Here is a 72,089-nt window from a genome sequence, read left to right as displayed (position 1 = left end):
TATGCAATTTGAGGTCAAAAATAACACTTAGTTTGCATATGTAGGTGTGGTTTATTTAGTACCTTCTAAATCTCCGTCGTAACCACCGTCGATCGCTCGCAACGTCCCGTCGCCGGCACCACCTTGTGGTGAGCCTCTTGTTCATGAAGTTTTATATAAAAAATTGATGTTTGTGTGATTTGGATATATAGTTACTCGTATAATTATCTTACCCATACGTTGTTTGTTATACATAGTGCCATGGTTTTGATATCCGTCCCCGTCGGCCCTCGTCCGGGTTATGATTCAGATGTGGTGTATTCTCTTTTAAAACTATTCATTGCATTTCGTGTTTATGACAAATTATGCCCATCAAGTTGACATAGATATTTGTATGTAGGAGGTAATTGAACCGGAAATTCCAACCGACCCTATTGTCGAGAGGTTAAATTTAGTTGAAAGAGAAAACGAGGATTTGAAGGAAAAATTGAAAAGAATTGAGGGGGAGAAGATGGAATTAGAGTTGCATGTTGCCGATGTCGTCGATGATCACAAGATTAAGATGGAGAAAATGCGCTTAAAGATTAGAAAGATAAGAAAATATGCCATTCATAGTTAGGCTTGGTATCATTATGCTGTTGGATCAATTGTTACCTTAGTTGCGATCTTGATCGCATTTGTTGTTGCATTTAAATTCTTTAGCTAGAGAGTTATTTGTTTGTTGCATTTAAGTGTTGTATGATCTTTATGTATGAACTTTATGTATTGTATTAATTTGGTGTTTTCGGTGCTGTGTATTGAAGATGAGCCGGCAATGGATGTACGATGACCGATGCTCTCCCGAGTTCATTAATGGCGTGTGTACTTTTTTGCTTGCGGCTGAGGCAAACAAGCGGGCGGATGGTTTTATGCCTTGTCCATGTGCTGGCTCACTGGTAGAAAAAGGGCCTATAGTCCCGGTTCCTGAACCGGGACTAAAGTGTCGGTACTAATACCTCCCACCTTTAGTCCTGGTTCAATCCAGAACCGGGACTAAAGCCCATCCACGTGGGCAGTGCGCAGAACCCAGTCAGGAGACCCTTTGGTCCCAGTTGGTGGCACCAACCGGGACCAATAGGCATCCACACGTCAGCATTTCTATGGCTAGGGTTTTTGTTTTTTTTTTGAAAGGGGGGGGGGGGGTGGGGGTTTTGGGGGGTTAATTTAGGTGTTTCATATATTGTGTTAACTAGCTATAATTAATATAGAGAAGTGTCCTCTCTTATGTCCGTGCTTGGTCGACGCTACGTACTATACATACGTATAGAGAGGACTAGACACGCTGGCTAGCTAGTAAAGCAAACGAAGGAAACAGAAGATCGTCATGAACATATATGCATACAGAGAGAAGTGATATCGACCACCTCTCCTTCTCCGAGAGATTGGTCGAACAACAAGTTCTCGTATATCTATCTGACAGTACCGGCTACATATATACAGTAATTATCTCTTACAAATATAATCATACGGACTCAGGTTTAACATAGAATTCTCCGTCTTCAGGGATCACGTGGTCAAGAAAGAATGCCGCCAATTCCTCTTGAATTGCTCGCATGCGAGCTGGTGCTAGGAGTTCATCCCGCTTCCGAAACATCTAATTTGAAGAAGGGGGTCAATACATATATATATATATATATATATATATATATATATATATATATATATATATATGAATGAATGAAACTCAACACAAATGATGGTAATAAAATAAAATTGTGAATATTGTTATTTACGTACTTCATATTGTTCGTTAGAGTACCCGCCCCGCTCACACGTCGTGTGGCGGATGGACTCGCAGATGTAGTATCCACAGAAATCATTCCCTTGTTCCTGCCACAACCACTTTACAAGAAATAGAGGTCAATCAAACTGATAAGCAAGAATGCTAAATGGTATTGATGAAACTAGCGCTTGAATCACTAGGAGATGCGCGGAACATGCTACTATAGTACTTACTTTCGGGTGTCTAAATTCCAGCTCCTTCGGCAGTCCCGGAACTTTTTTGGTGAATTTTCTCCAAACCCTGCCGGACAAAGAAAACAATTACTTGATATCAGGAAATGAACAAAGTTGCTGATATGGTGGATAATGATCGATTTAACTTACTTCTTGAGGATTTCAGTCATGTCTGCATAGTCCTGGGGATCTTTTCGTCTTGAGTCTAAGACGGTTACTAGTCCCTGCTCAAGCTTAATCTCTAGGAGAATATAGTGGAAACTGCACACGCATGCATAACTCATGAATTACATTACTATAACCTTGAGTAATATATAAGGGAAACCGAATACGCACAAGACAGTAACACTCACTTGAAGTTGTAAGGAAAGAGTATTATATCTTTGTTTTGATTTATTACGAACGATTGTAGCATGTTGGCCTCGGTAGCTGCGGCATGAAGTTTAACCTCAGTTGCATCTATGAGATATGTGTTAATGAACCCAATATCACCGACTTGTCTTTTCTTCAATTCGACGATCTTCAATCTGCATAATATAGTGAGGATGATTATAAATACATGCAATGAAAGAGCTATGCTATATAGAGAAACTTAATGACAGAAGTAGTACTACTTACAGACAGTAGAAGGCGATCGTTGTTTTATCGAGGGCCAATTGATTGAAAAACTGATAGAACTCCTCAAATGGAACAGGCAACAGATCAATTCCAACGAGGTCATGCTCCTTTTTAACTCTCACATACAAAGTACTCCTCCCCCAGAGTCTTTGCAGATTTTCAAGTACCAATCATGCAATCTTCGCATCATCATTGATAGAGATCTTTCATCTTTGACGAGAGGCTTCCCGTACTCGTATCTTTGCATCCGCATGTCCATGGGTTCATAATGTACTTCGTCGTGCAGGTAATCTGCAAGATTATTATAACCGGGCACCATCCTCGGATCATTAGCGACGTTGTGGCTAGGCACCTTGAGCGGGGGGCATGATTGCTTCGCTTGTTTGCCGAGCTAGGCAATTTGTTTCCCAGCTCGTCGTTTTTTTCAGCCTTTCATCACTGACAGTAGTTCCCGACCGCTCCGCTTCGGCAAATTCCTTTCCAATAATGCGGTCATAGTTTCCTTTCGGCGGATCAGACTTTGGTGGTTTTGTCAGGGCAGCCAGAGTGCGCTTCACTTTCACCCCATCTACCTTCTCCTCCGGAGGTGGATGTTGCTTTGCTTTCACCCCTTCAAAGAATTTCCTCACTTCTTCTCGCGCGATCTCGGCGTTCTCCTCCTGGGTCCTCTCGTATGGTAACTTCTCTGGAGTCTTCAGAGAAGGACCGAATCTGTATGTCCTCCCGCCTCTGGTTGTACTGCTAGACGCCGACCGAGCAGACGAAGCGGTTGTCTTCTTTACTTGCTTAAGAGGCGGAGGAGAAGGACTACGACCCGCCGGAGCAGCTGGAGCGGCGGCAGGTCTCTTCTGCCCTTGCTGACGAGGCGGAGAAGGAGGAGGTTGGCTGCTCGGGCGCGTCGGCGCAGGCGGAGACGGAGGCGGAGTGCCGCCACGCGCCGGAGAAGGAGCCGGCCGAGGGCCCTGATCGTCACTCGCCGGAGGAGGAGGCGGTGGAGGAGGCGGAGTGCCCTGACTCGCCGGAGGAGGAGGAGGAGGCGGAGGCGTCCAGTTCGGAAGGTTGATGAGGTCCTTCCGCCATAGGCATGGAGTCTTCAGAGCAGACCCCAGCCGAGTCTCCCCTTCACCGGTAGGGTGGTCAAGCTGGAGGTCCTCAAATCCCTCCGTTATCTCATCCACCATCACCCTAGCATATCCTTCTGGAATCGGCATGCAGTGAAAAGTTGCGCCGGGTTCAGTAGGATAAACAGAGCCAACAGCCGCCTTGACCTTCAAATTCATCCATTGCGTCATAAGGTGGCAATTTTGAGACTCCGTTATAGCATCCACAGGATAGCTGGCAGGAGCCGTCAAGGCATGCTGCAGCTGAAGCTGCTCGGTGGAAGCCACGCTGCTTCTGCGCTGAGATGGCGGGGTAGCTTCGGGGGAGGCTTCGGCAGTACGTTTGCTGCGATTTGCTTCTCGTTCCTCTATCGCTTGTACCCTTGCGTGCAGCGCCTGCAGTTCGGTCTGCTGCACTTTTTTCCTCCTCTCATGGGATTTGTAACCGCCTGCGTCCGGAAACCCAACATTCCATGGAACGGAGCCTGGCGTGCCTCGTGTCCGTCCAGGGTGCTCAGGATTCCCGAGGGCCATTGTGAGCTCGTCGTGCTCTCTGTCTGGAAAGAACGTCCCTTCCTGCGCTGCGTCGATATAGTGCTTAAGCCTACTGACTGGTATGTCCATTTGTTCGTTCGTCCAAATGCATCCCCCTGTTTCAGGGTCCAAGGTTCCGCCAGCCCCGAAGAACCAAGTCCGGCAACGGTCTGGCCAGTTATATGTCTCTGGTCTGATCCCTTTATGAAGCAGATCATTCTCAACCTTGGACCACTTAGGCCGGGCTACGAGGTAGCCACCTGACCCCGTGCGATGGTGAAGCTTCTTCTTCGCGGCATTCTGCTTGTTTGTCGCCGACATCTTCTTACTCTTTTCCGATGTCTTGTAGGCCACAAATGCGGGCCAGTGATCTCTGATCTTCTCATATCTGCCCTTGAATTCTGGTGTCTCTTTTTTATCGACAAACCTATTGAGCTCTTTCTTCCACCTCCTGAATAGATCTGCCATCCTCTTCAGAGCAAAAGACTTGATTAATTTCTCTTTAATTGGGTTCTCTGGATTATCCTCTGGCGGTAGGGTGAAATTTGACTTCAGCTCAGTCCAAAGATCATTTTTCTGCATATCATTGACATAAGACACCTCAGGGTCTTCTTTAGCCGGCTTAAACCATTGCTGGATGCTTATCGGGATCTTGTCCCTAACCAGAACCCCGCACTGAGCAACAAATGCCCTCTTTGTCCGGAGGGGTTCAATAGGTTGGCCGTCGGGCGCGATTGCTGTGATCTCAAGCTTTTCATCCGAGCTCAACTTTTTCTTCGGGCCTCGTCTCTTTACCGAAGTTGTGCTCGATCCGGAGGGCTAGAAAAAAGAACAAAGACTTAATTAATATGTGTACATACCAAAACAATGAATGCATCAATCAGCTAGTCAGCATAGGCTTAACTAATATATATACCTGGCCGGACTCGGTTCGGTCACCGGAGCCGTCATCACTTTCTCCTTCTTGCACCGGCATTGGGTCACCGGCGCCGTCCTCATGTTCTTCTTCTTGCACCGGCATTAGGTCACCGTAGCCAGCTTGTTCACCCTCTCCTTCCAGACCATCGAAGATATCGTTGAGATAGTACGAGACGGCATCACTTCCTTCTGCGATTATCTCCTCAACAACGCTTCTTTTCTTGCTTCGTCTAGGGCGGTGTCCATAGTTTCTACAAATATTTACAACATGGCAATTATTATTCAAACATGACAGATGGATATATTAGTGCCAAACATAGAACTAGCTACCTAATCATAGTAAGCTATCGGGAGGGGTATATATCGACAACGACGACACTACATCTATATATGTCCCTCGATGACCCTCGTTCCTGATAAAAAAGGAGGAAGAAGAAGAAAAAAAGAGGAGAAGAAAGAATAGAGGAGAACTCCTCTATTCTTTCTTCTCCTCTTTTTTCTTCTTCTTCCTCTTCTTTTTTTTATCCTCTTCTTCCTCTCATGTTCGAGAGGATCGCCTTGGGGTCGGGAGGTTGCCTAGTGTCAAAGGATTCAACAAAACCATGTCTTCATCATTAGGCGAAAGTAACATGTGCATGATGGTAGGAAGCTCTTCAAAGTTGTTCTGGAACGGAGTCCCAGATAGGATAATTCGCCTTTTGGTACAAAGTTCAGCAAGAGCCTTCCGAATATCGCTATTTGGAAGGCCTTTGCTGAATTCATACCAAAAGGCGGATTATTCTATCCGGGACTCCATTCCAGAACAACTTTGCAGAACTTCGTACCAACATGCCCTGGTTACTTCCGGCTAATGATGAAGGCATGGATTTCTTTAATACTTTGACACTAGGAAACCTCTCTCGACCCCTCGGCGATTCTTGACCCCTCGAACCCTCAACGACCCTGAAACCCTCGACCCTTGACCCCTTAACGACCCTCGACCCTCTACCCTAGTTCCCGACCCTCGACCAATAGAGGAGAAGAAGAAAGGAATAGCTAGAGGAGAAGATCGAAGAAAAAAAAGAAGAAACAAAAGAGGAGAAGAAGAAAGGAATAGTGGAGAAGAAGAGAAAACTATTCCTTTCTTCTTCTCCTCTTCTTTTTCTTCTGTTTTCTTCTTCTTATTTATTTCTCCTCTTCTTTTCGGTAGAGGAAACCCTAAATAGCTAGCAAGTATCGTGGGTGTGAGATACATGTGGCCTTCGGTGTCGGACACTACATCCACGTCCCACAAGTGACGTGGGCGTCGAAACCCGCGCCACTTGTGGGATGTGGATTTAGTGTCCGACACCGACGGTACATGTACACACCGACGATACTTTCTATTTAGGGTTTCTCCTCTACCACTCGGCGGCCCTCTCGACGACCCTCGTTCCCGATAAAATAAAGAGGAAGAAGAAGAAGAAAAAAAAGAGAAGAAAGAATAGAGGAGAAGAACCCTCGAACCCTAGACGACCCTCTTCTTCCTCTCATGTTCGAGAGGATCGCCGAGGGGCCGGGAGGTTGCCTAGTGTCAAAGGAAACCCTAAATAGCTAGCAAGTATCGTGGGTGTGAGATACATGTGGCCTTCGGTGACGGACACTACATCCACGTCCCACAAGTGACGTGGGCGTCGAAACCCGCGCCACTTGTGGGATGTGGATTTAGTGTCCGACACCGACGGTACATGTATCTCACACCGACGATACTTTCTATTTAGGGTTTCTCCTCTACCACTCGGCGGCCCTCTCGACGACCCTCGTTCCCGATAAAATAAAGAGGAAGAAGAAGAAGAAGAAAAAAGAGAAGAAAGAATAGAGGAGAAGAACCCTCGAACCCTAGACGACCCTCTTCTTCCTCTCATGTTCGAGAGGATCGCCGAGGGGTCGGGAGGTTGCCTAGTGTCAAAGGAAACCCTAAATAGCTAGCAAGTATCGTGGGTGTGAGATACATGTGGCCTTCGGTGTTGGACACTACATCCACGTCCCACAAGTGACGTGGGCGTCGAAACCCGCGCCACTTGTGGGATGTGGATTTAGTGTCCGACACCGACGGTACATGTATCTCACACCGACGATACTTTCTATTTAGGGTTTCTCCTCTACCACTCGGCGGCCCTCTCGACGACCCTCGTTCCCGATAAAATAAAGAGGAAGAAGAAGAAGAAAAAAAAGAGAAGAAAGAATAGAGGAGAAGTCTCCTCTATTCTTTCCTCGCCTCTCTCATGAATGTCCGGCGTTCTCGACCCCCCCCCCCCTCCCCACGTGTCGAAGAAAAAAAAGAAGAAAAAAAGAGGAGAAGAAGAAAGGAATAGAGGAGAAAAGAGAAAAATAGATTTATCTATTTTTCTCTTTTCTCCTCTATTCCTTTCTTCTTCTCCTCTTTTTTTTCTTCTTTTTTCTTCTTCTTATTTATTTCTCCTCGTCTTCCTCTCCCCTCTCGGCGACCCTAGACCCCCTCTCGACCCTCGACCCCTAGGCGACCGTCGACCCCTCTTTTTTTTCTTCCTCTTCTATTTTATCCTCTTCTTCCTCTACCGCTCGGCGACCCTCGACGACCCTCGTTCCCGATAAAAAAGAGGAAGAAGAAGAAAAAAAGAGGAGAAGAAAGAATAGAGGAGAAGTCTCCTCTATTCTTTCTTCTCCTCTTTTTTCTTTTCTTATTCCTCTTCTTTTTTATCCTCTTCTTCCTCTCATTATATTTTCTACGAATGTAAATATACATACATCCAACGATATCATTCCATACATACATATACATCTACATTATATATGAACAAAAAAAGATCAAAATTCATCATACATACATCTACAGTATATATGAACAGTATATATGAACAAAAAAATATCAAAATTCATCATACATACATCTACAGTATATATGAACAGTATATATGAACAAAAAATATCAAAATTCATCATACATACATACATCTACAGTATATATATATGAACAAATATCAAAATTCATCATACATACATACATACATCTGCAAATTCAAGAGCAGGGAAGGAAGGAAGGGGGTAGGAGGCGGTAGCTACCTCTCCCGGAGGGGTCGGGGAGGAGACGCGAGCGGCCGGCATCGGGGGCGACGGCGACGAGGACGGGCTCGGGGTCGGCGAGGGCAGGGCGACGGCGGGGCGCGCTCGGCGGCGGCGGACAGGCTCGGAGGCGCAAGGGGTGCTCGGGGGCGGCCGGCGTCGGGGGCGACGGCGATGAGGACGGGCTCGGGGTCGGCGAGGGCGAGGGCGACGGCGGGGCGCGCTCGGCGGCGGCGGACGGGCTCGGGGGCGCAGTGGGTGCTCGGGGGCGGTGGACGGGCGGCCGGCGACGAAGACGGCGCGGGCTCACGGAGGGCTCGGCGGCGACGAGCCTGGCGGCGTCGTTGGAGGAGAGGACGAGGAGATCGATCGAACTGAATCGAGAATTTCACAAGTCCATCTTATATACCAACATCATTGGTCCCGGTTGGTGCTACGACCCGGGACTAATGCCCCCCTTTAGTCCCGGTTGGTGCCACCAACCGGGACCAAAGGCCAATTTTCGGCAGCCCAAAGGGGGGGAAGCGGCGGCCTTTGGTCCCGGTTGGTGGCACCAACCGGGACTAAAGGGGGGCATTGGTCACGGTTGGAGCCACGAACCGTGACCAATGCCACCTTTAGTCCCGGTTGGTGCCACCAACCGGGACCAATGCCCTTGTGCGCCCCGGGTCCAAAAGTTTAGTCCCACATCGCTAGTTGAGAGCGCCCGAGACCAGTTTATAAGGTCTGCTGCCTCCTCCCTCCCGAACTCCTCCGAACTGAAGGCCTATGGGCCTAATTTGACACTGCTTTGCCTGTGGGCCTATTGGGCCTTCTGCGGGCCTGAATCCTGGCCCATGTAGGGTTTCTAGTCGTATTCAGGCCGTGGAGGCCCAGTAGGTGGCATTTTTTTTGTTTTTTCTTTTTTATTTCTACATTTTTTTGGTTTTTTATTTTTTGCTTTTAGGTCACAAAAATTATAAACTTTCTATTAGTGCCATTAGTTTTAAATTTTAAATAGTTTAAATTTGAATTTTTAAAAATTTGTGTGAATCACTAGTTTATGAATAACTTTACTATAAAATTAGAATTTTTTCTATTTATTTTTTATTTCTACTTAAAACTAAATACTTACAGTTTTTTAGTGATTTCTTTTTGCTTTTAGGTCACAAAAATTATAAACTTTCTGTTACTGCCATTAGTTTTAAATTTTAAATAGTTTAAATTTGAATTTTTAAAAATTTGAAGAATATTATAGTTTTATTTTAGTTTAATTACTTACAGTTTTTTAGTGATACTTATAGTTTTATTTTACTTATAATTTAATTTTTTTGTTTCTTCTTTTGTTTTATTTTTTGCTTTTATTTTTTATTTGTACTAAATACTTATAGTTTTAAAATGTATGTGAATCGCTAGTTTATGAATAACTTTACTATGAAGTTAGATCATCTGTTACAAAGGGATTTCATTTTCTTGAACTTATTTGAACTCCATATTTTTTCTGTGTTCAAAATGCACCATTCAAAGACACATCATCAATTTTCAACCCTTTCTGACTTCATTTGTTATTTTTCATGCATTTATTGATTTTTTTGAGCTATAAGACCCTGAAATTGAAAAGCATTTCAAATGAACTCCGAAAAGGTTGAAAGTTGGCATGGTATCATCATTTCACCCACATAGCATGTGCAACAAAGTTGAGATGGTTACGGCAAAAACTGGATGCACTTCGTGTACAAAACGGACAATCTCTTTCGAAGTATCAGGGTTTCGGACGAAAGATCATCTGTTACAAAGGGATTTCATTTTCTTGAACTTATTTGAACTCCATATTTTTTCTGTGTTCAAAATGCACCATTCAAAGACACATCATCAATTTTCAACCCTTTCTGACTTCATTTGTTATTTTTCATGCATTTATTGATTTTTTTGAGCTACAAGACCCTGAAATTGAAAAGCATTTCAAATGGACTCCGAAAAGGTTGAAAGTTGGCATGGTATTATCATTTCACCCACATAGCATGTGCAACAAAGTTGAGATGGTTACGGCAAAAACTGGATGCACTTCGTGTACAAAACGGACAATCTCTTTCGAAGTATCAGGGTTTCGGACGAAAGATCATCTGTTACAAAGGGATTTCATTTTCTTGAACTTATTTGAACTCCATATTTTTTCTGTGTTCAAAATGCACCATTCAAAGACACATCATCAATTTTCAACCCTTTCTGACTTCATTTGTTATTTTTCATGGATTTATTGATTTTTTTGAGCTATAAGACCCTGAAATTGAAAAGCATTTCAAATGAACTCCGAAAAGGTTGAAAGTTGGCATGGTATCATCATTTCACCCACATAGCATGTGCAACAAAGTTGAGATGGTTACGGAAAAAACTGGATGCACTTCGTGTACAAAACGAACAATCTCTTTCGAAGTATCAGAGTTTCGGACGAAAGATCATCTGTTACAAAGTTGGCATGGTATCATCATAATAGTTGCGGGAGAAAGTCTTCACTTTTTCTTCGCTTGTGTCATTTGCTTATTGCGCCGTAACCATGGATAATCTTCATTGTTTATCAGGATGCTTGGGTCAGCCTTGACATTGAAGGGAGGAATTTCATGAAACTTTTCATAATCTTCAGACATGTCTGTCTTGCCGTCCACTCCCAGGATGTCCCTTTTTCCTGAAAGAACTATGTGGCGCTTTGGCTCATCGTATGATGTATTCGCTTCCTTATCTTTTCTTTTTCTCGGTTTGGTAGACATGTCCTTCACATAGATAACCTGTGCCACATCATTGGCTAGGACGAACGGTTCGTCAGTGTACCCAAGATTTTTCAGATCCACTGTTGTCATTCCGTACTGTGGGTCTACCTGTACGCCGCCGCCAAACAGAATGACCCATTTGCACTTAAACAAAGGGACCTTAAAATCAGGTCCGTAGTCAAGTTCCCATATGTCCACTATGTAACCATAATATGTGTCCTTTCCGCTCTCGGTTGCTGCATCAAAGCGGACACCGCTGTTTTGGTTGGTGCTCTTTTGATCTTGGGCGATCGTGTAAAATGTATTCCCATTTATCTCGTATCCTTTGTAAGTCAATACAGTCAAAGATGGTCCCCTGGACAACAAGTACAACTCATCACAAACAGTGTTGTCACCTCTGAGACGTGTTTCCAACCAACTGCTGAAAGTCCTGATGTGTTCACATGTAATCCAGTCGTCGCATTGCTCCGGGTGTTTGGAGCGCAGACTGTTCTTGTGTTCATCGACATACGGGGTCACCAAGGTAGAGTTCTGTAGAACTGTGTAGTGTGCTTGAGACCAAGAATATCCGTCCCTGCATATTATTGAGTCTCTTCCAAGAGTGCCTTTTCCAGTCAGTCTCCCCTCATACCGCGATTTAGGGAGACCTATCTTGTTAAGGCCAGGAATGAAGTCAACACAAAACCCGATAACATCCTCTGTTTGATGGCCCATGGAGATGCTTCCTTCTGGCCTAGCGCGGTTACGGACATATTTCTTTAGGACTCCCATGAACCTCTCAAAGGGGAACATATTGTGTAGAAATACGGGCCCCAGGATGACAATCTCGTCGACTAGATGAACTAGGACGTGCGTCATGATATTGAAGAAGGATGGTGGGAACACCAGCTCGAAACTGACAAGACATTGCGCCACATCACTCCTTAGCCTTGGTACCATTTCTGGATCGATCACCTTCTGAGAGATTGCATTGAGGAATGCACATAGCTTCACAATGGCTAATCGGACGTTTTCCGGTAAAAGCCCCCTCAATGCAACCGGAAGCAGTTGCGTCATAATCACGTGGCAGTCATGAGACTTTAGGTTCTGAAACTTTTTCTCTGGCATATTTATTATTCCCTTTATATTCGATGAGAAGCCAGTCGTGACCTTCATACTAAGCAGGCATTCAAAGAAGATTTCTTTCTCTTCTTTCGTAAGAGCGTAGCTGGCAGGACCTTTATACTGCTTCGGAGGCATGTCGTCTTTTTCGTGCAAACGTTGCAGGTCCTCCCGTGCCTCCGGCGTATCTTTTGTCTTCCCATACACGCCCAAGAAGCCTAGCAGGTTCACGCAAAGGTTCTTCGTCACGTGCATCACGTCGATTGAGGAGCGGACCTCTAGGTCTTTCCAGTAGGGTAGGTCCCAAAATATAGATTTCTTCTTCCACATGGGTGCGTGTCCCTCAGCGTCATTCGGAACAGCTAGTCCACCGGGACCCTTTCCAAAGATGACGTAGGGTAAATCATTGACCATAGCAAGCACGTGATCACCGGTGCGCATGGCGGGCTTCTTCCGGTGATCTGCCTCGCCTTTGAAATGCTTGCCTTTCTTTCGACATTGATGGTTGGTCGGAAGAAATCGACGATGGCCCAGGTACACATTCTTCCTGCATTTGTCCAGGTATATACTTTCAGTGTCATCTAAACAGTGCGTGCATGCGTGGTATCCTTTGTTTGTCTGTCCTGAAAGGTTACTGAGAGCGGGCCAATCGTTGATGGTCACGAACAGCAACGCCTTAAGGTTAAATTCCTCCTGTCTGTGCTCATCCCACGTACGTACACCGTCTCCATTCCACAGCTGTAAAAGTTCTTCAACTAATGGCCTTAGGTACACATCAATTTCGTTGCCGGGTTGCTTAGGGCCTTGGATGAGAACTGGCATCATAATGAACTTCCGCTTCATGCACATCCAAGGAGGAAGGTTATACATACATAGAGTCACGGGCCAGGTGCTGTGATTACTGCTCTGCTCCCCGAAAGGATTAATGCCATCCGCGCTTAAAGCAAACCATACATTCCTTGGGTCCTTTGCAAACTCATCCCAGTACTTTCTCTCGATTTTTCTCCACTGCGACCCGTCAGCGGGTGCTCTCAACTTCCCATCTTTCTTTCGGTTCTCACTGTGCCATCGCATCAACTTGGCATGCTCTTCGTTTCTGAACAGACGTTTCAACCGTGGTATTATAGGAGCATACCACATCACCTTTGCAGGGACCCTCTTCCTGAGGGGCTCGCCGTCAACATCACCGGGGTCATCTCGTCTGATCTTATACCGCAGCGCACCGCATACCGGGCATGCGTTCAGATCCTTGTATGCACCGCGGTAGAGGATGCAGTCATTAGGGCATGCATGTATCTTCTCCACCTCCAATCCTAGAGGGCATACGACCTTCTTTGCTGCGTATGTACTGTCGGGCAATTCGTTATCCTTTGGAAGCTTCTTCTTCAATATTTTCAGTAGCTTCTCAAATCCTTTGTCAGCCACAGCATTCTCTGCCTTCCACTGCAGCAATTCCAGTACGGTACCGAGCTTTGTGTTGCCATCTTCGCAATTGGGGTATAACCCTTTTTTGTGATCCTCTAACATGCGATCGAACTTCAGCTTCTCCTTTTGACTAATGCATTGCGTCCTTGCATCGACAATGACCCGGCGGAGATCATCATCATCGGGCACATCGTCTGGTTCCTCTTGATCTTCAGCAGCTTCACCCGTGGCAGCATCATTGGGCACATCGTCTGGTTCCTCTTGATCTTCACCAGCTCCCCCCGTTGCAGCATCACCGTATTCAGGGGGCACATAGTTGTCATCGTACTCTTCTTCTTCGCCGTCTTCCATCATAACCCCTATTTCTCCGTGCCTCGTCCAAACATTATAGTGTGGCATGAAACCCTTGTAAAGCAGGTGGGAGTGAAGGATTTTCCGGTTAGAGTAAGACCTCGTATTCCCACATTCAGTGCATGGACAACACATAAAACCATTCTGCTTGTTTGCCTCAGCCGCATCGAGAAACTCATGCACGCCCTTAATGTACTCGCGGGTGTGTCTGTCACCGTACATCCATTGCCGGTTCATCTGCGTGCATTATATATAATTAAGTGTCCAAATTAATAGAAGTTCATCATCACATTAAAACCAAAGTACATACATAGTTCTCATCTAACAACATATAGCTCTCCAGAGCATCTAATTAATTAAACCATACATTGAAACTATGTAAAACATTTCAATGCGAAAACAAATGCGATCATAATCGCAACCAAGGTAACAATTGATCCAACGGCATAATGATACCAAGCCTCGGTATGAATGGCATATTTTCTAATCTTTCTAATCTTCAAGCGCATTGCATCCATCTTGATCTTGTGATCATCGACGACATCCGCAACATGCAACTCCAATATCATCTTCTCCTCCTCAATTTTTTTTATTTTTTCCTTCAACAAATTGTTTTCTTCTTCAACTAAATTTAACCTCTCGACAATAGGGTCGATTGGCATTTCCGATTCACATACATCCTAGATAAATAAAATCTATGTCACGTTGGTCGGCATAATTTTCATAAACAATAAATGAACCAATAGTTATAAAGATAATATACATACCACATCCGAATCATAGACAGGACGAGGGCCGACGGGGGCGGATACCAAAACCATCGCACTATATAAGATGCAATAATAAATGTAAGAAAATGATACAAGTATCTATCTAAACATACAAGTAAGAATATTTTTCCTTTCAGAAAGAAGATAAGAACAAGAGGCTCACCACGGTGGTGTCGGTGATGAGATCGGCGCGGGTGATCGACGGCGGTGAAGACGGGGACGGGGCGTGACGGACCGCTAAATCTAGACAAATCTCGAGGAAAATGGAGCTTGGAGGTCGAGCTTCGAGAGGAGAAAGCTTAAGTAGTGTGGCTCGGGCATTCCATCGAACACCTCATGTGCATAGGAGGTGAGCTAGAGCACCACAAAGGCCTCTCCCCCTCGGCCAGAAAAAACAGAGCACTGTGCTCTGCTCTTGCGCGAGGGGGTATATATAGGCAATTCATTGGTCCCGGTTTGTGGCATGAACCGGGACTAAAGGGGAGCCTTTGGTCCCGGTTCATGCCAACAACCGGGACCAATGGTGGTGGGCCAGGAGGGAGGCCCTTTGGTCCCGGTTCAGCCCACCAACCGGGACCAAAAGGTCCATACAAACCGGGACCAATGGCCCACGTGGCCCAGCCGGCCCCCTGGGCTCACGAACCGGGACCAATGCCCACATTGGTCCCGGTTCAAGACTGAACCGGGACTAATGGGCTGAGGCGGCCTGGACCATAGCCCCTTTTTCTACTAGTGGCTGTAAGAATGGTCACAATTACTCTACGTCAAGAACCATTCACGTCCACCTGTTTGAGTCCGGTTTCATGCCCCACTATAATGTTTGGACCAAGCATGGAGAAAGAGGGGTTATGATGGAAGACAATGAAGAAGAAGAGGACGATGACAGCTATCCTGGCCATGGGTTCACTGAATACGATGACACAACAATGAGGGAAGAAGCTGAGTCGGTAATGCGGGAAGAAGCTGAGCCGGCAATGCGGGAAGAAGCTGAAGAAGAGGCATCGGATGAGCCCGTTGATGATCTAGGTCGGGCCATTGCCGATGCAAAGAGAAACTGCGCAAGTGATTTGGAGAAGAAGAAGTTGCAGCGCATGTTAGAGGATCACAAAAAATTGTTGTACCTGAATTGCATAGGTGACAAGAAAAAGCTGGGCACCACACTGGAATTGCTACAATGGAAGGCAGAGAATAGTGTATCTGAAAGGGATTTGGAAAGTTGCTGGTAATGATAAAGAATATGCTTCCAAAGGACAACAAATTGCCCGAGAGTACATACAAAGCAAAGAAGGTTGTCTGCCCTCTAGGGTTAGAGATGCAGAAGATACATGCATGCCCTAATGATTGCATCCTCTACCGCGGTGAGTACGAGGATTTAAACGCTTGCCCAGTATGCGGTGCATTGTGCTATAAGATCAGCCGCGATGACCCTGGTGATGTCGAGGGCGAGCGCCCCAGGAAGAAGATTCCTGCCAAGGTGATGAGGTATGTGAAGGAAATATGCCCTAGAGGCAATAATAAAGTTATTATTTATTTCCTTACATCATGATAAATGTTTATTATTCATGCTAGAATTGTATTAACCGGAAACATAATACATGTGTGAATACATAGACCAACAGAGTGTCACTAGTATGCCTCTACTTGACTAGCTCGTTAATCAAAGATGGTTATGTTTCCTAACCATGAACAAGGAGTTGTTATTTGATTAACGAGGTCACATCATTAGTAGAATGATCTGATTGACATGACCCATTCCATTAGCTTAGCACCCGATCGTTTAGTATGTTGCTATTGCTTTCTTCATGACTTATACATGTTCCTATAACTATGAGATTATGCAACTCCCGTTTACCGGAGGAACACTTTGGGTACTACCAAACGTCACAACGTAACTGGGTGATTATAAAGGAGTACTACAGGTGTCTCCAATGGTAGATGTTGGGTTGGCGTATTTCGAGATTAGGGTTTGTCACTCCGATTGGCGGAGAGGTATCTCTGGGCCCTCTCGGTAATGCACATCACATAAGCCTTGCAAGCACTGCAACTAATAAGTTAGTTGTGAGATGATGTATTACGGAACGAGTAAAGAGACTTGCCGGTAACGAGATTGAACTAGGTATTGGATACCGACGATCGAATCTCGGGCAAGTAACATACCGATGACAAAGGGAACAACGTATGTTGTTATGCGGTCTGACCGATAAAGATCTTCGTAGAATATGTAGGAGCCAATATGGGCATCCAGGTCCCGCTATTGGTTATTGACCGGAGACGTGTCTCGGTCATGTCTACATTGTTCTCGAACCGTAGGGTCCGCACGCTTAACGTTACGATGACAGTTATTATGAGTTTATGCATTTTGATGTACCGAAGGTTGTTCGGAGTCCCGGATGAGATCACGGACATGACGAGGAGTCTCGAAATGGTCGAGACGTAAAGATTGATATATTGGAAGCCTATGTTTGGACATCGGAAGTGTTCCGGGTGAAATCGGGATTTTACCGGAATACCGGGAGGGTTACCGGAACCCCCCGGGAGACTAATGGGCCTATTGGGCCTTAGTGGAAAAAAGAGAAAAAGGGAAAAGGCCCAAGCTGGCCGGCGCCCCCCTTCCCCAAGTCCTATTAGGAATAGGATAAGGGGCCGGCCCCCCTTCTCTCTCTTCCCCCCCCCCCCCGGGAGTCCTAATTGGATTAGGATTGGGGGGAGGAGTCCTACTCCCGGTGGGAGTAGGACTCCCCTGCGCCTCCCCTCCCTTGGCCGGCCGGCCCCCCTCCTCAAACCTTTATATACGGGGGTAGGGGGCACCCCAAGACACACAACTTGATCCTTGAGATCGCTCCTTAGCCGTGTGCGGTGCCCCCTGCCACCAAATTCCACCTCGATCGTACCGTTGTAGTGCTTAGGCGAAGCCCTGCGTCGGTAGTACATCAAGATCGTCACCACGCCGTCGTGCTGACGGAACTCCTCCCCGAAGCTTTGCTGGATCGGAGCCCGGGGATCGTCATCGAGCTGAACGTGTGCTAAGAACTCGGAGGTGCCGGAGTAACGGTGCTTGGATCGGTCGGATCGGGAAGAAGACGTACGACTACTTCCTCTATGTTGTGTGATCGCTTCCGCAGTCGGTCTGCGTTGGTACGTAGACAACACTCTCCCCTCTCGTTGCTGTGCATCACCATGATCTTGCGTGTGCGTAGGAAAATTTTCGAAATTACTACGTTCCCCAACAGTGGCATCCGAGCCTAGGTTTTATGGTTTGATGTTATATGCACGAGTAGAACACAAGTGAGTTGTGGGCGATACAAGTCATACTGCCTACCAGCATGTCATACTTTGGTTCGGCGGTATTGTTGGTTGAGACGATCCGGACCAACCTTACGCGTACTCTTACGCGAGACCGGTTCCCTCGACGTGCTTTGCACATAGATGGCTTGCGGAAGACTGTCTCTCCAACTTTAGTTGAACCAAGTGTGACTACGCCCGGTCCTTGAGAAGGTTAAAACGGAGTCTATTTGACGAACTATCGTTGTGGTTTTGATGCGTAGGTGAGATGAGTTCTTACTTAAGCCCGTAGCAGCCACGTAAAACTTGCAACAACAAAGTAGAGGACGTCTAACTTGTTTTTGCAGGGTATGTTGTGATGTGATATGGTCAAGGCATGATGCTGATTTTATTGTATGAGATGATCATGTTTTGTAACTAAGTTATCGGCAACTGGCAGGAGCCATATGGTTGTCGCTTTATTGTATGCAATGCAATCGCGATGTAATGCTTTACTAGATTACTAAACGGTAGTAATAGTCGTGGAAGCATAAGATTGGCGAGACGACAACGATGCTACGATGGAGATCAAGGTGTCGCGCCGGTGACGATGGTGATCATGACGGTGCTTCGGAGATGGAGATCACAAGCACAAGATGATGATGGCCATATCATATCACTTATATTGATTGCATGTGATGTTTATCCTTTTATGCATCTTATCTTGCTTTGATTGACGGTAGCATTATAAGATGATCTCTCACTAAATTATCAAGAAGTGTTCTCCCTGAGTATGCACCATTGCCAAAGTTCGTCGTGCCCAGACACCACGTGATGATCGGGTGTGATAAGCTCTACGTCCATCTACAACGGGTGCAAGCCAGTTTTGCACACGCAGAATACTCAGGTTATACTTGACGAGCCTAGCATATGCAGATATGGCCTTGGAACACAGAGACCGAAAGGTCGAGCGTGAATCATATAGTAGATATGATCAACATGACGATGTTCACCATTGAAAACTACTCCATCTCACGTGATGATCGGTTATGGTTTAGTTGATTTGGATCACGTGATCACTTAGAGGATTAGAGGGATGTCTATCTAAGTGGGAGTTCCTAAGTAATTTGATTAACTGAACTTAAACTTACCATAAACTTAGTACCTGATAGTATCTTGCTTGTTTATGTTGCTTGTAGATAGATGGCTCGTGCTATTGTTCCGTTGAATTTTAATGCGTTCCTTGAGAAAGCAAAGTTGAAAGATGATGGTAGCAATTACACGGACTGGGTCCGTAACCTGAGGATTATCCTCATTGCTGCACAGAAGAATTACGTCCTGGAAGCACCGCTGGGTGACAGGCCTGCTGCTGGAGCAACACCAGATGTTATGAACGTCTGGCAGAGCAAAGCTGATGACTACTCGATAGTTCAGTGTGCCATGCTTTACGGCTTAGAATCGGGACTTCAACGACGTTTTGAACGTCATGGAGCATATGAAATGTTCCAGGAGTTGAAGTTAATATTTCAAGCAAATGCCCGAATTGAGAGATATGAAGTCTCCAATAAGTTCTATAGCTGCAAGATGGAGGAGAACAGTTCTGTCAGTGAGCATATACTCAAAATGTCTGGGTATAATAATCACTTGATTCAGATGGGAGTTAATCTTCCAGATGATTGCGTCATTGACAGAATTCTCCAATCACTGCCACCAAGCTACAAGAGCTTCGTGATGAACTATAATATGCAAGGGATGAACAAGACTATTCCCGAGCTCTTCGCAATGCTGAAAGCTGCGGAGGTAGAAATCAAGAAGGAACATCAAGTGTTGATGGTTAGCAAAACCACTAGTTTCAAGAAAAAGGGAAAAGGGAAGAAGAAGGGAAACTTCAAGAAGAACAGCAAGCAAGTTGCTGCTCAGGAGAAGAAACCCAAGTCTGGACCTAAGCCTGAAACTGAGTGCTTCTACTGCAAGCAGACTGGTCACTGGAAGCGGAACTGCCCCAAGTATTTGGCGGATAAGAAGGATGGCAAAGTGAGCAAAGGTATATGTGATATACATGTTATTGATGTGTACCTTACTAGAGCTCGCAGTAGCACCTGGGTATTTGATACTGGTTCTGTTGCTAATATTTGCAACTCAAAACAGGGACTACGGAATAAGCGGACACTAGCAAAGGACGAGGTGACGATGCGCGTGGGAAACGGTTCCAAAGTCGATGTGATCGCGGTCGGCACGCTACCTCTACATCTACCTTCGGGATTAATATTAGACCTAAATAATTGTTATTTGGTGCCAGCGTTGAGCATGAACATTATATCTGGATCTTGTTTAATGCGAGACGGTTATTCATTTAAATCAGAGAATAATGGTTGTTCTATTTATATGAATAATATCTTTTATGGTCATGCACCTTTGAAGAGTGGTCTATTCTTGTTGAATCTCGAAGATAGTGATACACATATTCATAATGTAGAAGCCAAAAGATGCAAAGTTAATAATGATAGTGCAACTTATTTGTGGCACTGCCGTTTAGGTCATATCGGTGTAAAGCGCATGAAGAAACTCCATACTGATGGGCTTTTGGAATCACTTGATTATGAATCACTTGGTACTTGCGAACCGTGCCTCATAGGCAAGATGACTAAAACACCGTTCTCCGGTACTATGGAGAGAGCAACAGATTTATTGGAAATCATACATACCGATGTATGTGGTCCGATGAATATTGAGGCTCGTGGCGGATATCGTTATTTTCTCACCTTCACAGATGATTTAAGCAGATATGGGTATATCTACTTAATGAAACATAAATCTGAAACATTTGAAAGGTTCAAAGAATTTCAGAGTGAAGTTGAAAATCATCGTCACAAGAAAATAAAGTTTCTACGATCTGATCGTGGAGGAGAATATTTGAGTTACGAGTTTGGTATACATTTGAAAAATTGTGGAATAGTTTCGCAACTCACGCCACCCGGAACACCACAGCGTAATGGTGTGTCCGAACGTCGTAATCGCACTTTACTAGATATGGTGCGATCCATGATGTCTCTTACTGATTTACCGCTATCGTTTTGGGGTTATGCTTTAGAGACGGCCGCATTCACGTTAAATAGGGCACCATCAAAATCCGTTGAGACGACGCCTTATGAACTATGGTTTGGAAAGAAACCAAAGTTGTCGTTTCTTAAAGTTTGGGGCTGCGATGCTTATGTGAAAAAGCTTCAACCTGATAAGCTCGAACCCAAAGCGGAGAAATGTGTCTTCATAGGATACCCAAAGGAAACTGTTGGGTATACCTTCTATCACAGATCCGAAGGCAAGACATTCGTTGCTAAGAATGGATCATTTCTAGAGAAGGAGTTTCTCTCGAAAGAAGTGAGTGGGAGGAAAGTAGAACTTGACGAGGTAACTGTACCTGCTCCCTTATTGGAAAATAGTACATCACAGAAAACTGTTTCTGCGACACCTATGCCAATCAGTGAGGAAGCTAATGATGATGATCATGAAGCCTCAGAACAAGATACTACTGAACCACGTAGATCAACCAGAGTGAGATCCGCACCAGAGTGATACGGTAATCCAGTTCTGGAAGTCATGATGCTAGATCATGATGAACCTATGAACTATGAAGAAGCGATGGTGAGCCCAGATTCCGCAAAGTGGCTTGAGGCCATGAAATCTGAGATGGGATCCATATATGAGAACAAAGTATGGACTTTGGTTGACTTGCCCGATGATCGGCAAGCAATTGAGAATAAATGGATCTTCAAGAAAAAGACTGACGCTGACGGTAATGTTACTGTCTATAAAGCTCGACTTGTCGCAAAAGGTTTTCGACAAGTTCAAGGGGTTGACTACGATGAGACTTTCTCACCCGTAGCGATGCTTAAGTCCGTCAAAATTATGTTAGCAATTGCCGCATTTTATGATTATGAAATATGGCAGATGGATGTCAAAACTGCATTCCTGAATGGATTTCTGGAAGAAGAGTTGTATATGGTACAACCAGAAGGTTTTGTCGATCCAAAAGGAGCTAACAAAGTATGCAAACTCCAGCGATCCATTTATGGACTGGTGCAAGCATCTCGGAGTTGGAATAAACGCTTTGATAGTGTGATCAAAGCATTTGGCTTTATACAGACTTTTGGAGAAGCCTGTATTTACAAGAAAGTGAGTGGGAGCTCTGTAGCATTTCTGATATTATATGTGGATGACATATTGCTAATTGGAAATGATATAGAATTTCTGGATAGCATAAAGGGATACTTGAATAAAAGTTTTTCGATGAAAGACCTCGGGGAAGCTGCATACATATTAGGCATAAAGATCTATAGAGATAGATCAAGACGCTTAATTGGACTTTCACAAAGCACATACCTAGACAAGATTTTGAAGAAATTCAAAATGGATCAAGCAAAGAAAGGGTTCTTGCCTGTGTTACAAGGTATGAAATTGAGTAAGACTCAATGCCCGACCACTGCAGAAGATAGAGAGAAAATGAAAGATGTTCCCTATGCTTCAGCCATAGGCTCTATCATGTATGCAATGCTGTGTACCAGACCTGATGTGTGCCTTGCTATAAGTTTAGCAGGGAGGTACCAAAGTAATCCTGGAATGGATCACTGGACAGCGGTCAAGAACATCCTGAAATACCTGAAAAGGACTAAGGATATGTTTCTCATATATGGAGGTGACAAAGAGCTCCCGTAAGAGGTTACGTTGATGCAAGCTTTGACACTGATCCAGACGATTCTAAATCGCAAACCGGATACGTGTTTAATTTAAACGGTGGAGCTGTCAGTTGGTGCAGTTCTAAACAAAGCGTCGTAGCGGGATCTACATGTGAAGCGGAGTACATTAGCTGCTTCGGAAGCAGCAAACGAAGGAGTCTGGATGAAGGAGTTCATATCCGATCTAGGTGTCATAGCTAGTGCATCGGGTCCAATGAAAATCTTCTGTGACAATACTGGTGCAATTGCCTTGGCAAAGGAATCCAGATTTCACAAGAGGACCAAAACACATCAAGAGACGCTTCAACTCCATCCGGGATTTAGTCCCAGGTGGGAGACATAGAGATTTGCAAAGATACATACGGATCTGAATGTTGCAGACCCGTTGACTAAGCCTCTTCCACGAGCAAAACATGATCAGCACCAAGGCTCCATGGGTGTTAGAATCATTACTGATGTAATCTAGATTATTGACTCTAGTGCAAGTGGGAGACTGAAGGAAATATGCCCTAGAGGCAATAATAAAGTTATTATTTATTTCCTTACATCATGATAAATGTTTATTATTCATGCTAGAATTGTATTAACCGGAAACATAATACATGTGTGAATACATAGACCAACAGAGTGTCACTAGTATGCCTCTACTTGACTAGCTCGTTAATCAAAGATGGTTATGTTTCCTAACCATGAACAAGGAGTTGTTATTTGATTAACGAGGTCACATCATTAGTAGAATGATCTGATTGACATGACCCATTCCATTAGCTTAGCACCCGATCGTTTAGTATGTTGCTATTGCTTTCTTCATGACTTATACATGTTCCTATAACTATGAGATTATGCAACTCCCGTTTACCGGAGGAACACTTTGGGTACTACCAAACGTCACAACGTAACTGGGTGATTATAAAGGAGTACTACAGGTGTCTCCAATGGTAGATGTTGGGTTGGCGTATTTCGAGATTAGGGTTTGTCACTCCGATTGGCGGAGAGGTATCTCTGGGCCCTCTCGGTAATGCACATCACATAAGCCTTGCAAGCACTGCAACTAATAAGTTAGTTGTGAGATGATGTATTACGGAACGAGTAAAGAGACTTGCCGGTAACGAGATTGAACTAGGTATTGGATACCGACGATCGAATCTCGGGCAAGTAACATACCGATGACAAAGGGAACAACGTATGTTGTTATGCGGTCTGACCGATAAAGATCTTCGTAGAATATGTAGGAGCCAATATGGGCATCCAGGTCCCGCTATTGGTTATTGACCGGAGACGTGTCTCGGTCATGTCTACATTGTTCTCGAACCGTAGGGTCCGCACGCTTAACGTTACGATGACAGTTATTATGAGTTTATGCATTTTGATGTACCGAAGGTTGTTCGGAGTCCCGGATGAGATCACAGACATGACGAGGAGTCTCGAAATGGTCGAGACGTAAAGATTGATATATTGGAAGCCTATGTTTGGACATCGGAAGTGTTCCGGGTGAAATCGGGGTTTTACCGGAATACCGGGAGGGTTACCGGAACCCCCCGGGAGACTAATGGGCCTATTGGGCCTTAGTGGAAAAAAGAGAAAAAGGGAAAAGGCCCAAGCTGGCCGGCGCCCCCCTTCCCCAAGTCCTATTAGGAATAGGATAAGGGGCCGGCCCCCCTTCTCTCTCTTTTCCCCCCCGGGAGTCCTAATTGGATTAGGATTGGGGGGAGGAGTCCTACTCCCGGTGGGAGTAGGACTCCCCTGCGCCTCCCCTCCCTTGGTCGGCCGGCCCCCCTCCTCCAACCTTTATATACGGGGGCAGGGGGCACCCCAAGACACACAACTTGATCCTTGAGATCGCTCCTTAGCCGTGTGCGGTGCCCCCTGCCACCAAATTCCACCTCGATCGTACCGTTGTAGTGCTTAGGCGAAGCCCTGCGTCGGTAGTACATCAAGATCGTCACCACGCCGTCGTGCTGACAGAACTCCTCCCCGAAGCTTTGCTGGATCGGAGCCCGGGGATCGTCATCGAGCTGAACGTGTGCTAAGAACTCAGAGGTGCCGGAGTAACGGTGCTTGGATCGGTCGGATCAGGAAGAAGACGTACGACTACTTCCTCTATGTTGTGTGATCGCTTCCGCAGTCGGTCTGCGTTGGTACGTAGACAACACTCTCCCCTCTCGTTGCTGTGCATCACCATGATCTTGCGTGTGCGTAGGAAAATTTTCGAAATTACTACGTTCCCCAACAGTATGCTCCTATAATTCCACGGTTGAAATGTTTGTTCGAAAACAAAGAGCATGCCAAAGCGATGCGATGGCACAGAGAAGACCGTAAGAAAGACGGAAAGTTGAGAGTACCCGCTGACGGGTCGCAGTGGAGAAAAGTCAAAAGAAAGTACGGGAAGGAGTTTGCAGATGACGCAAAGAATGTATGGTTTGGTCTAAGCGCAGATGGCATTAATCCTTTTGGGGAGCAGAGCAGCAACCATAGCACCTGGCCTGTGACTCTATGTTTGTATAACCTTCCTCCTTGGTTGTGCATGAAGCGGAAGTTCATTATGATGCCAGTGCTCATCCAAGGCCCTAAGCAACCCGACAACGACATTGATGTGTACCTAAGGCCATTAGTTGAAGAACTCTTACAACTGTGAAATGGAACAGGTGTATATGCATGGGATGAACACATGGGGGAAGAATTTGACCTAAAGGCGTTGCTGTTCGTGACCATCAATGATTGGCCTGCTCTCAGTAACCTTTTAGGACAGACAAACAAGGGATATCGCGCATGCACGCACTGTTTGGATGATACCGATAGTATATATTTGGCTAATTGTAAGAAGAATGTGTACCTGGGAGGTTCACCTATGTGAGAAGACTAACGTTTTGGTTCCTATATTTCTACACAATATGCTCCTCTTTGAGAGGTTCATGGGAGTCTTAAAGAAATATGTTCATAACCGTGCTAGGCCAGAAGGAAGCATCTCCAAGGGCCATGAAAATGAGGAGGTCATTGAGTTTTGTATTGACTTTATTCCTGACCTTAAGCCGATTGGTGTTCCTGAATCACGGCATAAGGGCAGACTGGATGAAAAAGGCACGCTAGGAGGGGAACAAATAATATGTATGAACAGACATTCTCTCACTGAAGCACACTACACAGTTCTACAGAATTCTGCCTTGGTGGCTCCGTATATGGATGAACACAAGAATTTGCTACGCTCCAAACACCCGGAGCGGTCTGATGACTGGATTACACATGAACAAACCAGGAATTTCGCCAGCTAGTTGCAGACACGTACCATGCATGACGCCTCTATTGAAGATGACATGTACTTGCTGTCTCAGTTACCATCTTTGAATATAATGACTTTCAAAGGGTACGAGATAAATGGTAATACATTTTACACGATCGCCCAAGATAAGAAGAGCACCAACCAAAATAGTGGTGTCCGCTTTGATGCAGAAACCAAGACGGGAAAGGAAACATATTATGGTTATATACAGGACATATGGGAACTTGACTATCGACGTGGTTTGAAGGTCCCTTTGTTTTGGTGCAAATGGGTCAATATGACACAAGGCGGGGTAACGGAAGACCCGCAGTACGGAATGACAACAGTGGATCTCAACAATCTTGCGTATGCAGACGAACCATTCGTCCTAGCCAATGATGTGGCACAGGTTTTCTATGTGAAGGACATGTCTACCAAGCCGAGAAAAAGAAAAGATAAGGAAGTGAATGCATCGTACGATGAGCCAAAGCGGCACATAGTTCTTTCTGGGAAGAGAAACATCGTGGGAGTTGATGACAAGACAGACATGTCAGGAGATTATGAAAAGTTTGATGAAATTGCTTCATTCACAGTGAATATTGACCCGAACATTCAGTTAAATGATGAAGATTTTCCATGGCTACGGCGCAAAGGGACACACGCGAAGAAAAAGTTTCACACCCAAAGATCTGGGATGTGATCGGCTTCACTATCATCACTTTCTTCTGTGTTTCACACCCAGGAGGGAATCTCTGTAATAGTTAGGGTAGCTAGTTATGTGTTTTGGCATTTGAAACGCGAAGAAATTTTATGTGCAAGCAAATTCTTTCATGCATTTACTGTTTTTTCACCTAAATGACCCTGAAATTGAAAAGCATTTCAAATGAACTCAGAAAAGATTAAAAATTGGCATGGTATCATAATTTCACCCACATAGCATGTGCAAAAAAGTAGAGAGGGTTACCGCAAAAACTGGATGCACTTCATGTACAAAATGGACAATCTCTTTCGAAGTATCAGGGTTTCGGACCAAAACTCATCCGTTACAAAGGCATTTCATTTTTTAAATAACCTAAGCATTACCAAATTGAATATAATGATAAAACACACTAATATTAAACATAAGAAAGAAGAATCACTGAAAAATCTATTTTCAAAGTTAAGTTATTCATAAACTAGTGATTCACACAAATTTCAAATAATTCAAAATTTAAACTATTCAAATTTGTAAACTACCGGTACTAACAGAAAGTTTGTAATTTTTTGTACCTAAAGCAAAAATATTTACAAAGAAACTCTAAATACAGCAAAAAAACAACTCAAAAATAAATAAAGCAAAAAAAGGCCACCTACTGGGCCACAACGGCCTGCGTACGACTAGAAACCCAAATTCTAGTTGGGTCAGGATGCAGGCCCGCTAGCCGAGTAGGTTAGTTATATTAGAAATGTTAGTTATATTAGAAATGTTAGTTATATAGAAATGTTTTTTAGTTATAGAAATATTAGAAATGTTAGTTTTAGTTATAGAAATATTAGAAATGTTAGTTTTAGTTATAAAATTTAGAATTTGCATATATGAAATCACAATCCATCATTTAAAAAATTTTACTTTACTTTCGCGGCATATAGTATTTGTTGTCGACGATGCCCGACCCGCATCCTCGCTGTCGACCCATTCACGACGACGTCCTGCTTCAGAGGACCCATGTCCGGGACTGGGCTCCGCCGGGCTGGCACTGGGAGGTGCTGCACTGGGAGGTGCTACCTTCAGGGGCGCGACGCTTGGTGAGGAACCCGGCCCCGGGTCCCGTCGTCGACCCTCATCTCCTTTGGTGGCGTTCGCGTGGGCCACTTTCGGTGCGGAGGGAGCCGGCCCCGCCGGAGGTGGTACATCGTCGTGTCAGGGAGGAGGACGAGCACGTCCATCGATACATGGCTGCTATGGACGTCAGGTTCTCCAATACCTGGCAGGTTCTTTGGGGAGATCACCCGAGCTATGATCCAGTGATGGTTCCTTCGCTTGTCCACCGCCTAGATTACTCTCTAGTATTCGATCTTTATTAGCTAGCTAACTAGCTAGTGATGTATTCAATATATAATATTCAAGATGATTTATTCGAGATTATATATATATATATATATATATATATTATTCGAGACGATGTATTCGAGATTATGTCTATTATTCGAGACGACATATTTGAGATTATATTCGATGATGCTTATTATGTACTATGATTAATTCAGTTTTTCCTTATTAACTAATTGCATCCATGCATTGTAATTTGAATATATTTCTTTTGGATTAGTTAAACAAAACCTATGGCGGACAATACCGGCAGAGAGGGAGAAGAGGCCATGTTCAATATCATACGCAATCCTCGCGGGCCAGATGATGATCAGAATGAAGAAGATTATGACGGCTCCGAATATCTAAACAACACCAGGGAGGGTGATATGATATTCGATCGCGACGACCGAATTGATGAAGTCATGAACTATGAACATGACGAAGAAAATGTTGATCTTGAAACAACAAAGACCGGCGAGGTATATATATTTATATAAGCAGGCATCTGGTGATCATCACATGTTTTAAATGACTTGAAGATATATTAACGAATCGATCTTTCTTCTTTCAGCCATCTGGATCGAGCAAATCTTCAGGCAACAAGAAACGAGGCCCGAACAAAAAGTTGAAGGAGGGCGTAAAGTACAATATCGAGGCCATCAAACCTAATGGCGAACCATTAGCGCCTAAGAAGATTGCGGACAAGTTCATTCGTCAGTGCGGAGTTCTTGTGAAGGACCAACTCCCGATCTCCCTTCAAGAATGGAGAGGGCCAGCAAAGCCACGTCCAGGAGTTACTTTTGTCGACGACAGACAAAAACTTCTGCTTTGGGAAACGCTCATGGAACATTTCACCCTACCAGATCATTTCACAGATGCTCTTAGGAAGTCAAGGACGCTGCTCTTAGGAAGATGGCGGTTGCATTCAAAAACCACAAGAATCGTGAATGGGACAAGTACATCAAGGAAGGAAGGAAGACTCCAGTATTCGAGGGAACACTAGAGAAGCAAAGTGCTCATTGGGACGATTTCGTGAAATTCAAGGATTCGGAATTATCTAAGGAACGGTCGAGAATAAACAAGGCCAATGCCGCAAAAAAGAATAAGTTCCATAAGCTGGGGCCAGGTGGCTATGCGGTGGGAATGCCTAAGTGGGATAAGTCTGAGAAAGAGATGGAGGATGCAGGTGTCACTCCAGAAACATTGAGCTAGCCCCCCAGGTGCAGGACTTGGTTCTATGCGCATGGGGGGAGTTGGACCCGAAGACAGGCAAAGTTTCGAAGAAGGCATGTCTGGACAGAGCCAAAGATAAGATACTTGTTGCAATAGAAGAGGCTCGATCGGGGGTGTTCCAGCCCAACAAAGAGAACGACGAGCTTACGCGTGCCCTGAGAAATCCTGAACACCCGGGAAGAACACGAGGCATGGGCGCTATTCCGTGGTATGAGGGGTTTTCGGACTGGAACACCGACTACAGAACCCGTGCGAGAAAGAAGATTGCGGAGGAGAAGAAGAGGAAGATGGAGGAGGAGCAGAGGAAGCTAGACTTTGAACGCCTTCAAGGCCTAGAATCAACGCACGCAGACTTGGCAGTCAAATTCTAGCGGCAGCAGGAGCAGATCGACTCACTTAGCCAGCAAAGGGGGTCTCAGCAGCTGCAGCAGCTAGCGGATGATCCAGCATTGGATAGCACCGTCCCATCCATGCCGAGAAGCAGCGTGGGTTCCGCCCCGGGCAACGCATTGCTGGATAGCTACCCAGTGGATGACATCATGGAGAACACTAATTGCGAGCTACACTTTAAAATGAAGAACATATCCATGAAGTTGGCGGACGCCCTTGCTTTTAGAAATCCCCCCAAGGCAACCTTCCATTGCAACCCGATTCCAGCGGGCTATGCTCGTGTCTTGGTTCATGAGGTGGTGGACCAATATTCGGGGCTAGAGCTTGACATTTCTGGAGGTGACGATGAGCACACAATGGGAGAGGCCAACCATCATATCATCCTATGGAGAAAGGATTGCATCATCTTTCGAAGGCCACCGACACCGCGTCATCCGACTCCTCGTGAAGTCCGCCACCGAGTCAGCAGACTCGCGCTCCTCCAAGTCCACCAACGCATCAGGCCACTCCTCCTCCAAGTCCAGCACAGCTTCATGCCACTCCTCCTCCACGTCCGGCAAAGCATCAGGCCACTCCTCCTCCAAGTCCGGCACAGATTCAGGCCACTCCTCCTCCAAGTCCGGCACAGCTTCAGGCCACTCCTCCTCCTCCAACTGAGCCACGTCAGCCGTCTTCGCCGCCTCAGCAATCATGGAAGAGAGCCGCCTCAGCTATGGTGCGTAGCGGTACAAGTCGAGGTAGTACTGGAGGTACAGGCGGAGGCAAGCGATTTCAATATGGTCCAAGCCTCACGTCTCTTCCGCAGAGGCCTTACGACAAGTCCGAGGAGGAAAACATAGCCATATCGAAGGCCGAGGTGGAAGCCCATTTTGCACTGAATCCGTCACCGCCGCCAAGGGAGAAAGTGCCTGAGGAAAAGATTGACCACTTCATTCGTTTGGCTAGAGCACTAGCTCCCAAACCTGTTGACACAGACTATGAGCGCCACATCAAGAAGTTAAATCGAGCACGTCTACATAAAGAGGCGAGCTCGAGCTCGAGCAAATCAGCTGGCAAAAGGAGCGGTAAAACCGTTCCCTAGCTGGGAGAACAGGCGACGCAATCAACCCTCCCCCCCCCGCTTGTTGTGCCAACAACACATGAGAGTAGGCGCGCCCAATATTATTGTCGACAAATCGTTAACGTTCCCGGGCTGGGCGATGTGGTAATAACCGAGGAGCATATTGAGCAGGCTGAAACGCTCATGATCACTGTTGGACAACTCCTCGATATCGAGCCCATGTCTCCGACTAGAAAGGAGGAAATAAAACGGAAATATGTCCGGGACCAACCTTTGGTCGAGCCATACGAGGTCAAGAAGCTCCCAACGAGAATGTATGAATTGCATCAATGGTACATGGACATTACCAAGATTTCCAATCAAGAGTCCCTTATGGTGAATGTCAAGAAGGATCATTACTACCATGAGAAAGATGTGACCGTTGAGTATTTAAAACTATTTCAGCTATACAATCAAGACGCACTCGACAAGTCTATCGTCAGTTGCTATTGTCTGTAAGTGATTTCTTTCTGTAATTTAAGTCTCAAGCTAGCGGTAGTGATCATTTTGATCAATCATTACCTGTAATTATCCTCACTATATTCTTTTCTGTGGTATTATGCAGGATGAAGATTTATGAAATGAAAAAAGGTGCACGCTATGACATTGGGTTCGTTGACCCAAATACCATTAATGAATACACATGGAAATTAGATCCATATTACGAAAAAAGTGTAGAGGAAAGCATGCTAGAGTTCTTCAAGCGCCTCAAATACAATGAAGATATACTACTTCCTTACGACTTCGAGTGAGTCACACTGTCTTGTAGTACAAATTCTGTTTTTGCCTACTAGCTAGCTACATGTTTTTGCTTACATATGCCTGCTTAATTAAGACATGCAAACGTGTGTGCATGCAGATTTCACTGGATCTTGTTAATTATTAAAGTTGATGAAGGAATAGTTGAAGTACTAGACTCACTACTTAAGAAAGCAAGTGACTACACCATCGTGAAGGGGATAGTCAACAGGTAATTTCAATCATTATTAACTATATCTCGGCCTATTTAATTAGTTCGTCATTTCCTGATAACAACTATATAATAACCTATTTATTTATTTTCTTTGTCGGCGGGCAGGGCTTGGGCAAAGTTCATCAGGGCCACTCCAGGTCCATGCAAACAAAATCTGAAATGGTATCGACCCCAGGTAAGTAATTAAATAGTACTAGCTAGCTGCCATCTTTTTAATTATCATGCTTGATTAATTATTATCTGATAAAATTCCATTCTCGTAAAGGCCCTGAAGCAGGCGCCGGGAAATAATCTGTATGCATACTACGTTTGCGAGAACATTCGCATGATGGCGTCCGAAAGGAGCAGATCTCAAAGACAGGAATGGGTACGTTTGTCAGAACACTATTCACAATTTTTATACCATTATCGATATCTAGTCACACAACTAAAACACATGCATATCGATCTCATTCCTAACAGTTTAAAGAGGTGCGGGAGAAGCTCCTAACAGAGGACCGCATAGAAGCAATTCAAAAGGAAATAGGATTTTTGCTCGATCAGGTCATAGATCTCAAAGGAGAATACTATTACCCGCTACCGCCCCATGAACCACTTCCAATTGTTATCGTGCTCTGAAGATACCAATTAGGCTAATAACATTGGCTCCGAAGGCACTAATTAAAAAAAATTATATATAATTACTTGAAATATATAGTTACTCTATTAATGACCCAGGGTGAAGAATAAGTAATTCCTCACCCCAGTCGATCCACTCGAACAATGGTCACCTGAAATCACAATCCACCGATGTAATTTTACATCATGGAAACGGTTAGCTGGTCCTACGAGCTAGCCCACTCCATCCTACTAAGAAAACGTGCGAGCAGTTTTCTTATCGCTCGACGGCATTCCTCTCTCCCCGGGCCCCTTCCTATCCCTATCACCATTGCGGAGCGGCGGCAGCACGACACCGGAGGGACGACCAGGAGGAGATGGCTACCTCTATTGCGCGTGGAGTATTTACCTTTCCCTGTCTCACGCGGCAGCGATCTGGAGGCGATGTGGGCGCTGCAAAGGTCCGGCGCAAGCTCGGCGGCGACAACGAACTTCTCCGGCGCCCCTCCACAATTGGCGGTCCCCCCGGCGGTAAGAAATATTTCCTCCTATTATTCCTGTCTCATCCTCCATGAATTTCTGAATTGTTAGTTCAGGGTTATTTGTTATTGGGAGGGGGGCAAGCACGGGAAGAGGAAGAGAGGCCAAGGGATGAAATGAAAGAAATATGGGGAGCTTGTGTGGTACCTGCAGGGAAGGTGGTTATGGTGTAGACGGGCGTCTGAAGATCAATTCAAGGAGGGCTTGTTCGGTTAATCCCTTCTCCGAGGGGATTGGAGGGGTTTGAAGGGAATTGGGGAGGATTTTGACTTACAGGAGATTTAATCCCTCACAAACCCCTTCAAATCAAATGCAACCGAACAAGGCCGATGTGAATTCAGTATCAAACTGTGGAGAAGGATGAACAACACTACAGCATCAAACTTCGATCCAGTTGAGATTAATTTTTGTTTCTCATGGGGCATGTGAATCCTCTTTGTGATTTTGCTTTTCTGTAAAAGTCACCGTCAAAAAATTGCACGAATTTGCAACCTTGTAGCTTTAAATGATGCATCTGAATTTACTGAATGTTAGTAATGCTGTACATAAAGGACCAGCTAGTACCTAGGTGGCAATACTAATTCTCTATGAATTTGTTAATGGAAATATGCACAAACTTACGAGCTTCAAATCAGAGCGGAATTTAGTTTTATGCTATTCGTAAGACAAGATTTGAAGTGATGACACCAGCTTTATGTTCTGTGAATTTATTAGGCAATGAGGATTGAAATTCAGCAAAGAAATCTCAGAGCAGAAGATGTACGCAAGGGACTTGGATACGAGGCAATCCTGTGCTGGCGAGAAAATGGTAAATATGTTGTACTGACGGTTAGGCACACAAGAATATATAGTCTCCATAAGTTGGATGAACAAATATACCTTGTTAATTAGTTTTTGATCCTTCAAACATGGCCAGCGTCCTTACCATTCGAGCTCCGTGACTCGGAGTTCGCCTTGATGTATTTAGGTACCATGTTAGCATAATGAAACCTGTAGCTCGTAATATGATTAAGGCATGTGATTAAACTGTTTTGCTGAATTTATTCAGAGGGGAAATCATCAAGGTTGCGAGCAGATGTCTAAATGATCTGTTTCCATTGCACACATATATCCTCAATTACCAATGTAAATGAGCGACCGTTTCAAATTTATATTTCTATTTTCTTTTGCAATCTGCAAGGAACTTAAAGATAGTTTTACATTTTCTCACGTGCATTCTAGTCCATAAATTGATTGGGCAATACAGAACGGAAGAATATGTACAAGTTCGCGGTACAAACTTCAGTTTCTCTTGAACCTTGTGAATTAAGTGAATGCTGAATTTTTAAGTTAAGAAATAGCTAGTTCTCTCCCCGCAAAACAAAAGGAACTAGCTAGCTCTCCTATGAACGTATATTGGTTAATTCTTATTTTTTTAAAATTCTATTTGTTAAATGTTGGCAGGCAGAGTATATATACTTGATGTTACCCTGAATTTGAATTTGGGTGTACATGATCTTACTAGCTTCTAATTCTACTGAGCTATACTGATGATGATGTGTTTGCTCTCACACATTTTTTCGAAGGATCATTATGACGAATGATGGCCAATTCTAGGTTGTTGGTAATGCATTTTCACATCGTCCGATGCTTGTGCTTATCCCCATTGGGTAATTAATATTATACAGGAGCATTAATCCGTGGATTTCGTTTTGATTTTGACAGGAACTTGCATCCAATCCTGCTATTCCTAACTGGCATGTTTATAGGTTGCAGTGTTAGTGGTGGTCTCCTCCTGATGGAGCTCTGTATATGCCCTTCTTGTTTGGCTAAATATCTCTTCTCTCCTAACATTTTGTAAGACTCTTTCCATTTTCTTAAGAAGCATGCTGTCAATGGACGACAGATGTTGCAGCACTGAAAAGTTGGTGACCATGCTTGGATGTTTCAGAGCGCATATGAAAAGCATCTATTTTTACTTTCAGGGATTGCACAATATATTCATTCAGGAAGACTGAGATGATTGCTCAGTGTTGCGATTTCTAATATGGCAGGACAATCACAATTTCATTCGTCTTCTGACATTGCCAACTTTGTAGAGACCTTTGCAATCGATGAGGCAAATTCGTATTGTTTCATGGAGTTTGTTTATTATCATGTTGTTGGTATTCTGTGTAATGAAGCTTTCCATATTTTTACTGGCACATATATCTAAAAAACCACAGTCCATCTGTGTTCTATAAACGTTGGTGTGGGTCTTATATGCACCAAGAATTCTGTTGTTAACATAAGATATTTTACACCGGCACTGCAATCTGTTGATAAATCTGATGTGTTGCTTGTACTGAGAATTCTTACATTTGCATATGGTATTTTACACTGACGTTCTGAACTCATTGACGATTAGCATTCATCAACTAAGCACACCTCCATGTATGCAGCTAGTATATCCACAGGTCTTCAGAACGGAGTATATCTAGTGTTTCTTCTCCGTACCTCTCACACATCACAGCTGTGTGAGGATGTCATCGGCCGCGTATTGGGTGATGGTGCGGTTGATCTGCCGCCGGCTACTCTTTTCTGCAAGAGGAAGCACATTACGCGAGCATGTAATGGTCATTGGGTAGCACAGGAAGATCGATTCATACAAGATGCTATTAATCTGGATAGTTTAACAAACTTTTAAACAGAGCGTGATCCCATATAGGAGATTTGTTAGCTAATGATAAATAATTGCTGGACATGTTCGCATAGTGCAAACCAATAGCACGTCTGCACATTGTAGCTAAGGCTTACGTGGCCACTTTTTTTATTGAGAAAACGTGGCCACTCTTTCGCTTTCTTACTGTCCAAAAGGAGGTGCACACACAATTGACGACGCCGTAAGTTTACACCATCAACCTTTTGATTTTACGGTGGCTGTGGGTGTGTCGCGTGGGTTCCTTTTTACAGGCCGTAATCTTACTCCACATGTTTTCCTTTCTTACGTTCTACAACCTGGCGAATAAGAATTCCTCATCCAGGGTGACGAATAGCGCGACCCTATATATATATATATATATCGGTTCTACTAGAAATTCTATTTATATATATGCATAACGTGTACAATATGTAGTATCGTAAAATACCAGCAAGCGAAAAAGAATTAAATGGAAAATACAAAATTAAATGAAAAAGAAATTATAAACCCAAACACCCCCCCAACCTTTTAATACCGGTTGGTGACACCAACCGGTACTAAAGGGCTCCCTGCCCCCGAAGCTGGCTCGTGCCACGTGGTTGCCCTTTAGCACCGGTTCGTGCTGAACCGGTACTAGGGAGGGGGGGGGGGCTTTAGTGCCTACACTTTAGCGCCGGTTACCGAACCGGCACTAAAGGGCCTTATGAACCAGTGCTATTGCCTGATTCTGCACCAGTGGGAATCTATAGATAATTGTAATAATAAATGAATGTACCATAGAAAAAGATGGCTTTAGTGCCTACACTTTAGCGCCGGTTACCGAACCGGCACTAAAGGGCCTTACGAACCAGTGCTATTGCCTGATTCTGCACTAGTGGGAATCTATAGATAATTGTAATAATAAATGAATGCACCATAGAAAAAGATAATTGAACCATAAGCAAGTGATTACAAAACCAACAATCTCATGTAAGTTCATAGCTCTAGATTACATAATTGATAATTGATCTATTGTTCATCTTCAAAAATGAGCACATACAATCTAGCAACAACTTGTAAAAAATGATCATAAATATTTAGAAGAACTAGTCCAAAATTGTCTGAAGCAAATTATATGTGTCTTGTCGGATGCATGTATTCAAGAGATCCAGAAAACACAGTGTAGTCAGCTACGGTGGACACTAAATCTTGGCTGAGACAAGAGGCGGTCCAACTGCAAGTTGCAAAGAGCAATTCTGCCCATGGTTCTATCTAGTTTGCATAGCGACGTGCATGCCTTAGTGTGAAGATTGTAGGCTCGAATTTCCTGTCTTTCTGCATAAAAGGTATTGCAGAAAATCAATTCACCACCATCACGTGTTACCCTCAAAGGCCTACAATAATCCGTGGACGCGTCCATTGGAATGGAATACGCCTTAATCCATGTACCCATATCCAGATCGGCTAAGATCCATACGTTGGCACGTCGACTATTTGTCATGGGTGTGTGGTACTCTCTCTCCGTTTGGACCATGCACAAAGCGCCGTTGAGCTCGGCCATGAGCACAGCCAGGCACACATCAGGGCCCATGGGTCTGTGTGAGCCACTGATCGTCTTCCTCCACGTTTCGCTCTCGATGTCAAAGCAATGTAAGATGTAACCGCGTCGACGATGTTGCGTCTCTAAGAAATACATGACACCATTCACAGCGACCGGGGAGTTTTCCATGTAGGAGATTTTGGTTTGGGGCGGCTTCGACACCCTCCAACGGGGGTCCTCTCCTAAAGTGAAAACCTTGCATGCCGAACCATCGTCGACCTTGACCACCTTGTAAGCGCGAGACGGCACGGCACGGCCGGAGCCGAAGAAGGTGCACACCATCCTGTTTTGTTGCTCCGGACAGTCCACGAGCACCTTCCCCGAGGCCGGGTCGATCACCTGGGCGCTGGCATAAGAATAAGAGTAATCTGCCACGCATATGAGGTCGTCTGAGCTCGTGGAGATCAAGGGAGAGCCGTCTATGCCCTTGAGCACCTTGACGACAGTACCATCCATGTCCATCAGCCGCAGGTCGCGGCACCAGCTCTTGGCTTCGTCCTCGGCGCAGCTGGCCACCATGAGCGGCTCGGCATGGCGAGATTTATGCGCGGCGACGAAGGCTGGATCGGAGATCAGGACGTACCACTCCTTGGACACGCACAGGAACCGGCACACGGACCTCACCGGCGTCCGGGAAAGGATCTCAAAGATGAGCTCGGCTGGCATCGGGACAGCGCATTCCGCCGGTGCAGGCGTGTTAATAAGGCGGCGGCGTTCAGGTGAGCCGTGCAGCGTCATGGCGATGCGTGGCGGCGTGGAGACGGCAGCGCGCAGGACGAGAGGAAGCACTGAAATTACACGGGAGGACACGGAGGAGCGGGGCCGAACAAGTGGGCTTGGGCCGGCCCACCAGGTCATCAATGGGCCGAAGAGGCAGCAGCCCAGGCCGAACACGGCAGGTCAATGCGTCTCCCAAAAAATAGGTCAATGCGCCACAGAACAGCGCTATGCTTTGCCCACCGTGCAGCAGGGTTGGAGCCATGCGACAACGATGAATTTCTTCTATATGATCCCATGGCATCGCCTCACTACTAGCGAGGTGCTCGCAGCAGTCCCCAGCTTGCATGTCTTCTCATCATGGACAGTATGCTGGGAGAAAAGGTTTTTTGTTCGACAAGGGGATGCTCTGCTGGAACTGTCGTCGTGGTACGACTTACGAGCAATGAATTGCTCTACATTCCGCGCTGTCTATTGGCGAGGAGCACTTTATGTGCATGCACATTATCCGACTTGATCATGAGGTAGGAGCATGCTGTATTTCAAAAATGCAAAATAGAGCTCGAGCACTATATATGGAGCTCTTTTTTCAAAAATGCCCCAGTCGCTATGTTTCATTATTAGAATCTAACTTCATCTCAGTTACTCTATGATTGATTCTCTAAATTCTAAACATCTTATTTGGTACTACATAATTTGTATTTTCAGAATATCCTTGTCTGATGATGACTAGCATGCAATTAAACCGCCAGTGGATAGCACACCCGGCCACGCTATGGAAACCCACACAACCCTTATCTCGATGAATCAGAAAAAGGAGTGTATCTTCTTTCAGTTGACTACAGGATTCGGATTTAGATCCTCGGTGAATCATGTGGTAAGATGGGCTGGACGATGAAGCATGACATTGAGCTTAAGCATGTGCTATCACATTTTTTTATTTGATCAACACGTTCATGGACCCTGGGTCTTGAAAGACATCAATGTTGAATTCTTTCGGTCCAGTCTTCCAAAATTCAAAAAGAAAGTTGGCCAGAACTTTGAATGGGCATCTGAGGAATCGCTTACGCTAGGCTGGCTTGACTCTTGGATGGAGTCCCAGCGCTCGGGCGACCCGCTGGGCGACTCGCCGCCGCCGGCTGTGCCGGCCTCCCCTCCCTCGGCCTCCGGCTGCCCGCCAACGCCTTCCTCGGCCGCTCCCCCGCCCTCCTCTCCCGCCGACTCGATGCGCGTCATATGGGCTGACGTCGCGGAGGCCGACGACTTCGCTGCGGGCCGCCTGGTCGTCTGCCGCGACCGTGTCCCCCCCAACGCTCCGGCTCGGCCGCCTCTGGCCGTTCCGGCCGGTGGCTCGACTCCCAGGGGTGGGAGTCCCGCTGCCCGCGGGGACGGCCGGCGCCGGCGCCTGCCGGCGGGTTCTTCTCGGGCGGCGATGCCGAAAGGCTCTGCCTTGAGCCCCGATGCGCGCCCTCGTGGCCGCCGCTCTGGAGGGTGGGGTGTCACCGGCCGGGCCGACCGCGGCCCCGCGCGCACCTCCTGGAGGTCGTCCGCCCCGTCGCCGCCCCCGCTGTCCCCTCCCCTGCCCCGGCCGACGCACTGGCAACGCTCTCCTCCAATCTCGCGGCGGTGGTTTACCGGAGGTCCCCTTTCCGCCCGTTCATCGCGTCGTTCGGCGCCCCCGCACCCCCGCGCCCCGATCCCCTGCCCTTCCCGGCCTGGCCCCGCCGTCCCCGCCATTGCCCGCCGGCGTCCTCCTCCGTGGCGGTGCAGGGGGAAACCCTCGCCCCGCGACTGGTTTCCCTCGGTCGGTCCTACCGGGCCGCGCTCGTCCTGGGCCGCGCCGTGGACCGCTTGCCCTGCGCCTCTGGGCCGCTGTTGGCCCAGCTGGATGCGGGCCTCACGCTGCTTGGGTCCCCCAGGCCCCCTCCCCCTCGCGCGGCCCAGCCCCGCCCCCGGGTGGGCCTCGGCCTGGCGAGGCGATCCATCTGGCCTCCACTAGGGTTCCCTCGCCAGCCCCCTTCGCCCGCATCTCCCGCATCGTCTACCTCTCCCCTCGTCCCAGCTCCGCCCGCCGCCACCTCCCGCTCTGTCGCCCCAGCTGGTTCCCGCTCGCCCCTACCCCCCTCCTCCTCCTCGCCGGCCATGACCCGCGAGTGGGACGACGGGGCTGGGCGCCCCAAGTGCAGGGCCGATGACCGCCGTGCTCCCCCGCGCCCATCGCCGGACGCGCTTCAGAGAGAGGAGGACCTCCGCGCGGAGCTCGACTCCCGCCCCGCCCGCCGCTCCCCCCCCCTCGCCCCCCCCCGCCCCGCCCGCCGGTCCCCTGGCCGGGACGACCGCCGCTCCCGGTCCCCGTCGCGCCGCTCGCCTCCTCGAGCCGACTCGCGGGATCGGGGCCGCTCTTCGGTGGGGGGCTCACGGCATTCCCCACGGCGGCGGTCCCCTTCCCCACCGCGCCGTCGGGACCGGTCCCCGTCGCCCCGGCCGCTGCCTCTCTCCACCAACACCGCCATCCCGGCCACCAACGCCAACTCCAAGCGCTACCAGCCCCCCCCCCCCCGCGCGCCCAAGCCGCGTTCCCCCCGTCCAATGGGGGGAACGGGAACCGGGGGCGCCAGGGTGCAAAGAAGAAGAAGAAAGGCCCTCCCCGACCCCCGGCCGCCACTCCCGCTGCCGGCGCGGCCGCTCCACCTCCGGGCTCCGCCCTGCCTCTAACGGCCCACCGTGCTTCAACTGTGGTCTGACCGGACACTTCCAGGTGACGTGCCCCAACCCGCCGATGTGCTATCTCTGCAAGGACTTCGGCCACCCCGCGATTCTCTGTCCGGACCGTCCGGTGACGGAGGAGCTCATGATGTACGGGCACGTCATCGAGGACATGGGCTTCTTCCACATCGAGGTCCCGGAGCTGCCTCCTCCCTCCCCCTCGCTCCTAGCTCTCGTCACTATCGTTGGCGAGGCTGTCGCCACCCCAGAGCTGATTGAGGCCGAGCTCAACCACTTGTGCAGATGCAAGTGGGACTGGCAGGTGACCTCCTCCACGGCCAACTCCTTCACGGTGATCTTCCCCGACGCTATGAGCATGGGCTTATGTACCCGCAGCGACAACATCACCTTGGCCCTCAACGGGATTGTGGTGAACATCTCCGAGCCGAAGTGGGATCCCAAGGCCGTGGTGGTCCTCGACACGGCTTGGATCCTCATCGCCGGCCTACCGGATGTGGCCCGGTCCGAGCGAGTCATTCGCGGCATGTCCAAGCTCCTGGGCAAGGTGGTGGTGGTCGACGAGCTTTCTCTCCGCAAGGAGGAGGAGGTCCGGGTCAAGGTGAAATGCCTAGACTCCTCCAAGCTCCACGCCACGATTCGGGTGTTCTTCAATGACAACGGCTACAACCTCAAGATCTGCCCCGAGCCTCCGAACCACATCGGCCGCCCCCGCTTCTCCGACGACAGCCACTTGGGGGGCGGGCCTGCTGCCGACGACGGTGCCCACCACCGTCGGTCCCGCCATCCACGCCTCGAAGATCCCGATGATGACGAGGACCTGTCCGACCACTCTCGCTCCCCATCTCGCAAGCCCGCCAACCCACCTCCGGGCCGGGGCGGCTCCGGGGCTGGTCGCACCCGGGTGTCGGCCACTGACCTCGAGGTGGCGCTCCGCCTGGCCTATGCACCAGCAGCGCCTTCTTCGCCTCCGTCTGAGTCGGCCAGTGACATCTACAGCGTGGGCCTACTCGTCATGCCACCGTCGTCGCCGCGCTCCCCCTCCGTCGTCTCCGGCCTGCGCACCTCGCCGGCGGCCCCGAACCCCCCGGCCACCCCTAGGCCGATGTAACACCCTCGATGCGACTATAGCTCCCACGTGTCGAGGCACGACTTAGAGACATAATCGCATTGAGGGCATATGTCGCAAGTGAGGTAATCTTCACACAACCCATGTAATACATAAGGGAAAGCGATACATAGCTGGCTTACAATCGCCACTTCACACAAATACATGAATAAAGCATTACATCATCCAAATACAATCAAGGTCCGACTACGGAACCAAAATAAAAGAAGAACCCCAAATGCGACGAAGGTCCCCGATCGACCCCAACTGGGCTCCACTACTGATCAACTAGAACGGAACAACACAAAGGACAAGATCTTCACCGAGCTCCTCCTTAGCTTGGTTGCGTCATCTGCACGGACTCATCGGCACCTGCAAGCTGGTTTTGGAAGTATCTGTGAGTCACGGGGACTCAGAAATCTCGCACCCTCGCGATCAAGACTATTTAAGCTTATGGGTAAGGTAAAGGTATGAGGTGGAGCTGCAGCAAGCGACTAGCACATATGGTGGCTAACATACGCAAAAGAGAGCGAGAAGAGAAGGCAAAGCACGATCGAGAAAGTATGATCAAGAAGTGATCCTAAACCAACCTACGTCAAGCATAACTCCAACAACTGTGTTCACTTCCCGGACCCCGCCGGAAAGAGACCATCACGGTTACACATGCGGTTGATTCATTTTAATTAAGGTCAACTTCAGGTTTTCTACAACCGGACGTTAACAAATTCCCATCTACCCATAACCGCCGGCACGGCTTTCGAAAGTTCAAATCCCTGCAGGGTGTCCCAACTTAGCCCATGACAAGCTCTCACGGTCAACGAAGGAATAGACCTCCACCCGAGACATTCCGATCAGACTCGGTATCCCGGTACGACAAGACATTTCGACAGGGTAAAACTAAACCAGCAACACCGCCCGAATGTGCCGACAAATCTCGATAGGAGCTGCACATATCTCTTTCTCAGGGCACACTCAGATGAGACATCCTACGAGTAAAACCAACCCTCAAGTTGCCCCGAGGTGGCCCCGCAGTCTACTCGGTCGGACCAACACTCAGGGGAGCACTGGCCCGGGGAGGTTAAAATAAAGATGACCCTTGAGTCTGCAGAACCCAAGGGAAAGAAAAGGCTAGGTGGCGAATGGTAAAACCAATGTTGGGCATTGCTTGAAGAGCTTTACTTAAGGCGAACTGTCAAGGGGTTCCCATTATAGCCCAACCGCATAAGGGACGCAAAATCCGGGAACATAACACCAATATGACGGAAACTAGGGCGGCAAGAGTGGAACAAAACACCAGGCATAAGGCCGAGCCTTCCACCCTTTACCAAGTATATAGATGCAATAATTAAATAAGATATATTGTGATATCCCAACAAGTAAGCATGTTCCAATAAGGAACGGTATCTCCATGTTCCAACAAGGAACAAACTTCAATCTTCACCTGCAACTAACAACGCTATAAGAGGGGCTGAGCAAAGCGGTAACATAGCCAACCAACGGTTTGCTAGGACAAGGTGGGTTAGGGGCTTGGTTCAACAATATAGGAGGCATGATAAGCAAGTGGTAGGTATCGCAGCATAGGCATAGCAAAAGAGCGAGCAACTAAGCAAGCAAAGATAGAAGTGATTTCGAGGGTATGATCATCTTGCCTGAAATCCCGCAAGGAAGAAGAACGAGTCCATGAAAAAGACAAACGGATGTAGTCGAACGGGTCCTCAGAACACGACGTTACTGGATCCAACCCGAAGAAGCAAACACCGGAAAAGAAGCACACGACATAGTAAACAACCAACACATGAACATGGTATGATATGCGGGTTGCGGTATGCGATGCATATGCATGATTGGACAAGGAATGCATGAACCTGGCCTCAACTTGGAAATCCAAGTGTGCCTCTGGAAAGATGAGATGAAATCGCTTGAAAACGATATAAAGAACACCAGGATCGGAGTTACAGTTTGGAAATGGCAAGCGATTCAAATATGACACCGGTCTGCGATTTACAGCAAGTAGGCATCTAAATGCAATGAGATGAACATGTTACAGCACTCAAACATGGCATCAAAATACATGGCAGTCTAGCACTGAGCTACGGCCAATTCATCCATTAACAGGTTCAAACAAGCATGGCAAAAATGCATATGGTAAACAGATCTCAGACTTAGTGAAATTAACACTTGTCTGGAATTTCAGACGAAGTAGCACTCTTCGGAGCAGCAAAACAACATGCTACAGAACCTGAACATGGCAAAGTAAAACATGGCATGGAGCTACGCAAATAGCTTAACAAAAGTCCCTTAGTGACCTTGAGCCAAAAGGGATCAGACAATATACTAGCAAGCACATGAACATAGCAAAAACATAATCTGTTTTCGGACTTAGTGAAAACTGGCACATGCTGAAACATAACTCAAGTAGGCATGTTTACGAGCTCGATGCACTCACTATGGAGCAAGTCATGGCAAGACAAGCATACATCCATTAAGAAGGCACAAAATGCAAGCTAGACATGGCAAGAACAATGACATAGCATGCACGGATCAACTACAACAACATCGGCAAAATCGCAAACAAGTTGACAATCTCCCCAGATTCACAAAGTAGCCAAAGTAGAGCTCGATTGACTCAAGCTAGGGTGCTCAATAATTGCAAACAAAAGCATGGATGGATAGAGCACTACAATATTACCAAAACTCCTTTACTGATCATCCTCAAAAGAGGCACGGATCACTAGGAAACAACATGAACATATGGCATCATGAGATAAACAAACCCAGGACTTAGTGAAATTACTAAGTCCCTGAAAACAGAATTACCGAGTGCACCACTTTGCAAGCTTGCACTAGACACCACACACATCACAAAAATACATGGGTTGCACCTCTAGAAAGATGACAAAACCCTTAACAAAACATATGTAGAGCATCAGGGCATATCATGCACACAACAATCATGGCAAAAATGACAAATGTCTAAGATGGAGTAGCAGATCTGACAATTAACTCAAATAGCCTCCTTCTAACAGCATTTCGGGCATCAAGATGAACTCAAATGAAAATGATGCAACGGAATGAAATGATGTACTCTCTGAGACGAACATTTTGATATGCTATATGCATGAATCGGAGCTATGGATGCAAAGTTACGAGGCCACGAACATGAGCACTTGGATTTGGGATTCCGGGACTTAGTGAAAAATATACCCTCTGGAAAACTGGATGGGGTGATGCGGGACGAGGAGATCCGGGCGAGGCGAGCTCGCGTTTGGATGGAGGGACTGGTGGATCTGGTCCACTCCGGGTGGATCCGGCCGGAGTCTTCTCCGGCGAGCTCCGTGAGCTCCGGCGATGGCGGCGACGGCCTGGCCGAGCGGCGAAGCAGCGGCGGGGCATGGCGGCGACCGGGGCCGGAGCAGGGCGACGCGGGCGTGGCTTGCGGTGACCGGACCGGCGAGATGGAGGCGGCGGCCGGCTCCGGTGAGCTTGGCCTTAGCGGCGGGCGGCGGAGGCGGCGCACGGCGGCCTAGGCGGCGGGCGGTGCCGGCGAGAGGGCGGAGGCGGCGATGGGCGGCGCCAGCGACGAACGGCGGGCGGAGGCGCGCGGTCGGGCAGCGGCGACCGGATCTGGGCCCGGGCGGGCCTGCCTCGGGCCCCGCAGGCGGCAGCGTCGGGAGGAGAGAGAGGGTGCGGCTCTCGCTGAGGTGGCGAAGCCTGAGTGGCTGAAGGTGGCGGCGGTGGTGATGTGGCGGCCGCCGATTGGCCCGGGTGAGGTGGAGGACGCGCAGACATGTCCGGGCGCGGTGGGAAATTGTCCGGCGGCGCGCGGAGGAGGAGGTTAGGGTTCATCTGCGCGAAAAATCCGGGAAGGACACATATATATAGGTAGAGGGAGCTAGGAGAGTCCAAATGAGGTGCGGTTTGCGGCCACGCGATCGTGATCGGACGCTCTAGATGATGGAGCAGGCTTAGGTGGGTTTTGGGCCTAATTGGAGGGGTGTTGGGCTGCAACACACACGAGGCCTTTTCGGTCCCTCGGTTAATCGTTAGAGTATCAAACGAAGTCCAAATGGTACGAAACTTGACAGGCGGTCTACCGGTAGTAAACCAAGGCCGCATGACAAGTCTCGGTCCAATCCGGAAATGTTTAATCCCCACACACGAAAGAAAGGTAGAAATGACCACCGGGGGAGAACGAAGCGCCGGATTGCAAAACGGACAACGGGGAAAATGCTCGGATGCATGAGACAAACATGTATGCAAACAAAATGCACATGATGACATGATATGCAATGCATGACACGCAAGCAATGACAACGCAACAACAGCGAATAACTGCACGACACCTGGCACATCGGTCTCGGGGCGCTACAGCCGACCTCCCCGGTCCTCATGGGTGGTGGCGGGACCCCCCCCCCTCCAGCGCTCCGGCTCCGCTCTCCCCACCTGCGGACACAGCGGATGGCGACACCCCCGTGCCCGTCGCCCCGCTCCCTCCGCTGGGGTCCTCCGGCACTTTCCTCGCGCCTCCCACCTCTCCGGTCGCGACGGTGGCTATGGTCGTGACCACCCCGACCGCTGCTCACCCTCCTCCGACGGTGGCGTACGTCCGGCGGCCCCGCTCTACCTCGACACCGGTGACGGCGTCCCGCCGCAGCGCCCGCCTCGATGCGACCCGCCTGGCAGACTCCCCGGGTCCGTCCATCGCTGAGCGCGCGGAGCTCTGGGCTGCGGCCTGGAACCTCGAGTCAGGTGTGGATTCCATCCCTCCCAGTTCTTCCAGTTGCTCCTTTTCCGCACTTGAGGCCGTCCCTCTCGGCCACCTCGCCAAGGTGGCCACTGACTCGGCCATAGTTTTCAGGGGGGAGGTTGGACCCCCCTTAGAACAGATTGCGGCCATTAGGGCTCGCGAGATCTTAGACGGCAAGCTGGCTGAGACTCGGGCACGTTTGCTCTGGCCCGCCGTGGAGTCATCCACTGCACCCGTGGTCTTTGGCCCTTCGGTGGCTGATGGTGTGATACGCGGCCGCACTCGCTCTCGCACTGCCGCTCTCCGCGCTCAAAGCGCCTCCCGTGTCTTGGGGTCAAGCAGCCCCCCTATGGGGGTTTAGATGCGGGTCCTTTTCTAGAACATCTGCGGTTTTGGCCATGATGGTCGCCGCCGCCAACTCATCGAGTACATGCGAGACGAACACATCGACATCATTGCCATCCAGGAAACCATGTGAACTGAATTCTCCCTCCAGGAGCTAGAGTGCCTTAGTCCGCACCTCTTCGCCTGGCATTGGCTCCCTTCTAGTGGGACCACTGGCCATTCTGGCGGCATCCTGTTAGGCGTGAAGGATGCCACCTTTGAGGTTGGGGGCATGGATCGGGGGGAATTCTTCGTGAGTATGAAGATCTTCGAGAGGGCCCTCAACTTTAAATGGCAGGTCGTGGTTGTTTATGGCCCGGCCAATCATCGCCGCTCCCCGGCCTTCATGGAGGAGCTTCATCTGAAGATCTCCAACTCTCTCCTCCCAGTCGTTGTGGGCGGAGACTTTAACCTCATCCGATCCCCGGATGAGAAGAATAACGACCGGATTAACCTCCCCAGATGCAGTTATTCAATGACTGGATCGCGGAGCTAGGTCTCCGCGAATTGGACCGAACGGGTGCCCGGTTCACTTGGACAAACCGTCAGGCTGACCCGACGCGATCCGTTTTGGATCGCGTCCTAGTTTCCCCGGAATGGGAATTACGCTGCCCCCTAGCCTCGCTTCGGGCGATTACCAGGATCGGCTCTGACCATGTCCCTCTCCTCCTCTCCACCGCCGATGAGTGCCCCCCTCCCCGCCACGCTTCCGGTTTGAGCTCTTCTGGCTCAACCAGGCTGCGAGGTTGTGGCTGCCCGCTGGATCTCTGCCCGTTCTTCCCCGCATCACACCATGTCGGCTGTTGACTCGTGGCACTTTTGTGCCAAACTTGCCCGCCAATTCATGAAAGGGTGGGGTGCAAACCTTGGCCGGGATCTCCGAGAACGGAAAAAGGCCCTTCTGCTGGCGATTCAAGCTCTGGACGCCCATGCCGACACATCTGGAATCTCTCCAGATGAGTGGATGTTGCGATATGACCTTGAGGACCAGCTGTCAACCATCTACACTGATGAAGAGGCCTACTGGCGTCTACGGGGTACCCAGCAGTGGGTACTCTGGGGAGATGCCAACACCGCATATTTTCAGGTGGTGGCGAACGGCCGCCGACGCCGCAACTCCATCCACTACCTCTGGGATGGAGAGACCCCTCTCGTCCGCCCCGCGGCCATCCGCTCCCATGTGGATGGCTTCTACAAGGCCCTATTTACCCCCACCCCTCGGGGTGGGGCTAGTCTCGCCCCCGACATTTGGTCGGGTGCGCAATTGGTCTCTGATGCGGCCAACGCCGCTTTAGTGGCCCCCTTCACCGAGGATGAGGTTCTCCAGGCTATTAAAGGGATGAAACCCGCCTCGGCCCCGGGGCCGGACAGCCTGCCAGTAACATTTTTTAAGACGTTCTGGCAGACCATCAAGCCAGAGGTCATGGTGTTGGGGAACGTAGTAATTTCAAAAAAATTCCTACGCACACGCAAGATCATGGTGATGCATAGCAACGAGGGGGAGAGTCTAATCTACGTACCCTTGTAGATCGCAACAGAAGCGTTGACACAACGTAGAGGAAGTAGTCGTACGTCTTCTTCCCGATCCGACCAATCCAAGCACCGTTACTCCGGCACCTCCGAGTTCTTAGCACACATACAGCTCGATGACGATCCCCGGGCTCCGATCCAGCAAAGCTTCGGGGAGGAGTTCCGTCAGCACGACGGCGTGATGACGATCTTGATGTTCTACCGACGCAGGGCTTCGTCTAAGCACTACAACGATATGATCGAGGTGGAATATGGTGGCAGGGGGCACCGCACACGGCTAAGGAACGATCACGTGGATCAACTTGTGTGTCTTGGGGTGCCTCCTGCCCCCGTATATAAAGGAGCAAGGGGAGGAGGCCGGCCGGCCAGGTGTGGCGTGCCAAGGAGGAGTCCTCCTCCTAGTAGGAGTAGGACTCCTACTAGGAGGGGGAAAGAGGTGGAGTGGGAGAAGGAAAAGGGGGGGGCGCCGCCCCCCTCCCCTAGTCCAATTCGGACCAGGGAGGAGGTGGCGCGCGGCCCACCTCTGGCAGCCCTTCTCTCTCTCCACTAAAGCCCATATGGCCCATTACTTCTCCCGATGGGGTTCCGGTAACCCTCCGGCTCTCCGGTTTTCTCCGAAATCACCCGGAACACTTCCGGTGTCCGAACATAGTCATCCAATATATCAATATTTATGTCTCGACCCGTCCGAACATATACCTTTGGAGACACCTGTAATGCTCCTTTATAATCACCCAGTTACGTTGTGACGTTTGGTAGCACCCAAAGTGTTCCTCCGGCAAACGGGAGTTGTATAATCTCATAGTCATAGGAACATGTATAAGTCATGAAGAAAGCAATAGCAACATACTAAACGATCGGGTGCAAAGCTAATGGAATGGGTCATGTCAATCAGATCATTCAACCAATGATGTGACCTCGTTAATCAAATAACAACACTTTGTTCATGGTTAGGAAACATAACCATCTTTGATTAACGAGCTAGTCAAGTAGAGGCATACTAGTGACACTAAGTTTGTATTTGTATTCACACATGTATTATGTTTCCGGTTAATACAATTCTAGCATGAATAATAAACATTTATCATGATATAAGGAAATAAATAATAACTTTATTATTGCCTCTAGGGCATATTTCCTTCAGTCTCCCACTTGCACTAGAGTTAATAATCTAGATTATACAGTAATGATTCTAACACCCATGGAGCCTTGGTGCTGATCATGTTTTGCTCGTGGAAGAGGCTTAGTCAACGGGTCTGCAACATTCAGATCCATATGTATCTTGCAAATCTCTATGTCTCCCACCTGGACTAGATCCCAGATGGAATTGAAGCGTCTCTTGATGTGTTTGGTCCTCTTGTGAAATCTGGATTTCTTTGCCAAGGCAATTGCACCAGTATTGTCACAAAAGATTTTCATTGGACCCGATGCACTAGGTATGACACCTAGATCGGATATGAACTCCTTCATCCAGACTCCTTCGTTCGCTGCTTCCGAAGCAGCTATGTACTCCGCTTCACATGTAGATCCCGCTACGACGCTTTGTTTAGAACTGCACCAACTGACAGCTCCACCGTTTAATGTAAACACGTATCCGGTTTGCGATTTAGAATCGTCCGGATCAGTGTCAAAGCTTGCATCAACGTAACCTTTTACGGTGAGCTCTTTGTCACCTCCATATACGAGAAACATATCCTTAGTCCTCTTCAGGTATTTCAGGATGTTCTTGACCGCTGTCCAGTGATCCATTCCTGGATTACTTTGGTACCTCCCTGCTAAACTTATAGCAAGGCACACATCAGGTCTGGTACACAGCATTGCATACATGATAGAGCCTATGGCTGAAGCATAGGGAACATCTTTCATTTTCTCTCTATCTTCTGCAGTGGTCGGGCATTGAGTCTGACTCAACTTCACACCTTGTAACACAGGCAAGAACCCTTTCTTTGCTTGATCCATTTTGAACTTCTTCAAAATTTTGTCAAGGTTTGTGCTTTGTGAAAGTCCAATTAAGCGTCTTGATCTATCTCTATAGATCTTTATGCCTAATATGTAAGCAGCTTCACCGAGGTCTTTCATTGAAAAACTCTTATTCAAGTATCCCTTTATGCTATCCAGAAATTCTATATCATTTCCAATCAGCAATATGTCATCTACATATAATATCAGAAATGCTACAGAGCTCCCACTCACTTTCTTGTAAATACAGGCTTCACCAAAAGTCTGTATAAAACCAAATGCTTTGATCACACTATCAAAACATTTATTCCAACTCCGAGAGGCTTGCACCAGTCCATAAATGGATCGCTGGAGCTTGCACACTTTGTTAGCCCCCTTTGGATCGACACAACCTTCCGGTTGCATCATATACAACTCTTCTTCCAGAAATCCATTCAGGAATGCAGTTTTGACATTCATCTGCCAAATTTCATAATCATAAAACGCGCCAATTGCTAACATGATTCGGACAGACTTAAGCATCGCTACGGGTGAGAAGGTCTCATCGTAGTCAACCCCTTGAACTTGTCGAAAACCTTTTGCGACAAGTCGAGCTTTATAGACAGTAACATTACCGTCAGCGTCAGTCTTTTTCTTGAAGATCCATTTATTCTCAATTGCTTGCCGATCATCGGGCAAGTCAACCAAAGTCCACACTTTGTTCTCATACATGGATCCCATCTCAGATTTCATGGCTTCAAGCCACTTTGCGGAATCTGGGCTCATCATTGCTTCTTCATAGTTCGTAGGTTCATCATGATCCAGCAGCATGACTTCCAGAACTGGATTACCGTACCACTCTGGTGCGGATCTTGCTTTGGTTGATCTACGAGGTTCAGTAGTATCTTGTTCTGAAGTTTCATGATCATTACCATTAACTTCCTCACTTATTGGTGTAGGTGTCGCAGAAACAGTTTTCTGTGATGTACTACTTTCCAATAAGGGAGCAGGTACAGTTACCTCGTCAAGTTCTACTTTCCTCCCACTCACTTCTTTCGAGAGAAACTCCTTCTCAAGAAAGTTTCCGAATTTAGCAACAAAAGTCTTGCCTTCGGATCTGTGATAGAAGGTGTATCCAATAGTTTCCTTTGGATATCCTATGCAGACACATTTCTCCGATTTGGGTTCGAGCTTATCAGGTTGAAGCTTTTTCACATAAGCATCGCAGCCCCAAACTTTCAGAAACGACAACTTTGGTTTCTTGCCAAACCATAGTTCATAAGGCGTCGTCTCAACGGATTTTGATGGTGCCCTATTTAACGTGAATGCGGCCGTCTCTAGCGTATCCCCAAAACGATAGCGGTAAATCAGTAAGAGACATCATAGATCGCACCATATCTAGTAAAGTACGATTACGATGTTCGGACACACCATTACGCTGTGGTGTTCCGGGTGGCGTGAGTTGCGAAACTATTCCACAATTTTCCAAATGTACACCAAACTCGTAACTCAAATATTCTCCTCCACGATCAGATCGTAGAAACTTTATTTTCTTGTTACGATGATTTTCCACTTCACTCTGAAATTCTTTGAACTTTTCAAATGCTTCAAACTTATGTTTCATTAAATAGATATACCCATATCTGCTTAAATCATCTGTGAAGGTGAGAAAATAACGATATCCGCCACGAGCCTCAATATTCATCGGACTGCATACATCTGTATGTATGATTTCCAACAAATCTGTTGCTCTCTCCATAGTACCGGAGAACGGTGTTTTAGTCATCTTGCCCATGAGGCACGGTTCGCAAGTACCAAGTGATTCATAATCAACCGGTTCCAAAAGTCCATCAGTATGGAGTTTCTTCATGCGCTTTACACCGATATGACCTAAACGGCAGTGCCACAAATAAGTTGCACTATCATTATCAACTCTGCATCTTTTGGCTTCTACATTATGAATATGTGTATCACTACTATCGAGATTCAACAAGAATAGACCACTCTTCAAGGATGCATGACCATAAAAGATATTACTCATATAAATAGAACAACCATTATTCTCTGATTTAAATGAATAACCGTCTCGCATTAAACAAGATCCAGATATAATGTTCATGCTCAATGCTGGCACCAAATAACAATTATTTAGGTCTAATACTAATCCCGAAGGTAGATGTAGAGGTAGCGTGCCGACTGCGATCACATCGACTTTGGAACCGTTTCCCACGCGCATCGTCACCTCATCCTTAGCCAATCTTCGCTTAATCCGTAGTCCCTGTTTCGAGTTGCAAATATTAGCAACAGAACCAGTATCAAATACCCAGGTGCTACTGCGAGCATTAGTAAGGTACACATCAATAACATGTATATCACATATACCTTTGTTCACCTTGCCATCCTTCTTATCCGCCAAATACTTGGGGCAGTTCCGCTTCCAGTGACCAGTCTGCTTGCAGTAGAAGCACTCAGTTTCAGGCTTAGGTCCAGACTTGGGTTTCTTCTCTTAAGCAGCAACTTGCTTGCCGTTCTTCTTGAAGTTCCCCTTCTTCTTCCCTTTGCCCTTTTTCTTGAAACTACTGGTTTTGGTAACCATCAACACTTGATGCTCCTTTTTGATTTCTACCTCCGTAGCTTTCAGCATTGCGAAGAGCTCGGGAATAGTCTTGTTCATCCCTTGCATATTATAGTTCATCACAAAGCTCTTGTAGCTTGGTGGCAGTGATTGGAGAATTCTGTCAATGACGCAATCATCTGGAAGATTAACTCCCAATTGAATCAAGTGATTATTATACCCAGACATTTTGAGTATATGCTCACTGACAGAACTGTTCTCTTCCATCTTGCAGCTATAGAACTTATTGGAGACTTCATATCTCTCAATCCGGGCATTTGCTTGAAATATTAACTTCAACTCCTGAAACATCTCATATGCTCCATGACGTTTAAAACGTCGTTGAAGTCCCGATTCTAAGCCGTAAAGCATGGCACACTGAACTATCGAGTAGTCATCAGCTTTGCTCTGCCATACGTTCATAACATCTGGTGTTGCTCCAGCAGTAGGCCTGGCACCCAGCGGTGCTTACATGACGTAATTCTTCTGTGCAGCAATGAGGATAATCCTCAAGTTACGGACCCAGTCCGTGTAATTGCTACCATCATCTTTCAACTTTGCTTTCTCAAGGAACGCATTAAAATTCAACGGAACAACAGCACGAGCCATCTATCTACAATCAACATAAACAAGCAAGATACTATCAGGTACTAAGTTCATGATAAATTTAAGTTCAGTTAATCATATTACTTAAGAAACTCCCACTTAGATAGACATCCATCTAATCCTCTAAGTGATCACGTGATCCAAATCAACTAAACCATGTCCGATCATCACGTGAGATGGAGTAGTTTCATTGGTGAACATTATTATGTTGATCATATCTACTATATGATTCACGCTCGACCTTTCGGTCTCTGTGTTCCGAGGCCATATCTGTATATGCTTGGCTCGTCAAGTATAACCTGAGTATTCCGCGTGTGCAACTGTTTTGCACCCGTTGTATTTGAACGTAGAGCCTATCACACCCGATCATCATGTGGTGTCTCAGCACGAAGAACTTTCGCAACGATGCATACTCAGGGAGAACACTTCTTGATAATTTAGTGAGAGATCATCTTATAATGCTACCGTCAATCAAAGCAAGATAAGATGCATAAAAGATAAACATCACATGCAATCAATATAAGTGATATGATATGACCATCATCATCTTGTGCCTGTGATCTCCATCTCCGAAGCACCGTCGTGATCACCATCGTCACCGGCGCGACACCTTGATCTCCATCGTAGCATCGTTGTCATCTCGCCAATCTTATGCTTCCACGACTATCGCTACCGCTTAGTGATAAAGTAAAGCATTACATCACGATTGCATTGCATACAATAAAGCGACAACCATATGGCTCCTGCCAGTTGCTGATAACTCGGTTACAAAACATGATCATCTCATACAATAAAATTTAGCATCATGTCTTGACCATATCACATCACAACATGCCCTGCAAAAACAAGTTAGACGTCCTCTACTTTGTTGTTGCAAGTTTTATGTGGCTGCTACGGGCTTAAGCAAGAACCAATCTCACCTACGCATCAAAACCACAACGATAGTTTGTCAAATAGACTCCGTTTTAACCTTCGCAAGGATCGGGCGTAGCCACACTCGGTTCAACTAATGTTGGAGAGACAGTCGCCCGCAAGTCACCTGTGTGCAAAGCACGTCGGGGGAACCGGTCTCGCGTAAGCGTACGCGTAAGGTTGGTCCGGGTCGTCTCGTCCAACAATACCGCCGAACCAAAGTATGACATGCTAGTAGGCAGTATGACTTATATCGTCCACAACTCACTTGTGTTCTACTCGTGCACATAACATCAAACCATAAAACCAGGCTCGGATGCCACTGTTGGGTAACGTAGTAATTTCAAAAAAATTCCTACGCACACGCAAGATCATGGTGATGCATAGCAACGAGGGGGAGAGTCTGATCTACGTACCCTTGTAGATCGCAACGGAAGCGTTGACACAACGTAGAGGAAGTAGTCGTACGTCTTCTTCCCGATCCGACCGATCCAAGCACCGTTACTCCGGCACCTCCGAGTTCTTAGCACACGTACAACTCGATGACGATCCCCGGGCTCCGATCCAGCAAAGCTTCGGGGAGGAGTTCCGTCGGCACGACGGCGTGATGACGATCTTGATGTTCTACCGACGCAGGGCTTCGCCTAAGCACTACAACGATATGATCGAGGTGGAATATGGTGGCAGGGGGCACCGCACACGGCTAAGGAACGATCACGTGGATCAACTTGTGTGTCTTGGGGTGCCCCCTGCCCCCGTATATAAAGGAGCAAGGGGAGGAGGCCGGCCGGCCAGGTGTGGCGCGCCAAGGAGGAGTCCTCCTCCTAGTAGGAGTACTAGGAGTAGGACTCCTACTAGGAGGGGGAAAGAGGTGGAGTGGGAGAAGGAAAAGGGGGGGCGCCGCCCCCCTCCCCTAGTCCAATTCGGACCAGGAAGGAGGTGGCGCGCGGCCCACCTCTGGCAGCCCTTCTCTCTCTCCACTAAAGCCCATATGGCCCATTACTTCTCCCGGTGGGGTTCCGGTAACCCTCCGGCTCTCCGGTTTTCTCCGAAATCACCCGGAACACTTCCGGTGTCCGAACATAATCATCCAATATATCAATCTTTATGTCTCGACCATTTCGAGACTCCTCGTCATGTCCGTGATCACATCCGGGACTCTGAACTAACTTCGGTACATCAAAATGTATAAACTCATAATAACTGTCATCGTAACGTTAAGCGTGCGGACCCTACGGTTCGAGAACAATGTAGACATGACTGAGACACATCTCCGGTGAATAACCAATAGCGGGACCTAGATGCCCATATTGGCTCCTACATATTCTACGAAGATCTTTATCGGTCAGACCGCATAACAACATACGTTGTTCCCTTTGTCATCGGTATGTTACTTGCCCGAGATTCGATCGTCGGTATCCAATACCTAGTTCAATCTCGTTACCGGCAAGTCTCTTTACTCGTTCCGTAATACATCATCTTGCAACTAACTCATTAGTCACAATGCTTGCAAGGCTTATGTGATGTGCATTACCGAGAGGGCCCAGAGATACCTCTCCGACAATCGGAGTGACAAATCCTAATCTCGAAATATGCCAACCCAGCATCTACCTTTGGAGACACCTGTAATGCTCCTTTATAATCACCCAGTTACGTTGTGACGTTTGATAGCACCCAAAGTGTTCCTCCGGCAAACAGAAGTTGTATAATCTCATAGTCATAGGAACATGTATAAGTCATGAAGAAAGCAATAGCAACATACTAAACGATCGGGTGCTAAGCTAATGGAATGGGTCATGTCAATCAGATCATTCAACCAATGATGTGACCTCGTTAATCAAATAACAACACTTTGTTCATAGTTAGGAAACATAACCATCTTTGATTAACGAGCTAGTCAAGTAGAGGCATACTAGTGACACTAAGTTTGTCTATGTATTCACACATGTATTATGTTTCCGGTTAATACAATTCTAGCATGAATAATAAACATTTATCATGATATAAGGAAATAAATAATAACTTTATTATTGCCTCTAGGGCATATTTCCTTCACATGGCTCTGTTTGAGGAATTCTTCTCGGGTTCCATGGATCTTGGGTGCCTTAACTATGGCATCGTGACCCTCATCCCCAAGGTCCCGGGTGCCTCCGACATCCGCCAATTTCGGCGAATCACTGTGATCAATGTGATTTTCCAGATCTTGGCTGAAGGGTACGCCAATAGGGTGACCCTACTCGCGGATGCCATTACCCACCCGAATCAATCCGCCTTCATTCAAGGCCGATTTATTCTTGATGGGGTTCTGGTATTCCACGAAGTACTTCATGAGGTCCGGCAGAGACACCATCGGGCGGTGTTTCTGAAGCTTGACTTTCATAAGGCCTACGACACGGTTCACTGGCCCTTCTTGCGGGAAGTGTTGCTTCGCAAGGGCTTCGACGATCGTTGGGTGACTAGGGTCATGCAACTTGTCTCCTGCGGGCGGACTGCTGTGAACATCAACGGGGACATTGGACCCTACTTCCCCACCCTTTGTGGGGTTCGTCAGGGTGATCCTTTCTCCCCCTTTTTGTTCAACATGGCGGTTGATGCCCTGGCGTCCATCCTTGATAAGGCCAAGGATGCTGGCCATATTCATGGCATCATTCCTCACCTCGTCGGAGGGGGAGGGGTCTCCCTCCTCCAATATGCGGACGATACCATTATTATGGTGGAGGGCTCCGCCCATGACATCGCTAACCTCAAGTTCCTCCTCCTGTGCTTCCAACAGATGTTGGGCCTAACCATTAACTTCGATAAGAGTGAAGTGATGGTGCTCGGGTACCTCCCCGAGGAAGCACAATCCATAGCGGACCGCCTTAATTGTAGGTTGGGTTCTTTCCCCACGACATACCTGGGGATCCCCATCAGCGACTCGCGCCTCACCGTGGCGGACCTCCGCCCCACGGTGACCCGTATGCAACACCGTGTTGAACCCTGGAAAGGGCGCTGGCTGTCAAAGGCTGCTCGGGTGATCCTTATCAACTCTTCGCTCGCTAGCCTTCTATGGTTCCTCATGAGCTTCTATAGCCTCCATGAGACCCTCCATCAGGAGATCGCCAAGTACCAATCCAGATTCTTCTGGGCTGGCGAGGGGGATAAGCAGAAGTACCATATGGTTAGCTGGCCGGATATCTGCAAACCCAAGGACCAGGGAGGTCTAGAGATCATGTCCTCCCGCCGCATGAACATAGCCCTCCTGACCCGCTGGCTCTAGCGCATTGCCAATGGCGACGGAGGTCTCTGGCTCACCATCATCCGGAACAAATATCTTCGTGGACAGCCCCTTGCCTTCTGTCAGCGCTCGGGCGGCTCCCAGTTCTGGCAGGCCGTCGTCCAGCTGCTTCCAGTGCTTCGTATTGGCACCTCCATAGCGGTTGGTACAGGATCTTCGACACTGTTCTGGCTGGACCGATGGCTTGGGGACTCCCCCTTGGCCGCGCGATTCCCTGCGCTCTTCTCAATTGCAGTTGACCCTCGTATCTCTGTCGAGGCGGCCCTTATTGACTTAGGGCGCCTCGCCTTCCGACGCCCCTTCGGGCCTCCAGAAGTGGCTGCCTGGGACACCCTTATGCAGGACATTGCCCTCCTCCCTATGGATGGCGTTGGCTCCCCGGATATAACGTCTTGGCGGCTCGAGCCTTCGGGATGCTTTTCCACCAAATCACTCTACGCGGCCATCGCCCCCTCGACGGCACCCGAACCCTTCAGTTTGATCTAGGATATCCGCCTGCCCTTGAAGATCCGGATCTTCTTATGGCAATGGATTCGCGGCCGCCTCCCAACTGGCGTGGAGGTCCGTAAGCATAATGGACCTGGGAACGGGATGTGCCCCTTGTGCGACACGGTGGAGGATGCTAACCACATCTTCTTCGCCTGTCATACGGCCCAGTTCCTCTGGTCCTGCTTCCGCGAGACAGTTGGGGGTCAGTGGTGTAACACCAACTTCCCTGGCCTGCTTGCTGAAATCCATGCTCCCCCCCCCCCCGCGCGCTACCGCCATCTCAGATGGCTCTGCGTTGGGGTCCTCGCTTGGACACTTTGGACCGTCCGCAATAAGCTTGTCATTCAGAAGGTCCCTCTTCGACGTGCTACTGACGCCATCTTTAAAATGTGTGGTTACTTGCAGCTCTGGCGGCCGCTTAGCCGCCCACAGGACCGGGACGTCATCAACAACCTCATCGTCGACCTTCGATCGATGGCCTTCAGCTTGGCGCCCCCGCTCCCCCGCCTCCTCCGGAGCCAGACTAGATGCTGTGCAGCACCCTGTGTGTGCGTGCCTTTTGTTTTGCTTTTCAGGGCTTGTTGAGCTGTGCCCTTAGTATTAACCCTTTGACTTCTTTTCGTGGTCAGACTTATGCGTGTGTGTGTGTGTTGTGGCCGAACTTTGTTTGGATGTTGGGCTTTATCTATAAAGCGGGGCGAAAGCCTTTTTCGGCAATGGGCATATGATGAAGATGATGCTATTGACGCGGGATAAGAGGCTGAGGAGTCTTACTGTGGTCCTGTCAACATACTAGGATTTCACCCATACAAAGAGATTTTGTTCTTGAGTGTATCCCAGAAGATAGGTCTAGCGTATCATTTGAATAGCTAGGTCGTTGAAGTCATCGGCAATATGTACCCAGCTTGTTATGATGATTTCGCCTATATATCTAGTGCACATCGCGAAATCATTTCTTGTTTTCGATATACACCTTGTTGGATTGAAAAGTTTCTTCCAAACAGTTAGCTTAGAAGCTCACTGCGAAACATTAATGTTTGTTCCAAGTAACTGAACAGTTGTCTTGTACATGACCGTTTAGTCATCTCTTCATGCTTGGCTCAAACGTCAGCTTCCCTGGCTGGACCTATTTCCTTTGATAATGGAACCCGACTTCACAAGCTTTGGTACGGAAAACAAAAACTTTGTAGGCAGAGTGTTATAACATCATTGCCCGAGCTAGCAGGCCACCGTTTGTAATCTATGAGGTGATTAGTTCGAGCAAGCAATGCCATTGCTGAGCTTCACGAATGACGCAGCAACGACCATGTGAGAACATGTAAACTGTCTCTAGTCCATTGCAAACAAAAATATTGCCAGCCCCGTATGGCATCGCTGGTGTTTCCACATCTATAATAGGCGAAGGACATAGCCTCCTGATAAAACTTTGAATTGTTAGGAAGACCGTCTTATTAAAAAGATGCGTGTAGCTAGGGACGACTGAGATTTAACCAAGTCTCAGTCAAGTAATATAACATGCAAGATAGAAAAAGAAAAAAATGCATGAATATCAATATAAGATCTTACGGATATAGCATCATCTAAGACTTAACAAAATCCCATTCGACTTAGCAAGACTGAAAAAAGATTCACCGGAATTACTCTGTCGTTAGCTAACCTCCCCCATTCTTTTTTTAGAAATGTTGCTAACCTCCCTCATTATTAATGAGTTTCTCTGTCACATTTTTTTTAAATAGCTTCTCTATCACCACCAGATTTGTTTTTCCAAACTGACGTCATAAGCACCATTTTTTACCTCTCTAACCGGGCATGGATCCAGTGGTGGCGCCACGGTAGGGGCGACTATGGTCGGCCGCCCCGGGTAGCCGAAATCCCGTATACGAATAATACGATTCGTTTTGTACTTCACGATCACGCACAAGCCCAGTAGCAGTCCACATCCCCAATCTGCTAGCCCGGCCACACCCCAATTCTTAAATCGAGCCACGCAGTCAGGGACTAGCGAGACTAACCTAGCCGCCACAGAGCTCCGCCTCGGTGGCGGCCCGGCCGCCGGCCACCTGGTCCAGAGCCAATCCATTTTCTTATGTTGTTGACCTTCAATTTCTGTAGGTAGTCCAACTCCAAGCGCAATCAGACAATCAGCAAGTAGTTCAACTCCAATACTTGTTTCAAGACATACTCTATATTGATATCCAATTTGTTCACCAAACAACAACCGCCGTCAATGAAGAATACTGTAGATCGGAGTGATCCAACCTGAAAACACACGAACATAGATAAACACGAACAAATCCGAGCAAATCCACCAAAGATAGATCCGCTAGAGACACGCCTCCACACGCCCACCGACGATGCTAGATGCACCACCGGAATGAGGGCTAGTCAGGGAGGACCTTATTCCATCTTCAGCCAGCCGCCGCCGTCCCGCCTTCCAAGCAGGACACAAACCCCTAATAAATCTCGAAGACACATCTAAAAACGGAACCCTCTCACGGGTAAAGGCGGGATCCATGACACCCTCATGGCCCTAAGACCATTGGAAACAAGGCGGAACGGCGACAGCGCCGGCGGGAGGCAGAGATCCCTAATTTTTTGGGAGGAGGCGGCCACAAGGTAGGATTCCCGAAGGTGCTCTCATGTTAGTAGTTCTCTATGACATTCATGTTAGATTTTGTGATTTTTGGTGGAACATCGCCTAGTTGTCAAGAATCTCAAACTGTTCTTAATCATTGGTTATGTTAATTTTTGAGTGCATCTAGCTTCATATTTGAATTTTATGAGTTTTGGCTCAGCGGACTTGCGTTTGTCAATCAAATAATTTGTATCTCAAATGTTCCGCCCCAGCTAAGTTCAATTCCTGGATCCGCCACTGCATGGATCAATACCAGCTGGAATTTGACACTGGAAGCATGTAATTCGTAAAATTGACGCAAAATCTAGTGCAAAGCGTCACAAAATATGTGGTTGTACCGCTCACTTTGCGATCTACAAATACTTGATTCAAACTAACATTTACCATAAACTAAGTAGCACTGCTGTCAATGAAAATTAACATTTAAGGTCCACTTGCGAACGTGCTGAGCTCGCACTTCAAGCTCCTCTTTCTTAATCTCTCCTTTGCTGTCTTGTGCTTAGCACCGTTGGAGAACGGATCCAACTAAACCCTAAACCCTAACACCTCTCTCTCTCTCTCTCTCTCTCTCTCAAAAGATCCACTTGCGAACGTGCTGAGCTCGCACTTCGAGCTCCTCTTTCTTAATCTCTCCTTTGCTGTCTTGTGCTTAGCGCCATTGGAGACCGGACCCAACTAATTTTTTCTGCAGCACTGCGCTATCAATGAAAATTTATGAAATCTGCTGGATAAACTAGTTCTCTCCCCATCTCTCTAGATGCTTAGAGCAGAGCAAAACCAAGATTCATGTGCTTAGCTCGCACTTCGAGCTGAGCTCCTCTTTTCTAATCTCTCCTTTGGTGTCTTGTGCTTGTACATGCATCCATAGCCTTAATTATAGCATGCACGCCATCACTACCGATCGACACAAACAAACCCCCACCAAACAGCAGACACAAGCTAAGCGAAAATGGAGGCGACGGTGCTGAGCGTCGGCAAGTCCGTGCTGAGTGGAGCGCTTAGCTACGCCCAATCCGCCCTGGCCGAGGAGGTGGCCCTGCAGCTGGGAGTACGCCGTGATCAGGCCTTCATCACGGGTGAGCTCGAGATGATGCAGGGCTTCCTGATGTGTGCACACGAGGAGGGGCGAGATGGCAGAAGCATGGTGGTCAAGATCTGGGTGAAGCAAGTCCGTGACGTGGCATACGACGTCGAGGACTGCCTCATGGACTTTGCCATCAGGTTAGATCACCAGCAGTCGTGGTGGCGTATCCCTCGAAGGCTGCTTGACCGGCGTTTCGTGGCCAAGGAAATGAAGGAGCTCAGATCCAAGGTGGAGGACATCAGCCAGAGGAATGTCCGGTACCACCTCATAAAGGAATCATCTGGGCAGCCATTGTCTACCACTGCCACCATCAGCAGTGAGGTGATACTTCACGTTGCCGAAGCAAAGATACGAGCTGCACTTCACCTGGAAGAGGAAAAGGTGGATCTTGCTGAGCTGATCGCCAGAGATGACCTTGGGTCAGCAACCGCGGTGTGGGGAGCAAGCACCGATGTTGGGGTCACATCTATCATCAGAGCTGCCTATGACAGTAAACAAGTGAAAGATAAGTTTCAGTGCCGAGCCTGGGTAAGGCTGATGCATCCCTTCAATCCAAATGACCTCTTTGTCAGCTTGGTGAGGCAGTTCTACCAAGATTCATGTGAAGAATCTGGTAAAGCAAGCATGCAAGGAGGAGGAACAGCCACTGGGCTGACAGTTCTGAAGAAGATGGCAGCACCAGATCATAGTTTGGTCGATGAGTTTAATCGGTATGTGACTGAGAAGAGGTACTTGGTTGTTATTGCTGATGTGTCTACCATAGAAGAGTGGGACTGGATCAAAACATACTTCCCGAGATTGAATGGGGGCCGGATTGTTGTGTCCACGCAGCAATTTGAAGTTGCAAGGCTATGCACTGAGCAGCCTTGCACAATATCAGAGATAAAACAAATATGGTCATTCGATAAGGACTTATATGTCTTCTACCACAAGGTAACCACAAGTATACATATCTCCTCTTCGTCTTGATTTAGATAATCGAATGTAATCTTTGTCGCCCCATATATGAATTATATACGAATCAGTGCATCATTGTTTTGATTTAGGTATCTAGCAGGTAGAGTAGTTCGCCTAAATTAACTAACGTGGCTTAACTTATGTTCAGGCAGAGGCGGCTCGAATCAAAGAGGACGGCAAGGCCGAGTCCAGCTCAAATGGTGAGATCACTAACGCTGAAGAAGCCGCTCGTGAGAAACAGCAGCATGCAGATCAGAAGCCCACTGGTGCCAGTGTAGTGGCAGCCGCTTTGGAGGAAGATCGGCTTATCGACCGGGTGGCAGCAAAAGCTAAAGTTATTGATTTCATCGATCAAGATGGCGAGGTGATCAGCATTTGTGGAATGGGTGGTCTTGGGAAAACCACTCTTGTCACAAGTCTCTACCAACAAGAACTCAGTGGAAGGTTTCAGAGGCGCGCTTGGTTAACGGTGCCGCGTCTAAACCATCAAGAATTTTACAATGATTTGTTACAGCAATTATGTGTGGATTTTCATGGAGACAAAGAAAAGCACGTCACTGAAACACAACAAGGTAACAATGGAGATGAGACACAACCAAAGAAAGAGCAAAAACCAGTTGACATTTTGGCAAAGATTTTATTGGAAAACAAATGCCTGATTGTTTTTGATGATCTATCATCGACCATGGAATGGCAATTGATAAGGAAGCTCTTGCCATCATCGAAGGACAATACCACTAACCGGATCATTGTCACAACGCGGGAACTGAATGTTGCAATGTGTTGTTCGGAGAAAGAACGCAAAATATACAATCTCGAGCTTCTAACTAAACAGGATGCTCTCCGCCTATTTGAAAAGAAGGTACTCTATTTTACATGTGAAATAGTAGAAGCATTATATTAAGCTAATTTTTTAAGATGGTACATATTTTCTTGTCATAACATTTGTACAAATATTGTACTGATGGGTGGACAATCCATCCTTATTTCGTAAAAGCAGTTTTTTTTTGCGGGAACAGTTTTTGAATTTTTATTTTTTTGCAAGATGGCTTCAATATAGACACCTTCTAAACATATTTTATTGAGAAATGCAGTTCTGTACATATTCACCTATGTTATCATATATGGCATTACAGAGTAAATTACATGAAACTATACATGTTTTTGGTATAACAAGTAAATACAAAACAAGTTCAGTTTTTGCTTCACTGAGGCTACATATACATTCTAGTTTGCCATGTTTCATCAATGCAAACTAGAATGTACCTCGCACGTTCAAAATGTAAGAAATAGAATTCATTCAGAGTACACTTTAACCAACTACTATGCAACAAAAACCTTATGTCGTGAGATCAGATACTTATCTACGATTTATTTTATATCACATAAAACACATATTAACGCAATATTTGTTGTTCAAAAGCTTCTCTTCTCTTAGCGAATCAAAACACACCCTACAGTTAGAACAACGAGATTATATTTTTCTTTATGGCTATGCCAAAAATTTCATGCAAATGTATATGTAGCTTTATAGTTTTATATTGTCCCATGGACACAATATTATTTACTCCCCATTCAGTGTTGGTCTTTGTGGGCTCCATATAGTGGACATTTTCAAACTCTGACCATTACTGTACTTGGATGTTTCCAAATTTTTGCTTTTAGTATAATTGGAGTCACGCTTTTTCGAACTTGTAAAAGTAATATTATTGTATAGATCTAGCAAAAGTGTTGCCTCTTAACTTATTTGCACTTGAAAGTATTCGACTGTCATAAATAGCTCCAATTGTTATTAAAAAAAAGGAGATGTATGAGTTATGAAGCACACTAGAGTAACCCGATAAAGAAGGAAATCACATTTTAAACCCAAAACTATTATGCTTGGCCCGACTTAAAACCTTAAGATATGAGATCGCCCAAATCAAACTCTGGACTTCTGCAAACAATTCAAAGTGAACCCTATACCGGTTTGGAAAAGTAGTTTTGCATTTTGGGCCTTTCAAAACATATAAGGATTTCCCCCGGGGAAAAAAATAAGGATTGGTGAAGGAATGATAACATACCTAAAATTGTCATTAGTCATGTCATGTGCAAAAACGACAGAGAAATTCATTTATTTTTTGTGTCTTCGTATGGAAAAATTGCGTGATGATTTTTATCCTGGTTCTTACTTTCTGGTATTCTCCACTATTTTTTACATATATTTTTGAGAGCCTCGGAATAAGAAACCGCAATTGTTATAGAGCCTAGCTAGGTAGGTCAAGAGATAATTGTGCATGCCATGATGTTGTTAAGATAAGATTTCATAAAGACCCTTATGGCCTTGTCCTATAAATGGGCCCTTGTAAGCCTACAAAATTTTAAGTCCATGTCGAATACTTTTAGTTGGTCCTATACATAAGACTTGCGATTAGGAAATAACAATAGCTAAATATGGTGTGCAGTGCTGGATCTAGTCCTCCGCAAAAAGTTATAAACCATCCCAACATTAAGCCAGTGGGGGGAGGAGGGGAGGGACATGTTACTGATGAGGAACAATGAAAATTGGAACTAAATTGTGACAGTTAATGGTTTTATAAAGTTCGGTTTTAATTTGAACTAAAATGTAGCATTCCTTCTATCTATAAATTTTCACATTTTTTGGAAACCGTTGAAATACAAAGCACTGTCTAAAATTGGGCTAGGGTTAAAGTTAAATGATTTTACAAATTTCTGTTTTAATATGTGTGGTTTCGTAGTTCAGGATTCAAATCAGACTTGGCATCATAATTTGCAGTTTAAAATGGACTTCTTTTTTTTTACGCGTCAACGGCGGGCTTACACCGGCCTGAACTTATATTGCCAAACCAAAGTTGTTACAGAAGAGAGTTACAGGAGGGGAGGGAAAGGAAGGCAAAGAGAGGAAGAAATAAAGAAGAACTAACTAAAAAATATTACAAGGGTCTAAATTCTCGCAGCCAAGTGGGACAACATAGTACTCCAGTCCCGGAGAAGCGACTGACGTTGAGTATTGCCACATCGGTGAGACCAGAGAGCAAGGTCATCCGCCGCGGCGATGGGAATGTGGTGGATGCCCAGCGTTTCATTGCGGAAGACTTTTGCATTGCGACGTTTCCAGGTGTTCCAGAGAATGGCAACTATCACCGTCGAGCGCACCTTATTAGTCCTAGTGTCTCCCCACACGCCCTCCAGGTCGTTCGGGGGCCCAACGCAAAGGCTGTCCAGCTCTTCCCAGAGAGGTCGGAGAAGAGTGCAGCTAAGGAGAAGGTGGGCGATGCTTTCACAGCCACCGCAAAAAGGGCAAGCATCAATGGTTGCGATTGATCTGCGGAGCCATCTCTCGTTGGTGTAGACGCGGTCCTTGCGGGTGAGCCATAGGAAGATTCTGCATTTATTAGGAGCATAGTTCCTCCATATTGCCGCAGCCATCGTGTCAGGTGGGGTGTCTTGCCAGACCGCCGAGTAGGCGAGTTTGGTGGATAGGCTTTTGCCCGATCCCCTGCATATCCTTGTGTCTGGAACCTGCGTATCCAAGTTAACTGAGGCTAAAAGATCACGTATAGCAACCAGTTCATTTTCCGCTACATGGGATAAACGAGGAGCTAGGTCTAGGTTTAGTTCCGGGGCAGCAAGCACCCGAGCGGCAGAGGCGGCCTGTCTGGTTGAGTGTGAGAAGAGAGCGGGGAAGGTAGCAGCTAGAGAGGTGTGGGTGTTGGGGACCCAAAGGTCATGCCAGAAGGAGGTGGTAGTTTCATTGCCTACAGTTACAAAGGTTATTTCTCGGAAGAATTCCAAGCCTTTGAGGATATCACGCCAAACCGGAGTAGCCGAGGGGTTGTAGGGTTCCAAGTCATGGTGTGGGGACCAACCATACTTGTTAACAATGTAGCTAGAAGCGGTGGGGAGTCCAGAGTCATGTAGCTTGGAGAGGTGTTTCAAAAGGAGGCATAGGTTCAAGTGCTTGAGGGATGAGAAGCCTAGTCCACCTTTTGAGAAGGGGGTACAGACGAGATCCCAGGCAACTTTGCATTGCCCGCCGGTTGTAGTGTCTTGCCCAGACCAGAAGAATGCCCGGCATCGTTTGTCAATCTCCTGTAGAGTTCCTGCTGGAAGAAGAAGCGTACTCATGGCGTAGATCGGGAGAGCCCGAAGAGCCGCACGGACGAGGATGGCTCGACCCGCTAAAGAGAGGAGGAGCCCGTGCCATCCGGCAAGACGCCGGTCAATTTGAATCTCAGCAAACACATACTTACCCATTGGACTCACACAGATATTAAGTATCACACACAGTGTCAACCCTAAGTCCAAACCTGCTGTGTAGAAACGAACATTCCTCCGACAACTAGGCCACATAACCATCTTCCCGTGTTGGATAGTGAAGAACACTACACGCGAAAATTGTATACTTGAAACTATAAATGCCAACAAATGCTTGTAAAGAAATAGCATTTCTTCTCTTAAAAAGGAATTGTATTTGTATGTAGTGAGTACTTCATTAGTGTTTACAACTTAACATGGCGATGGATGACAATTACATAATGAATTGTATATAAGCAGGCCAAAGTAAGAATAAATTGCATTCGAAATGCTATATCGCCTGACCTGGTTTTCTAAATCATATGAATAACAGGTATTCAAGGATATCGAAGAGAGGGAAAGTTATGCTCATATTCCGGGCCTGGCTGAGCAAGCAAATCTTATATTGAAGAAGTGTGACGGCCTCCCTCTTGCTATATCTACCATAGGTAGCTTCCTGGCAACCAAACCTAAAACTGCTATAGAGTGGAGGAATTTGAACAAACACATCAACGCAGAGCTAGAGATGAATAAAGAGCTTGAGATGATACAGACAGTCCTTGCTTCAAGTTACGAAGGTTTACCTTATTATCTCAAGGTTTGCTTCTTGTATTTATCCATTTTTCCTGAAGATCACCGCATCAGATGGTCTCGTTTGGTGAGGCGCTGGATTGCAGAGGGGTATTCGAGGCGAATACGAGACAAGACTGCAGTTGAAACCGGGAATAGCTACATCACCGAGCTTATCAATAGGAGTATGGTCCGACCATTACAAGGAGATGGGATTGCAAGTGGGAGGAAAGGTTTCTTGGACGTCCATGATCTCATCCGTGACATTGCAATCTCAAAGGCAACAGAGGAAAGTCTTGTTTTTACACTGGATGAAGGATGTGATTTAAACACCCAAGGCAAAATCCGTCACCTTGCTGTAAGCAGCAGGTGGAAAAGAGATAAAGATGCATTTGAGAGTGCACTGGACTTGTCTCACTTAAGATCATTAACAGTATTTGGAAGATTGGAGGCATTTTTCATTTCTGATAAGATGAGATTACTCCGAATACTGGACTTGGAAGACACAAAGGGTCTGACAGATCAACACCTCCATCAGATTGGGAAGCTTGTTCACCTAATCTACCTTTCTCTACGAGGATGTGACGGAAAATTGCGCCTGCCAGATTCACTGGGTAATCTGAGGCATCTTCAGACACTGGATGTAAGAGATGTACGCATAATAAATCTGCCAAGAACAATTATCAAGCTTGACCAGTTACGTTACCTCCTTGTGGGCTTTGTAACACGGAATGATGACAAGGAAACAGGAAAATGGGTTTGCATGGAACACATAGAGCGGGCGCGCGACTTCTTGGATGAAAGCCTGCCTGAGCCCATCACTGACAGCCTCGAGTTCATCTGGCTGGGACCCGTTCGTATACATCGCAGCATCGTTTACCGCAGAAGTCACAGCAGTCCCTGCATCAGAGTCTGCTTGTTCTGCTACAACTGTCTGTTTAGTTTACTATTAATCTCAGTTAGCTTATTACTTTTTTCACCATTTTGGTTACCAGTTTGCCTCTGCTACTTGATGTTTCTCCCTGGGCGTTTCTTATGGGTGCTTGCAAGAGATGGTTGTGCCGGGGTGCCTGCTTACTTTATGGGGATAGATCCATCCGGTGTCAAATTCCCAAGAGGAACCAGGAACCTCAAGTCTCTGCACACAGTGGGTGTTGTCAATATCGATGGGGAAAATGCCATTCTTAAAGAGCTTCAAGATCTTACCGAGTTGCGTAAGTTAAGAGTGACTGGTCTGAATAAGAAAAATCGCAAAAGCTTCTGTTCGGCCATTGCAAATCTCAAATCCCTGGAATCCTTGTTTGTGCGGTCAGAGGGGGAGCCTGGTCTATCTGACTTCTTGGATGGCCTGTCTGAGCCTCCAAATAACCTTCAAAGCCTCAAGTTGTACGGCAACTTGGTCAATCTGCCGGCATGGGTCGAAAAGCTCACAAATCTCGTGAAGATGGAGCTACGGAGCAGCTGCTTATCTGGGGAGGAGGTTGGTACCACGCTGCAAGTCCTTGGCAAGCTACCAAACCTAGCAATATTACGTCTGCTCAGGTGGTCATTCAAGGGTCAAGAGCTGTGTTTCAGCTTCAAAGAGAATGCATTTCCAAGCCTCAAGGTGTTGTCGCTGGATGTCCCATGGGGCATGCAATTGGTCAAGTTTGAAGACGCGGCAGCGACCAGTAAGATTGAGCTGCTGCATGTGGATTTTAATTCGTATTACCCTAGGGAAGAAGCTTCGATGTTTTCTGGGCTACCATCCTTGCCAAGCCTCAAGGAAGTCGTACTCAGCCATGCCACTAAACGTTTTATGGATGTATTGCGAGCCCAGTTTGCTGCGAAGACAAACCAACCCATTCTGAAGGTCAAGAGTCAATGGGATTGATTCAAGCTGATGTCTTTCCCCTGCGCGTACTGTTCTCCCTCTTATTATTAGGAATTTTCTCTCATCCCCCAGTCTGTAACACCTCAACAGTTTAGCTTGTTTATGTATGTGTCAAAAATAACTAGCCTGCTCTGTTCAGCACTTTCGGATATAATGTGGCATAGCCCTGGTGTTGGTTGCTGCTCACAGATTTATCTGGGTGAATTGGATGGGCACTATTTATGTTTTCTTTTGTAAGCATACTGATGACATTGCATGCTTCCTGCTTTATGGGAATAGCTAATAAATATCCAAGTGCTTTTCACCTCGGATTTTCATACAAGCATCATGCATATATGCTTCCTTACCTGATTGGACTTCAGTTGTACTAATAAGCTCTGGACTTGTTGTCGAGCCTTTCAGCTTATCCGGCAACTCTGTCTGTTCCCCACGAAGCCAAGCCAGCCACGAGATGACGCTTGCCACAATCAAATGGACTCTGGACTTGTCCAGGGCACTATCAAGACCAGATGATTTCTTGAATCCGTAGCTTCAGTCGAAGTGAACTGAAGTACACACCTGTAACAGCCAACAAATAACTATCAGTGACCAAATGTGGATGCTGTCATGCAAGTACAGGCACGCATTTCCCTGCCAGCGCCAACTAAGAGATGCATAAATCTAGAAGCAGTTGCAGAAGCACATCTTGAAGAAAAGATGTAATGCGACCCAACAAAGGGCGGATACTCAAACTCGGCCGGGCTGCACGCGTGGGTTCGCTGCAAACCTCCAACATCGAAATGGCATCTAGCTCAAATCAAGGTAGATAGATGGGGTCGAGGAATTTCTGAACGCGGCGTACCCATCGCTTGACGTCGAGGGAGGGACCGGAATCTGGTCGCGCACCCGCGTGCCCGACCGGCGACCCATCGGCGCCCCGCCTTCGCGCGCTTCAGTTCCACGTAGGGGCCGCCGCCGCCGCCGCCGGGAGAGGAGAACAGCGTTGGGAGGAAGAGCGGACAAGGTTTTTTTTTTCTTTTTTTGACGGCAAGGTTCGCTCTGCGTCGCGTCCATCGCCGAAGCTCGAGGCGACGATTCCCGCTCTTGTTCTGATATCCGGCCCACTAAGAAGCCCACAAGTTACCTACGTGTGTTTCGGGTACCCAGGGCTCCTTCTTTTTTTTCACTCAAGAAAAATAACGCAAAGGTCTTTTTTTTTTCTTTTGCCTGAAGCGTGCCTAGTGGTGCCACTAGCCGCCGCCACATGTCGTGTTTGGGGCATTTCTTTGGGATTTATATTTTTTATTTCTGCACGTGTTTTTTAATTTTATTTGTTTTTAGGCATGTCGGTTTTTGATGGTTTTTTCTAGGTTTTGATAAAATAATTGGGTTTTATTCGGAGTTTTTCCGGCAAGCGGCGATTTCTCCCGTGGAAGCATAACATGTGCTTTTGCTAGAAGAACAATGCGCGTTCCAAAATAAGAAAAAAAAATGCACAACTGTGATAGCATAGCCTTGCTCCGGTGAGAAGCACATCTTTCCTTCCACACGAAGCATAGCCTGCGCTTTCAAAAAGGAAAAAAGCACAACATGTAATTCTGCGTCAATCATAGTTGTGCTTCCGAGAAAAGCACATGTGCTTCTCTAAAAAAGGGGAAAAGCAAAGCTTCTGCTTTACAAAAAAGTGAAAAACGCAACTACATTTTTGGGCTTTGACTTTTTCTTTCGTTTTCCTTTTTGGTTTGCTACCTTTTTTGGTTTACCTTTTTTGTTTTTTCTTGGTTTCTGGTTTTTTATTAAAAAAAATTCGAAACCTATTAACATGTGATATAGTTTCGAACTCAAAAAATTTAATGATGAAAACGGTTCGGGATTTGGACGCACAGTATAAAAGATAAAACATTTTAAGGAAATGAATTGACAAAAAAAAAGGAAAACTCTTAACTTGCGACAAAGGCAGTGGCGGAGCCAAAAAATTTGTGAAGCCTGGGCGAACTTGCTCGTAATTGTCTAATTTTCAAATCGCCTAGATAACGTTTGAATACACAAGATATAACATAGCCCCAAACCTCTGAATGACTAATCGACATATTAATAATGAAGTAGAATACAAGTATAATTCTAAAGTGAACTAATATATCAATATTCATTTTTGTAGACGCACTAGTAGAAAAAGGGGCTATGATCCAGGCCGCCTCAGCCCATTAGTCCCGGTTCAGTCTTGAACCGGGACCAATGTGGGCATTGGTCCCCGTTCGTGAGCCCAGGGGGCCGGCCGGGCCACGTGGGCCATTGATCCCGGTTTGTATGGACCTTTTGGTCCCGGTTGGTGGGCTGAACCGGGACCAAAGGGCCTCCCTCCTGGCCCACCACCATTGGTCCCGGTTGGTGGCATGAACCGGGACCAAAGGCTCCCCTTTAGTCCCGGTTCATGCCACAAACCGGGACCAATGAATTGCCTATATATACCCCCTCGCGCAAGGGCAGAGCACAGTGCTCTGTTTTTTCTGGCCGAGGGGGAGAGGCCTTTGTGGTGCTCTAGCTCACCTCCTATGCACATGAGGTGTTCGATGGAATGCCCGAGCCACACTACTTAAGCTTTCTCCTCTCGAAGCTCGACCTCCAAGCTCCATTTTCCTCGAGATTTGTCTAGATTTAGCGGT

The 72,089-nt window shown here is 47.0% G+C and overlaps 1 protein-coding gene, 1 long non-coding RNA gene and 1 pseudogene across 2 annotated transcripts; 2 read left to right on the top strand and 1 right to left on the bottom strand.

Annotated features, from left to right (window-relative positions):
* The first annotated feature begins 47,459 nt into the window (after window positions 1–47,459).
* On the top strand, window positions 47,460–58,559 carry LOC123129394 (uncharacterized; annotated as a pseudogene).
* Window positions 58,560–61,598: 3,039 nt separating this feature from the next.
* On the top strand, window positions 61,599–69,743 carry LOC123130200 (disease resistance protein Pik-2-like). The gene is made up of 4 exons (XM_044550154.1): window positions 61,599–62,684; window positions 62,857–63,152; window positions 63,414–63,570; window positions 67,339–69,743. Exons 1-4 carry the CDS (start codon window positions 61,617–61,619, stop codon window positions 69,445–69,447), a joined length of 3,630 nt encoding a protein of 1,209 aa, XP_044406089.1. The 5' UTR covers window positions 61,599–61,616; the 3' UTR covers window positions 69,448–69,743.
* A 10-nt stretch (window positions 69,744–69,753) lies between these two features.
* LOC123130201 (uncharacterized) lies at window positions 69,754–70,490 on the bottom strand. The gene is made up of 2 exons (XR_006463751.1): window positions 70,289–70,490; window positions 69,754–70,005 (listed from the first exon to the last, which is right to left on the bottom strand). It is a non-coding gene; the product is annotated as an uncharacterized lncRNA (long non-coding RNA).
* Between the last annotated feature and the right edge of the window lie 1,599 nt (window positions 70,491–72,089).

Source organism: Triticum aestivum, chromosome 6A (genome assembly GCF_018294505.1).
Source record: "Triticum aestivum cultivar Chinese Spring chromosome 6A, IWGSC CS RefSeq v2.1, whole genome shotgun sequence".
Taxonomy (NCBI): Eukaryota; Viridiplantae; Streptophyta; class Magnoliopsida; order Poales; family Poaceae; genus Triticum; species Triticum aestivum.
The sequence above is the reverse complement of the archived record's forward strand: the minus strand, read 5'-3'. Positions and strand labels throughout refer to the sequence as shown.

Bases quoted from the DNA above. Each gene is read 5' to 3' on its own strand.
- LOC123130200 (XM_044550154.1), top strand. From the start codon at position 61,617: ATGGAGGCGACGGTGCTGAGCGTCGGCAAGTCCGTGCTGAGTGGAGCG. The intron at 62,685-62,856 runs GTAACCACAAGT...ACTTATGTTCAG, and splicing joins TATATGTCTTCTACCACAAG to GCAGAGGCGGCTCGAATCAA. The intron at 63,153-63,413 runs GTTTCAGAGGCG...GCAATTGATAAG, and splicing joins CAACAAGAACTCAGTGGAAG to GAAGCTCTTGCCATCATCGA.